At 43.5% G+C, this 72,089-nt stretch overlaps 4 non-coding genes across 4 annotated transcripts; 2 read left to right on the forward strand and 2 right to left on the reverse strand.

Annotated features, from left to right (window-relative positions):
- Window positions 1-7,965: 7,965 nt before the first annotated feature.
- Window positions 7,966-8,081, reverse strand: LOC136752019 (U5 spliceosomal RNA). Its single transcript, XR_010817201.1, has one exon. It is a non-coding gene; the product is annotated as a U5 spliceosomal RNA (small nuclear RNA).
- Window positions 8,082-29,459: 21,378 nt separating this feature from the next.
- On the forward strand, window positions 29,460-29,574 carry LOC136751913 (U5 spliceosomal RNA). Its single transcript, XR_010817100.1, has one exon. It is a non-coding gene; the product is annotated as a U5 spliceosomal RNA (small nuclear RNA).
- An 8,551-nt stretch (window positions 29,575-38,125) lies between these two features.
- On the reverse strand, window positions 38,126-38,240 carry LOC136752053 (U5 spliceosomal RNA). The gene has a single exon (XR_010817227.1). It is a non-coding gene; the product is annotated as a U5 spliceosomal RNA (small nuclear RNA).
- Window positions 38,241-49,813: 11,573 nt separating this feature from the next.
- On the forward strand, window positions 49,814-49,928 carry LOC136752071 (U5 spliceosomal RNA). The gene has a single exon (XR_010817242.1). It is a non-coding gene; the product is annotated as a U5 spliceosomal RNA (small nuclear RNA).
- The last annotated feature ends 22,161 nt before the right edge of the window (window positions 49,929-72,089 follow it).

Below are 72,089 nucleotides of genomic sequence, written 5' to 3' on the forward strand. Positions count from 1 at the left end.
CGGAAGAGCAATAAAGGAAATCAGATTAGTAGCTGGTATATTAGAAACATTAAGTATTTCTTCAACTGAAGTTCTCAGCAATTTAACAACTGAAATAGTGGCTATGCGAACTGTTGCCCTCCAGAACAGGCTAGCTCTAGATTTCCTGCTAGCAGCACAAGGAGGGACATGTGCCATTATAGGGCAGGAATGCTGTACTTACATACCAGATAACTCTGAACACATTGGTAATCTTATAGAGCACATTAGGACAGCAACTACAAAGATACACCAGTCCTCCGGAGGAAAACCCCTCTGGGGATGGCTTGCTGATACCTTTGGTAATCTGGGTATGATTGTGTTACAAGGATTGATATCAGTAGTTAATATTCTGCTATGTCTGTAAGTTTCTTTTTTATTTCTTAAATACACTGTCTCAAAAACTTTGTAAACCTCATAATGTGTCTACTATGGTTACAGCTGCAATTAAACCACCCTCGTTGGCAGACTTTCTCTAAATTTCTACTAAACGACACCGTCCCTCACTCGGGAGAAGCAAAACTCACACACCCATTGACACAAATCTTATTCTATCCCCTTGGTTCTGGAGGCTCCATGTGACTGAGGACAAATGGATTTAGTATCAAAGGCATTAAATCTCATGACTCAAGGAAAACCAAAGGATGCATTGGTAAGATATTATTACAAAGGTCACTCAGCTCCATGAGACGCCTTCAGGACATTCTGTACATCCACACTTAGGGGCACACACATATCGCTCTCCCTGACAGCAGGGACACCCTTACACTCGCCGTACACACATATACACCTCACGGGGAAGGGTTGGGATGAAGGAGCTGAAATCCTCAATCAAGAAGCATCAAATAATCCTAACCCCTAAGGGGATTTACTTGTAACTGACAAACATAACTTTTTGGCTTCTTTCCGCTTTGCTCTATTGCCAAACAGCAGGGAATGAAGACTCTGTATAGGAAGTTGAAGAAAGTGTTTTGTGATAATTATATAATGTTTTATATTAATACTAGCATTAGAAGTAGTTTTGTTTACAGACTGAGCAGATTAGAATTAGCAGGACAAGTAAAGGGTCAAGAAGGTTGGTTTGTTAGAAACTACTGTCAGTAATGAAAGATTACACAGTGCCGAAATAGCCTACAGCTGTCTGCTGAGAATTTGTTTATGACTTAATCATGTCTCCAGATAGGGAGGAATTGATTTTGTTAAAGAGCGATTGACAATAGGTAAATGATGACCGTGGGATCGCATCTTCCTAGTGCACATCAAAGACGGACATCTGCTTTGGATCCATCACCTCTTCACGGGAGGACAGATCGTAAACGGACCCGGACCTGTATCTTCTGATTGGATGAACGGCCATAAGATGTTATGTCATTTTCCTATAAAGTTGTACTCATGTTTGTAAACATTAAGTCTCACTGAAGGAATTATTCCTGATGTGGGGCTTCCGAGCGGCTCGATTAAAGTTCTGTTTGCTTTATCTCCGCGACTTCTCCACTTATTTCTTAGATGGTTCAACACACACAGCCAGCAAGACACACAGAGCCAGCCAGCTCAGCGATGACATCACGAACCTCTCTCTGAGCTGACTGCTATGACATCACAGAGCACGTGCATTCCGTTGCTTGCCGTCTGTCAACCTCTCAGTCACTGACAGCCAGACTGCCTGGAGCCCCTGGGAGCCCCCGCCCTCCACCTGCACACCACCTTCCCCAGCCCGGACACCGCAGACCCCAGCCTGGATACGCCTGACCACAGGACAGCAGACCCAGAATGGAGCCCATCCAGAACATGCACAGAACAGCCCAGCAGCACAGCCAGCGCAACTACACAGCAGAGGTCAACAGAGTGGCTGACACCGACACCGGGGAGCTGCAGGAGATCCGACACCTGCTCAGCCTCATCTGCACTGATAAGATAAGTAACTGTGCATAACAAAGAAACCACTGCAGGAGGTGACTAGCTATTACCACATCCGAAAATCACCCCTGTATAAATGTAGTTATATACTGATATATATGGACATATTTTATAAAAATTTTGTAGATATATGGATGCTTACATATATGTGTATATATGTAGATATATATATATATATATATATGTGTGTGTATTACTTTTCACCTCACACATTTCCAGACATATCTCATTCCAAAGGAGTATATAAATTGCTTAATTAGAGTAGAAAGGAATGCGATCCCTATCTATCACCATGTGGAACATCCAGGGCCTGGGCTCCTCAGTGTTCGGGCTGAAGAGCACAGACATGGAGTTCAGAGAGAGAGTGAGAGACAAGGATGTCATCATCTTGCAAGAGACATGGTGTCGGGCAGACGTGTCCAGTCACTGTCCCTCAGGCTACAGAGAGGTCATAGTGACCTCCCTGAAGAAGCCCTCCGTCAGACACGGCAGGGACTCCGGGGGCATAATAATCTGGTACAAAGCAGAGCTCAGTGACTCCATACAGCCCATCAAAACAGCAGAGTCACACATATGGCTTAAAATAAGCAAAGAAATCATTTCTACACAAACCGATGTGTTCCTGTGTGCCGTGTATGTTCCCCCCTCAGAATCCCCATATCACAATGAGGAGATCTTCCCCAACCTCCAGACTGAGGTCTGCCACTTCCAGGTCCAGGGAAGTGTGCTGATCTGTGGGGACCTGAACGCCCGGACAGGCAGCCTGCCTGACTTCACCAGCACACAGGGAGACAGCCACATATTCGGCCACACCCCCTTAAACACCCCCATCAGCTCGCTCAGACACAGCCCCGACAGGGGAGTGAATAAAAACGGGCAAAAATTACTGCAGCTCTGTCAGGGACTGGGCCTGTATATCGTGAATGGCAGGATCCGGGGAGACTCTCTGGGAAGATACACCTACAGCTCAGCTCTTGGCAGCAGCACGGTAGACTATGCCATCACAGACCTAGACCCCTTCTCTCTCAGTGCATTCACCTCTATCAGACCACAGCCAAATCACTGTGTTCCTGAAGAGGACAGAGCAGAGCAGCAGCGCTCACACACAGCCCAGCAAGCTGTACAGCCTCGGACACTCCTACAGATGGGCTCCAGACAGCACAGAAGAGTACCAGAAAGCAACTGGCAATCAAGACATCCAATCACTAATACACACCTTTCTGATCACCCCAAATCAACATAGTAAAGAAGGAATACATCTGGCTATAAAATACTTAAATCATATATTTGAAAAAGCAGCTTTACAGTCAAAATTGAAAATTAAAAAGAACATCCCAACAAAATACAAAGAGGAGAATTGGTTTGACAAGGAGTGCAATACAATAAGGAAGGAACTGAGGAACGAAGGAACACTTAGATCAAAAAGAACAACACACCCGAAAGCAACTGACAATAATCGAAGAGTCCATTAACACAAATAGATTCTGGGAAAACTGGAAAAAAATGTAATAAATTAAAACCTGAAGAATTGGCCATTCAAAATTGAGATATTTGGAAAAACCATTTTGAAAAACTTTATGAAAACATTCACCACACTGAGGAATCAGCTCAGCATGACATCAGTGTGAAACTAAAAAGAATGGAATTGGCATTTAAAGACACCCAGAATCCCCTGGACTCAACTATTACTGAGCAGGAGTTGCAGGAGAAGCTGCGCGCCCTGCTGCCCAGGAAAGTCTGCGGGCCTGATGGCATCTCCAACGAGATGCTGAAACACAGCAGCCCTGAGCTACAGCAGGCCCTGCTACGGCTGTTCAACCTGGTGCTCAGTGTGGCTTCAGTGTGGTGCTTCCCTGACAGCTGGCATAAAGGACTGATCACCGCGATTCATAAGAGTGGAGACAAATTGGACCCTAATAACTACCGGGGCATCTGTGTGAGCAGCAACCTGGGGAAGTTGTTCCGCAGAATCATTAACGCCTGGATACTGGCCTTCCTTACCGAGCACAGTGTCCTGAGTAAGAGTCAGATTGGCTTCCTCCCAAAACACCGCACAACCGATCATATTTACACCCTACACACCCTCATTGACAAACACGTCAACCAAAATAAAAATAAAATAGTTGCTTGTTTCATAGATTTAATAAAAGCATTTGATTCATTCTGGCACGAAGATACATGACACAGAAGTCAAGTTCCTGCTCAACGCAGATGACCTGGTGCTGCTGTGGCCCACAGAGCAGGGGCTCCAGCAGAACCTGGCACTGCTGGAGCAGTACTGTCAGACCTGGGCCCTGGCAGTAAACATGAAAAAGACAAATACCATGATATTCCAGAAAAAGGCCAGGCCTCAGGGAACTAGGTACCACGTCACTTTAGCAAACAGCACCATCGAACACTGCACCCACTACACATACCTAGGCCTCACACTCAGCTCAACAGGAAGCTTCAACGCAGCAGTGAAGACACTGAGAGAGAAAGCACGCAGGGCCTTCTATGCCATAAAGAGACACATTTGCATAAAAATACCTGTACAAGTCTGGCTAAAAATATTTGAATCCATAATCCAGCCCATTGCTCTCTATGGCAGTGAGGTGTGGGGTCCCCTCACAGGGCAGGAGTTTGCTCAATGGGACACACACCCAATAGAAACCTTGCATGCAGAGTTCTGCAAAAATATCCTACAGGTGCAAAGGAAAACACCGAACAACGCATGCAATGCAGAATTAGGCCAATACACATTATTAATCAACATACACAAAAGAGCAATTCAATTCTGGCTCCATCTAATAAACAGCGACACACACTACTACCACCACAAGGCCCTGCAATGCCAAGAGCTGAACCCAGAGAGGAGCCCCCTCAGCCAGCTGGTCCGCAGGCTCACTGCGCAGACACACACCGACACCGGCCAGCCTCAGGACAGCAACACACACATGCACACAATCAGAGTCAACCAAATTATCACACAGCACAAAGAAAACTACATCACCCATTGGGAAACACACACACAAGCACAAAGTAAACTGCAGTGCTATCGGGCCCTAAAAAGACACTACACATTGTCAGAAAACCTTAAATTAATAACGAACGAAAAACACAAAAGGATCCTGACCAAATACAGGCTCAGTGAGCACAGCCTGGCCATCGAGACGGGCCGACACAGGCAGACCTGGCTGCCCAGAGAGGACAGGCTGTGTCCCCACTGCCAACGCCGAGAGGTCGAGACAGAGCTGCACTTTATTCTAAAATGTGAAAAATATAAACATTTATGAGCAAAATTTTTCCCCAAAATACCAGATCTCTATAAGAGATTTCCAGACCTGTCAGACTCGGAGAAAGTGCCAGTCCTTCTGGGAGAGGAGACCAGCTGCATATTACTGGCAGCCCAGTATACAGCTGCCTGCCACAGCCTGAGGGACACAGTGGACACTCAGTCCACTCACACAGGGGACACCCCTGGACACAGGCAATGACACCTATGCTACACCCAATTATTACTATCAAAATCAGTTTTATGTCTCTCTGAACTATGATTGAATTTTATTAATTGAAATTAATCAGTTACCTGTTTTTAACATACATATTGTGTATTTATGTATGCAAATGTACATATAAATGTTCAAAACTGTTGTTTGTCACCATTGCTTTGGCAATACTTCTTTTTGTTCATGCCAATAAAGCACGTTGAATTTGAATTTGAATTTTGAGAGAGAGAGAGAGAGAGAGAGAGAGAGTGTGTGTGTGTGTGTGTGTGAGTGGGAGGGTTGGTGGCTGTGTTAGTGTCTGTCTGCCTGTCTGTCTGTCTGTCTGTCTGTCTGTCTGTCTGTCTATCTCTCTCTCTCTCGCTCTGTAGATGCATCATAGGGAACATATGTAACAATCTCTCTTTTTGTTTACCAAAAATGTGAATAAACGTATTTAAAGTGGGTTTTGCCTTGGTTGGAAACGTTTAAGATGATTTATGAAGTGTAAATTGGATAAGTCTCAATTCTCCGTAGTTTTCAATGTATGTGCCATTCAGTAGCGTTCATGTTACAGATGTGTCCTATGCAGTGGTAGTGTCAGTAAAATGTCAGTAAAACTTTATTTTAGCAATAATACTGGGAATCAAATGCAAATAGAGGGTCCTCACTAATTATCTAATTCACCAACAACATTTAAAATTAGGTCTTGCGAAGCTGTAACAAATGCTGTGTAATGGTATGTGTGTTCATTCACCACGTGCTAAAGTCTGATAGCTTTGATTATATATATTTTTTCTCATGAACAACAAATGTTATTTGCTTGATTTTTAGAGAGTATGTCATAAATTCCATTATTATGAAGCCTGACAAATTGTATGCTGTAACATTAAATATATTCAAAATTACATCATTTGTATGTTTTTCCTATCATGTAACAAATCTTCCCTATGTGAAAGATGCATTATATCTTAATAATGTCAAAACAATTAAAGATATACGGATTATTATTCTTGGAAAAGTTATAACACATTGCTATTAACTATGTGTGTCAGTAAAAGTTTAAAAAATCCTGACAGTTTTTTATTGATCCTGCAAAATAAGTGTTTAGGGAACATTTGTAACTTAAAGTTAGGGTAAGTGTTAGGGTTAGGGTTATGAATATAATTGATATATAGAATTGTTAAGAAGTGTAAATGTTTTCATTCCATTTTTCATGGACTGTCTGAAAGTTTCAGTTCTATATTCGGTTTGGAAACCGTTTTTTTTCTATATGTGTATATGAAAGATATACATCTATACAATGTCTTCACTATTAAAGATAAACGCATTATTATTTTTGGCATTGTGAAAGCACATTGGTATTACCTATGTGTATCTTTAAAAGTTTAAAATTCTTAAAGGTTCTTTACTGATCTTGCAAAATAAGGTTTTAGGGAACATTTGTAACATAGAGTTAGGGTTAGCCACTGGGTAAGTGTTACATCTTACACAAGGGTTACACAACTGCCGGAATGAGGTCAAGGACTCTGCTGTTTTGACTTCGGTGGTGGAATGACCTGCCCACCAAAGTCAAAACAGCAGAGTCCTTGACCTCATTCCGGCGCTTACTCAAGACGCATCTCTTCTGACCGCACTTGTAATATTAGTCCTCTATCGCTGCTAGATAGCACTTCAGCTTATTATGCTCCTCTCGTTCTTGAATGTTTTCCTCCTTGCTCCCTTTCCCGTAGCCCTAGTCTGTAACCCTACATCTTGACAGCACTTAGCTTTCACCGTCCAGGATGTAGGAAGTCTTTTACTGTACTTGTGTAAATTGTAATTAGAATTTTTAAAATGTATTTTGAATTGCGATATTTTTTTGCTAAGTTGAATTTGTAATGATTGATGCCTTGTACTTCTCTGTATTTTTGCACTTATGTTGTAAGTCACCCTGGATAAGGGCCTCTGCCAAGAAATAAAAATAATAAAATAATAATCTTTAACAGTAAGTTTATTCAAGTTAATTTTTCTCTTCAATCTTAAAGAACAGAATTAACCAGCTCACCACAAAGGAACATGGAAGGTGCTATTGCAACATGGATTACACAAAAACATTGAAATCCAAGTATGCAGTGGTAACAAAAAGAGAGATTGTTACATATAATCCCTATGATGCATCTACAGAGCGAGAGACAGAGTGAGAGAGTCAGAGAGACACAGATAGACAGACAGACACTAACACAGCCACCCACCCACCCACTCACACACACACACACACACTCTATCTCTCTCTCTCTCACACACACACACAGCCAGCAAGACACACAGAGCCATCAAGCTCAGCGATGACATCACGAACCTCTCTCTGAGCTGACTGCTATGACATCACAGAGCACGTGCATTCCATTGCTTGCCACCTGTCAACCATTCAGTCACTGCCAGCCAGACTGCCTGGCTGGCTGGATGGGGGGGCTGTTTGCTGCTGCTGCGTACCTTAGCAAGCTTATTTGCTTGACCGGCCTTCCTCCTCCTCTGCCCACATGCCCACCTATGCCCGATCTGCTAATCACCTGGATCACAGCTCCGCCCCAACAAGGCAGAGCCTCCCAAGAATGGTACAAACTCATCCACATTCCCCTCCATGGAAAGCTTTAGCAAAAGGCAAAAGCGTCATGAAGTCATGAAGAGGAATCCGAGTCCAAGACGCTTCCAACATGCCATACATATTTGTGTGTATTAAAGATCACATTTTTGTACATTTTGTTTTCCTGTACTTTATAACATCTTATTGTGATTTATAATTGTATTGTTTCTTTTCCATATATATGTTTGTATGTATGTATGTATGTATGTATGTATGTATGTATGTATGTATGTATGTATGTATGTATAAATGTATGTTTGAATGTCCAATTGCTTTGACAATATGAATGCACTGAATTGAGAGAGAGAGAGACAGAGAGAGAGACAGAGACAGAGACAGACAGGCACTAACACAGCCACTCACCCACCCACTCTCACACACACACACACACACACTCTCTCTCTCTCTCTCTCTCTCTCTCTCTCTCTCTCTCTCTCTCTCTCTCTTTGCATGCTGGGAGTTTATGGGAGGAGTCAGTGGTGGTGGGAGTTTTGTTTGGAGAGAGTGTGTGTGTGTTTTTACTACTCTTTTTCTTTCCTTTTCTTGTTTTTTTATAGATTCTTTTAATCGTTTGTTGGTTTTAAACATTTCGGGTTTAGGGGGTTGTTTTTCGATTTAGATTAACATGGCGTTGCGGGCGGGGAGACCCCCCCTTCATTTAATTACGAAAAGCTGACCCGAAAGCACGGGTTTATACTCGTGTCCCAGGAGTAGGTATCGGTAGAGGACTGTGCGATGGAGATCGGCAGGATGGTCGGCTTCCAGAACATCGTCTCTGCGGCTCGAATGAATAAGGGCATCGTATGTTTTCCTGAATTCTGAGGCGCTGGTGAAGGATGTGATGGAGGAGGGGGTCACAGTGAAGGGGACCTTCCTGCCCACGCTCCCTCTGGCCACCCCGGCTGTAAAGGTGGTTACTTCCAATGTGCCCCCCTTCCTGAGCAACGATCTGCTGGCGGGGGATCTGAGTCGCTATGGCCGGCTCACCTGCGCCATTAGGAGGGTGCTGCTGGGCTGCAGCGCCCCGGAGCTGAAACACGTCCTCTCTTACCGCAGACAGGGTTTCATGGTGCTGGCGGATGGCGCCGATGAGTTAAGCCTGTCTCTGAAGTTTAAGATCGAGGGGTTAGTGTATGTGGTGTTTGTGTCAACTGATACGATGAGGTGTTTCAGGTGCAGGGTGCAGGGGCACATCAGTCGCTCTTGCCCTCAGGGAGAGGATCCGGCGGCCGGGCGAGAGGAAGGTGAGGAGCAGGCAGGGCTGTCTGGTGTCCGGGGGAGCGATGAGGGGGAGGCGGTGGCAAACGCTACTGGCCTCGGTGGGGACAGAGTAGGGGAGCCTAGTGGGGAAGCTGCTAGCAGTGAGAATGCAGAGCAGCCACGGGCTCAGTTAGCCGAGGAGGGAGCTGCTGTTGCTGCTGATGCGGCCGCCACCAAGACTGAACACTTAGCCAGTGATGATGGGTTTAAAGTGCCCAGGAAAAGACAGCAGAAGCAGTCTGCCCCGTCTTCTGAGGCCGTTGATACAGTTGTCTAAAAAGGCGAATATTGCGAGGACGGCTGGTGAGGAGGATCCCGGAGACAGTGTGGGGGCTGTGGTGCGGCGGGACTCGCAGTCAGGGGAGTCTGTCTGGGGGAACCTGCCGTCTCAACCCAAGGTGGCCGACCGGCTGCGGCGCCGGGAGTCTGAGTGCAGTGCTGCGGCTGTGGAGAGCGCAGACTCGGACAGCGCTGCTCAGGGGGACATCGCTGACTCCCAGGGCGAGCCCGCCTCCACTGACACTGCGGGATACAGTGCTAAAAGCATTAAGGATTTTTTAAGGGAGAAAAAGGGCAAGAGGAATATAGTTTTAGAAAACTTCTTCCCTGATGCAAAGCAGTTCCTGGCATCTGCACAAGTGATCCTGCAGGATGTGGCACTCGCGGAGTTTAGTGAGCCGGAGTGCTACAGTTAAAAGAAGTGGAAAGAGTGTTGTCAGGACTGCTTTGCAATCTAATGGTGATGGTTAATAGTATGTTTTTATTTGTACAAGAGACACACGCAGACAGTGTGAATGAGTGTGAGTGGCAGCGGGAGTGGAAAGGAGAGAGTGTGTTTAGCCAAGGGTCTAGTGTGAGTGGGGGAGTGGGGATTTTATTTTCACACACTTTTAAAATTGATTATTTTAAGAAAACAGAGTTTGTTGGTGGAAGATTGTTGATGGTAAAGGCTGAGAGCGGGGGAAGGACCTTTGTGTTTATTAATATCCATGCCCCCAATGCTGAGAGAGACAGACTGTCAGTGTTTTCGGTGCTCAGCAAAGCGCTAGCAGACTGTGGGGCTGAGGAGATCCTGGTTTTGGGGGGGTGATTGGAACTGTACTGTGGACTATAGATTAGATAGCAATCATTTGGAGCCCAGTCCACAGTCGGCAAAACAGCTGGAAGGTAATACACAGTTGCACAATCTGGTCGATGTCTGGAGGAATGCCAACCCAAAGGTGAAACAGTACACCTGGGTGAGGGCGGGTTCTAGCATTATGTCGCTAGCCAGGCTGGATAGATTTTATACCTTTAGACATCATGTCAATTTGATCGGTGGCTTCCATTTCACCCCCACCTGACCACTGACCACTGTCTCATCACTGTGAGTGTCACCCTGCCTCCTGTCCAGCTGCGCAGTGCCTACTGGCTTTTCAATAATAGCTTGCTGCAGGACAGGATTTTTTGTAATTCTTTTTTTTTCTTTTGGCAGAGATCAGAGCGCCCTAGGTTTGCCTCCCTGAGACAGTGGTGGGACATTGGCAAGGTTCAGACCAGGCTCTTCTGCCAGAAGTACACTGAGCATAGGACTGACAGCTTGAATGAATCTAAGAAGGAGTTAGAAGGAGAGATTCAGGTGCTCCACCGAGCCTTGGACTCTGGAGATTCAGGGACATTAGAGGACCTCAAAGCTATGCAGCAGGCATTGTCAGAGCTGCTAAGGACGCGGGCTCGAGGAGCAATGGTGCGCTCGCAGTTACAGAGCCTGACACAGATGGATGCGCCCATCAAGTTCTTCTTTTGGTTGGAATGCAGGCGGCAGCAGAGCAGGGTGATGCTCTGCCTGAGGACGGCTGAGGGCCGCGTGCTGCAGGATGGGCAAGAGATGTGTAGTCATGCCGCCCAGTTCTATAGGGAGCTGTACTCCGCAGAGCCGGGCAGCCTGGAGCAGCAGCAGCAGTTTCTGCAGGGTCTGCCTAAGTTCCCACAGGATGGGGTCAAGGGGCTGGAGGCCCTTCTAAATCTGGCAGAGATGACCTGCGCAATGCAAGAGCTCAATAAGGGCTGGGCACCGGGGCTGGATGGGCTCACTGTGGAGTTTTTCTTAGAGTTTTGGGCTGAGCTGGGCCCGGACCTGCTCTCAGTGCTGCAGGAGGGACTGTGAGCTGGGCTGCTGCCCATTAGCTGTCGTAGAGCTATTCTGACCCTGCTGCCCAAGAAGGGGAATCTGTCCTCCATTGTGAACATGAGGCCAGTGGCGCTGCTGTGTCAGGACTATAAGATCCTGTATAAGGCTCTGGCTAAGCGGCTCAGAGACATCATGCCGGCCGCAGTGCCTGTTTCAGGTGCTGAGAGCAGTTGGTGTCGGCCCGCGGTTCGTAGAATTTATTCAGCTGCTGTACTGTCATGTGTTTATTGTGCTGAAGATCAATGGTGGCCTGAGTGAGCCTATCCCCATCCAATGAGACATCAGACAGGGCTGCAGTCTGTCAGGGATGCTATACTCCCTTTCTATCGAGCCCCTGCTGCACAGGCTGCTAGCCGGGCTGTCCATCCCTTGTCACCCAAGGGTGTCGGCCTATGCTGCTGAGACACACAGTCTGGCCAGCGAGACGTCCAGGTCATTGTGGGAATGTCTGGAGGAGTTCAGCTGGGCCTCCTCAGCCAGGGTCAACTGGGGCAAGAGCAGCGCTCGTCTAGTTGGGGTGTGGGAGGTTTCTGCACCCCCTGCCCTCCCTGCGGGGCTGCAGTGGTCTCTCTCAGGCCCTCGGGTGCTGGGTGTGACTTTGGGGGAGACGCAAGAGAACTGGGCGGGCCTGCTGGAGAGGGTACAGAGCCGGTTGAGAGCATGGCAGTGGCTGCTGCCCCAGCTCTCCTTTAGGGGGAGAGCAATTAATATCTTGGTGGCCTCCATGCTCTGGCACACTTATGCATGTCTGGACCCCCCACCGGCCCTGGTGTCCCAGATACAGACCCTGCTCCTGGATTTCTGGATGGGCTGCACTGGGTGCGCAAAGCAGTGCTGTACCTGCCGCTCCAGGAGGGGGGACAGTGGTTGGTAGATCTGTTAAGCAGGCTTAGTGCCTTTCGGCTGCAGGCAGCTCAGAGGCTCCTGTACCCTCCAGATCCCCTGTGTCTCCCGCCCTGGACACTTGTTATGACAGACACATGTTTTTAGTTAAGACATGTCCCAATATATTTCCTTCCCTGCCTGTTTTTTATAGTACTGTTTTAAAGGTGTGGCAGCGCTTCTCCCTGGGTAGGGAGCTGGGGGGCAGCAGTCTGTATTGGCTGTTAGAGGAGCCACTGCTGTCGAACCCCGGTTTTAGCTGTCCACTCCTGCACTCCAGCAGCCTCAGGTCAGTCCTGCTTAAAGTCGACGTGATCCGGCTGAGGGATTTGTTGGATTTTAACAGGGGACAGTGGGTTGGTGCCGACAGCCTGGCTGCCAGGCTGGGTATGAGGTCACTGAGAGTCGTAACCAGATTTCTCTGGGCAGTACAGAACGCCCTTCCCATAGGCGCTGTGGAGCGGCTGTTCCAGGTTCTCACACAGCACTGCTGGCCCAAGGACCCTGATACCGTCTTTCCCCTTGTTTGTCTGTGTCTCTCAGTCCCCCCTAGCTCATCAGGCCGCCTTCTGTCGCCTCACAGACTGTGTAGTGTGTCTGTCTCCACATTTCAGCGTCAGCAGCTCTATCAGCTCAGTGTGAGGGAGCTGCACCATCAGCAGCTGCAGCCCCTCCCTGACACCCCCTGGAGGGAGCACCTGGCTCTGGGGGAAGATGCCTGCCCGGCCTGGAGGAGACTGAACAAGCCCCCACTTCTGCATGGCTTCTGCATGGCGTCATTGCAACAAACTCTTTTGCACATACACTGGACCCCAGAGTGAGCGACACCTGCCCCTAATGCGGGGAGAGAGAGACACTTTTTCACTGTTTCTGCCACTGCCCTAGATTAGAGCTGCTGTTCACTGCACTGCAGAGCCTGTTCAAGCAGCTGGGCCTCCTTTTCTCACGCTCTGTGTTTATTTTGGGAGTCCAGTACAAGCAGCGCCACAGACATGTTTGTCAGTTAGCATACTTTCTAGTGGGGCAGGCTAAGCTGGCTATCCTGAGCAGTAGGAGAAGTCAGACTTAGCGGGTGCAGCAACAGTGTGCACTCTCCCTCTTCAGGTCTCTCGTAAACTCCAGAGTGCGACTGGATTACAATTTCTACAGCCTGATGGGAGACCTGGACACTTTTCTGCAGATGTGGGGGGTCGGGGCTGCCCTCTGTGCCATTGACTTTGGACATTTAAACCAACTGGTTTAATTCACTTGAATATTTTATAGGTAGCACGTGTGTAGTGGTTTTTATTGAGCGTTTTTAGAATAGGTTGTGTTTTTATGTCGGGAGTTTTTTCATGTCTTTTATGTGTTTCTAGTTTGTTTTAATTGTTTTTTTTTGTAAAATAAAGGTGTTAAAAATCAAAAAATCTCTCTCTCTCTCACACACACACATACACACAGCCAGCAAGACACACAGAGCCAGCCAGCTCAGCGATGACATCACGAACCTCTCTCTGAGCTGACTGCTATGACATCACAGAGCACGTGCATTCCATTGCTTGCCACCTGTCAACCATTCAGTCACTGCCAGCCAGACTGCCTGGCTGGCTGGATGGGGGGGCTGTTTGCTGCTGCTGCGTACCTTAGCAAGCTTATTTGCTTGACCGGCCTTCCTCCTCCTCCGCCCACATGCCCAGCTCTGCCCGATCTGCTGTTCACCTGGATCACAGCTCTGCCCCAACAAGGCAGAGCCTCCCAAGAATGGTACAAACTCATCCACGTTCCCCTCCAAAACAAATGCTCTGAATTGAGAGATAGAATTGCTAGGGCACATCTGTAACATAAACTAGGGAACATTCATAACATACAGGGAACATTTGTAAAACTAATTAGGGAACCTTTGTGACATACTAAAAGGACATACTGGTAGGTGTTGGGCACTGTGGAAGGAAAGTTTAGAATTCTTTCCCTCATATCAATTTTACTCTCTTGTATACTTAAGAAAGATAAGGTCAAGCCAGGAGGACAGGCCAGAAGGTAGCTTGTTTTCTGTTCGTTATTTACTATGAGAACCTTGGAGACAATTTCCAACAGTACGATTGAAGTGCCTGCCCCCTAATCCATGTGTTGACCTATGAACTCTGATATATATTCTGCTTAGCTAACTCTCTAATGATAATATAGTAATGACTCTGTGATTGTAACCAGATCTTTGTTTTTTGTGTATAAAAGCCTCTGACTTTTAAATGAAGGCAGAGCGACTTTGGGATCTTCTTGATTCACTGTTCCTCTCCACGCTGCGTGTATTAAAGGCATTGCAACGAACGTTCCAACCTGATTGAAGATGGTTTTTCTTCCACATTACATGGCGACGAGGATGGGATTGCTAACCCTGACAGAGAGGACTGGAATGGCCAGACCAATGACCAGCAAAACTGCGCCAGCAAAATAGAAAAAGGTAAAGGAACCTTTTTGAAAAATTCCCTACTGCGGTGCTTTGCTTTCACTTGTCTGCTCGCCTGGCCCTCTGACGATCAGGTAACGCAATCTATATTTTATTAAATGTTGTTGCTTGCCTTATATCAATTACTTGAGGCAGGAAATGTTTTCTTGCTTGTTAAGAAACAAAGTTTCTTAGTGTTACCATAGACTTGACTGTGTCTTCTTGTTTATGAAGTAATAGGACTGTCTTCCTATTTAACCTGGGTTGCCATGAACTTGACTGTGTTTTCTTGTTTGTGAAGAAACAGGACTGTGTCTTCCTGTTTGGGTTCCCGTAGACAAAAGTGTGTCTGTAAAACTGCAGGGTAGGTTTGACCTACAATTAGAAAAAAAAAAAAAAAAAAAAGACCGCTAATTAATTGTTCAATATCTGATATGCCGGTGATAATATAAAATCACGTGTTTTGTAGAACCATAAATGGTAAATGAAGAAACGTCATGAAGTTATATACAAGTTATATAAATGCAAACATATTGAAAAACATGTTTGTTATTATTCGTATATAGGATTCATTTTAATTTGTGTTTTGTTTTGTTATATTTTTATTTCTTTTTACTTTTTTTCTTTTTTCCCCTGTCATTGTGTTATTATTTTGTGTGCTTGTATGTCTTGGTAGTTGTGTACAAAACGTTACATAGAAAATGCGTGGTAACGGATCCAGTAAAACGGGTGACCCGCCACCCAAAGGTACACATGTCAGATATATGTATGATAACTATGGAGTGAAGATGAGCGCGATGTGCACAAGTGGTTTGACTGGACAATAGGTGACAGAAAGTTAAGGTTTCCAGAAGATGGGACTTTTGATTCAGATAGACTTGAGCACCTAAAAACGGTTTTGCGAAATAGGAATACAAAACCGGGAGAAGTAAATAGTTATATTTCTCAAAAGTTAGAACCAAATTGACACTGCTCTATAGCCAATTCTATCGCCCAATAGACTTATTATGCAATAAAACCTTTTTTTTTAACTAGAGCAAATATGTATTATTCGTTCATTACAAAGCATTGGCTTTGTTATCACATACATTTTTTTAGAACTATTTTTTCACTCAATTCCCATATACAATAATACAATACACCATAGTAGCATTATTCAGTGTGTATCCACTTACATCACATATCATTTCACACTTCAGTCACACATCCAAACAGCACAATTCTTTCAATCCAGTAGTCACTCTAATAAACTATGGAAAGTATAGTTCATGAAATGCCGATAGTCCCACCAGACTCTGTATCCTTGTGCTTAGATTTAAAAGAGGTTGGAGTTGTATGACTATTCATGTTTCTTCCCAATCTATTTCCATATTGTTTCTTCAGGCCTTTTCCTCAAAGATAAAATTGTTATTTTTCAGCACCTGAAATCAATCAGAATTGCATTGTTAATAATCTGTCCGTCTATTTCTGGACATCGCCACCCTCCTGTTGTCAATTGGAATCAGCAGAGTTAGTTGGTTTATTACTTTTACCAGAGTATGGTAAGCATCGTATGTTTCCACCATCCCTCTCCCTCCTGTCCGTCCACACACACTGGCATCAGTGGCCATGAGGACGGATTATGGGCTGCAGCACTTAGAGCGGAGGCCAATGTGAGAGGGGAGACTTTGCACTGATGTGTCATGGCATGTGAGTAGGGAACCTGTGGACTAAATGTGAGGGAAATTCATTGTTGCTGGTTCCTGTGAAGACAGATAATAGTAGTTATTTTTCTATTCATCTGTATCAACATCAGTATTATTAGCATTAGTAATGTAACTATTCTCGATTTCCCTGGACATTACTGTCGGTTAACAATGTTGCTTGGTTTGTAGTAGTACATCTGTATTTAGTTACAAGGCAGCTCTCTTATCTCTCTCAGTGGGGAGCTGACCTCACAGACACTTTCACTGCCCCAACGCCCCCTCTGAAAACATCACTCTGTATCCTAACAGCTGTTCTTTCTCCTTTTCTAATTTCTTAATAGTGTAGCGTAAGGTACACTTATAAATTTCAATTTAAGAAGTGAATTTATAGTATCACCTTATCACGAATCCTGGAATCTTGTAGAACTCAATTTCTGTAATAATTGGACACAGACACCAATTCCAAAGATATAAATTGTCAAATTTATTCAAAAATAAAGACTAAATGTAGCACTACACTAATTATACAAAAGGGCAAAACTAATTAACATTAATCTCTAGATCAACAACTCAAAGACAAATCACTTCCGTGACCAAATCAAAGACCATGTGATCGCATATGATATCACACAAATGGTTAAACAAAAAAGGTTATAAACACATTGACTACAATACCGGTTAGTAAGACGAAGGTGAGTCTCTCATTAGTATTGTTAGTCAGACATTAAATAACTACGCAGGTTAGTTTTTAATGTCAGGTAACTTCTCGTTATATACACTCACCTAAAGGATTATTAGGAACACCATACTAATACTGTGTTTGACCCCCTTTCGCCTTCAGAACTGCCTTAATTCTACGTTGCATTGATTCAACAAGGTGCTGAAAGCATTCTTTAGAAATGTTGGCCCATATTGATAGGATAGCATCTTGCAGTTGATGGAGATTCGTGGGATGCACATCCAGAGCACGAAGCTCCCGTTCCACCACATCCCAAAGATGCTCTATTGGGTTGAGATCTGGTGACTGTGGGGGCCAGTTTAGTTCAGTGAACTCATTGTCATGTTCAAGAAACCAATTTGAAATGATTCAACCTTTGTGACATGGTGCATTATCCTGCTGGAAGTAGCCATCAGAGGATGGGTACATGGTGGTCATAAAGGGATGGACATGGTCAGAAACAATGCTCAGGTAGGCCGTGGCATTTAAACGATGCCCAATTGGCACTAAGGGACCTAAAGTGTGCCCTGAAAACATCCCCCACACCATTACACCACCACCACCAGCCTGCACAGTGGTAACATGGCATGATGGATCCATGTTCTCATTCTGTTTACGCCAAATTCTGACTCTACCATCTGAATGTCTCAACAGAAATCGAGACTCATCAGACCAGGCAACATTTTTCCAGTCTTCAACTGTCCAATTTTGGTGAGCTTGTGCAAATTGTAGCCTCTTTTTCCTATTTGTAGTGGAGATGAGTGGTACCCGGTGGGGTCTTCTGCTGTTGTAGCCCATCCGCCTCAAGGTTGTACGTGTTGTGGCTTCACAAATGCTTTGCTGCATACCTCGGTTGTAACGAGTGGTTATTTCAGTCAAAGTTGCTCTTCTATCAGCTTGAATCAGTCGGCCCATTCTCCTCTGACCTCTAGCATCAACAAGGCATTTTCGCCCACAGGACTGCCGCATACTGGATGTTTTTCCCTTTTCACCCCATTCTTTGTAAACCCTAGAAATGGTTGTGCGTGAAAATCCCAGTAACTGAGCAGATTGTGAAATACTCAGACCGGCCCGTCTGGCACCAACAACCATGCCACACTCAAAATTGCTTAAATCACCTTTCTTTCCCATTCAACATTCAGTTTGGAGTTCAGGAGATTGTCTTGACCAGGACCACACCCCTAAATGCATTGAAGCAACTGCCATGTGATTGGTTGGTTAGATAATTGCATTAATGAGAAATTGAACAGGTGTTCCTAATAATCCTTTAGGTGAGTGTATATATATATCAGTCTCATTTACGATTAGGTGCCGAGAAAGATCCTATCATTACTTGTTACCACAATTTCCCTTAACTGATTATTATTCAATGATTAAGGATAGGCAGGGCCACCGATAATCTGGTGTGTATTAACTTGTGTCAATTTCAGACTAAACAGTTAAACAGGAATGAGAAGATATTTCTCGGCGTTGACAGATTTTATTTCTAAAATTATCAACAAAACAGTTTAATGCAACACACATTTATATTGAAGAAAACTAAATGATATTACACATTCTAGAGTTATGACTCACAGATTAACATTTCTAATTGATTTCTCAATTGTCATGAATCATGAAATCCAAACTGTTAAACTTATCTGAACTTCGTCGCAGAGAGGCCTCTCTGGCTTCGAGCTCAGATAACAGCACACGGCACGAGGTCCGTGTGGTTTGGAACAAAGGCAGTCCGGTTCGGCTTTGTCCAAGAACTTCCACTCAGTCGATGCACCTGGAAGTTGGGGTTTCGCGAATGTAGAGTCTTTTCCATACAGATTTCCACTGGTTTGAAGGCTCCAAGGTTGTGCACAAAATCTTCTTTGTAAGCAGGGTTTCCACCATAGTTACTTGAAGACAAAGTCTTTGAGGAAAGCAGGGCCCTGTTCGTTCCAAGGATCAAGTTTCTTAAGACTCAAATAGCTATTTAAATGACTGACACTTTCGTATACAGTCGACTTAGTCAATTGTCCAGCTGTAAAACTCCACTGATCAGGTGGGCACAGGCGGGCAGCGCAGTCTGTAAAATTCTTTATTTGATAAAGTCCTTTAAAAGAATTCTTCGTACGGCTCAATCTCCTTCTCCCAGTTTAACTCTTCAGTTGCCAGCAAAGACTTAGTTGGTTTCTGGTTCCAGTTCTGGCAACAGAGCTACAGGTTGAGCTGTGGCAGCGAGTTTCTGGTTCAGGTGAGAGAGAGAGAGAGAGAGAGAGAGAGCCTGTGCTCTGTTCCTTATAGTCTGTCAGATCAATAGATGATTGATTCTTGAGTTCTTGAGATTGGATTTTGGTTTCAGCCCCCAGTGTCCTATTGGAGGGGGGCTTGATTTATGACTGATGTCAATCCATGCCATCATTTGGAAATGCTGGTTGGCCCGGGTTCGTAGCTCTATCTCGGGATTTCGGCTCTCGTCCACTTCAAAGAGTTTTTATCACCTACAGGCCCCTAACTCCAGACATTTCATAGCAGGATTCCAACCTATTTGGCCTCTTCTCGGTGCAATCCTCCCCAAAACTGTCACTTTGATGCAAACCAGTTCCAAGATGAGCTAAGGAAATCTGATAACTTTGGGAGGGGAGAGGTCTTCTTAAGATCAGTGCATCAGCTCAGAGCCCAAATGCTCTTATCAAAATACACCCAACATAACGCTACAATGTTCATATTATTATATTCTAAGGGTTCTAGTCTATTGTGTATTGTATTTATTCTCAGGCCCTTCTCTTATGTTTTACAGTTGTTATTATTATTCTGTACAATACAGGGTTTAAATTAAGTATTTTAACCACAAAGTGTTGGCTACAGTTATGATGCCTACTTCAATGTTCATATGCATACAGTTTCTGAGGTCTGGACCACTGCACAGTAGTCCCTGGAGTTGTAGTCCAGACCACTGCAAAATTCATGCTGAAGTGATCTGGATCACCACGCAATGGCCCAAGGACCACTGCAAACTTGGGTTTCAATGTTTTTGTGTAATCCATGTTGCAATAGCAACATCCATGTTCCTTTGTGGTGAGCTGGTTAATTCTGTTCTTTAACATTGAAGAGATTAAGATGAATAAACTTACTGTTGAAGATGATTATTTTATTATTTTTATTTCTTGGCAGACGCCCTTATCCAGGGCGACTTACAACATCAGTGCAAAAATACAGAGAAGTACAAGGCATCAATCATTACAAATTCAACTTAGCAAAAAAATATCGCAATTCAAAATACATTTTAAAAATTCCAATTACAATTTACACAAGTACAGTAAAAGACTTCCTACATCCTGGACGGTGAAAGCTAAGTGCTGTCAGGATGTAGGGTTACAGACTAGGGCTACGGGAAAGGGAGCAAGGAGGAAAACATTCAAGAACGAGAGGAGCATAATAAGCTGAAGTGCTATCTAGCAGCGATAGATGACTAATATTACAAGTGCGGTCAGAAGAGATGCGTCTTGAGTAAGCGCCGGAATGAGGTCAAGGACTCTGCTGTTTTGACTTTGGTGGGCAGGTCATTCCACCACCGAAGTCAAAACAGCAGAGTCCTTGACCTCATTCCGGCACTTGTGTAACCCTTGTGTAAGATGTAACCCTTACCCAGTGGCTAACCCTAACTCTATGTTACAAATGTTCCCTAAAAGCTTATTTTGCAAAATACGAATTTTAAACTTTTAAAGATACACATAGGTAATACCAATGTGCTTTAACAATGCCGAAAATAATAATGCGTTTATCTTTAATAGTGAAGATATTGAATAGATGTATATCTTTCATATACATAAATAGAAAAAAAACGGTTTCCAAACCGAATATAGAACTGAAACTTTCAGACAGTCCATGAAAAATGGAATGTAAACGTTTACACTTCTTAACAATTCTATATATCAATTATATTCATAACCCTAACCCTAACACTAACCCTAACTTTAAGTTACAAATGATCCCTAAACACTTATTTTGCAGGATCAATAAAAAACTGTCAGGATTTTTTAAACTTTTAGTTAATAGCAATGTGTTATAACTTTTCCGAAAATAATAATCCGTATATCTTTAATTGTTTTGACATTATAAAGATATAATGCATCTATCACATAGGGAACATTTGTTACATGATAGGAAAAACATACAAATGATGTAACTTTGAATATATTTAATATTACAGCATACAATTTGTCAGGCTTCATAATAATGGAATTTATGACATACTCTGGAAAAATCAAGCAAATAACATTTGTTGTTCATGAGAAAAAATATATATAATCAAAGCTATCAGACTTTAGCACGTGGTGAATGAACACACATACGATTATACAGCATTTGTTGCAGCTTCGCAAAACCTAATTTTAAACGTTGTTGGTAAATTAGATACAAAGTGAGGACCCTCTATTTGCATTTGTTCCCCTGTATTATTGCTAAAATAAAGTTTTACTGACATTTTGCTGACACTACCACTGCATAGGACACATCTGTAACATGAACGCTACTGAATGGCACATACATTGAAAACTACGGAGAATTGAGACTTATCCAATTTACACTTCATAAATCATCTTAAAATGTTTCCAAACAAGGCAAAACCCACTTGAAATACGTTCATTCACATTTTTGGTAAACAAAAAGAGAGATTGTTACATATGTTCCCTATGATGCATCTACAGAGCGAGAGACAGAGAGAGAGAGAGAGAGAGAGAGAGAGAGAGAGAGAGAGACAGACAGACAGACAGGCAGACAGACACTAACACAGCCACCCACTCTCCCACTCACACACACACAGACACACTATATCTCTCTCTCTCTCTCTCTCTCTCTCTCTCTCTCTCTCTCTCTCTCTTTCTCTCTCTCAAAATTCAAATTCAAATTCAACGTGCTTTATTGGCATGACCAAAAAGAAGTATTGCCAAAGCAATGGTGACAAACAACAGTTTTGAACATATATATGTACATTTGCATACATAAATACACAATATATATGTTAAAAACAGGTAACTGATTAATTTCAATTAATAAAATTCAATCATAGTTCAGAGAGACATAAAACTGATATTGATAGTTATAATTGGGTGTAGCATAGGTGTCATTGCCTGTGTCCAGGGGTGTCCCCTGTGTGAGTGGACTGAGTATCCACTGTGTCCCTCAGGCTGTGGCAGGCAGCTGTATACTGGGCTGCCAGTAATATGCAGCTGGTCTCCTCTCCCAGAAGGACTGGCACTTTCTCCGAGTCTGGCAGGTCTGGAAATCTCTTATAGAGATCTGCTATTTTGGGGAAAAATTTTGCTCGTAAATGTTTATATTTTTCACATTTTAGAATAAAGTGCAGCTCTGTCTCGACATCTCGGCGTTGGCAGTGGGGACACAGCCTGTACTCTCTGGGCAGTCAGGTCTGCCTGTGTCGGCCCGTCTCGATGGCCAGGCTGTGCTCACTGAGCCTGTATTTGGTCAGGATCCTTTTGTGTTTTTCGTTCGTTATTAATTTAAGGTTTTCTGACAATGTGTAGTGTCTTTTTAGGGCCCGATAGCACTGCAGTTTACTTTGTGCTTGTGTGTGTGTTTCCCAATGGGTGATGTAGTTTTCTTTGTGCTGTGTGATAATTTGGTTGACTCTGATTGTGTGCATGTGTGTGTTGCTGTCCTGAGGCTGGCCGGTGTCGGTGTGTGTCTGCGCAGTGAGCCTGCGGACCAGCTGGCTGAGGGAGCTCCTCTCTGGGTTCAGCTCTTGGCATTGCAGGGCCTTGTGGTGGTAGGAGTGTGTGTCGCTGTTTATTAGATGGAGCCAGAATTTAATTGCCCTTTTGTGTATGTTGATTAATAATGGGTATTGGCCTAATTCTGCCCTGCATGCGTTGTTCGGTGATTTCCTTTGCACCTGTAGGATATTTTTGCAGAACTCTGCATGCAAGGTTTCTTTTGGGTGTTTGTCCCAATGAGCAAACTGCTGCCCTGTGAGGGGACCCCACACCTCACTGCCATAGAGAGCAATGGGCTGGATTATGGATTCAAATATTTTTAGCCAGATTTGTACAGGTATTTTTATGCAAATGTGTCTCTTTATGGCATAGAAGGCCCTGCGTGCTTTCTCTCTCAGTGTCTTCACTGCTGCGTTGAAGCTTGCTGTTGAGCTGAGTGTGAGGCCTAGGTATGTGTAGTGGGTGCAGTGTTCGATGGTGCTGTTTGCTAAAGTGACGTGGTACCTAGTTCCCTGAAGCCTGGCCTTTTTCTAGAATATCATGGTATTTGTCTTTTTCATGTTTACTGCCAGGGCCCAGGTCTGACAGTACTGCCCCTGCTCTGTGGGCCACAGCAGCACCAGGTCATCTGCGTTGAGCAGGAACTTGACTTCTGTGTCATGTAGGGTGAGGCCGGGGGCTGCAGATTGCTGCAGCATTGTGGCCAATTCATTGATGTAAATATTGAATAGCGTTGGGCTCAGACTGCAGCCCTGCCTCACCCCACACCTCTGAGTGAAGAACTCTGTTCTTTTATTGCCAATTTTAACTCCGCACTCGTTTCCTGTATACATTGATTTGATGATGTCATATGTTTTACCCCCTACACCACTTTGGAGAAGTTTGTAAAATAAACCTTCGTGCCAGAATGAATCAAATGCTTTTTTTAAATCTATGAAATAAGCAAATATTTTATTTTTATTTTGGTTGACGTGTTTGTCAATGAGGGTGTGTAGGGTGTAAATATGATCGGTTGTGCGGTGTTTTGGGAGGAAGCCAATCTGACTCTTACTCAGGACACTGTGCTCGGTAAGGAAGGCCAGTATCCGGGCGTTAATGATTCTGCAGAACACCTTCCCCAGGTTGCTGCTCACACAGATGCCCCGGTAGTTATTAGGGTCCAATTTGTCTCCACTCTTATGAATTGCGGTGATCAGTCCTTTATGCCAGCTGTCAGGGAAGTGGCCCACACTGAGCACCAGGTTGAACAGCCGTAGCAGGGCCTGCTGTAGCTCAGGGATACTGTGTTTCAGCATCTCGTTGGAGATGCCATCAGGCCCGCATGCTTTCCTGGGCAGCAGGGCGCGCAGCTTCTCCTGCAACTCCTGCTCAGTAATAGTTGAGTCCAGGGGATTCTGGGTGTCTTTAAATGCCAATTCCATTCTTTTTAGTTTCACACTGATGTCATGCTGAGCTGATTTCTCAGTGTGGTGAATGTTTTCATAAAGTTTTTCAAAGTGGTTTTTCCAAATATCTCAATTTTGAATGGTTTTAATTTATTACATTTTTTCCAGTTTTCACAGAATCTATTTGTGTTAATAGACTCTTCGATTATTGTCAGTTGCTTTCGAGTGTGTTGTTCTTTTTGATCTAAGTGTTCCTTCATTCCTCAGTTCCTTCCTTATTGTATTGCACTACTTATCTATTCAATTCTCCTCTTTGTATTTTGTTGGGATGTTCATTTTAATTTTCAATTTTGACTGTAAAGCTGCTTTTTCAAATATATGATTTAAGTTTTTTATAGCCAGATGTATTCCTTCTTTACTCTGTTGATTTGGGGTGACCAGAAAGGTGTGTATTAGTGATTGGATGTCTTGATTTCCAATTGCTTTCTGGTTCTCTTGTGTGATGTCTGGAGCCCATCTGTAGGAGTGTCTGAGGCTGTACAGCTTGCTGGGCTGTGTGTGAGCGCTGCTGCTGTGCTCTGTCCTCTTCAGGAACACAGTGATTTGGCTGTGGTCTGATAGAGGTGAATGCACTGAGAGAGAAGGGGTCTAGGTCTGTGATGGCATAGTCTACCGTGCTGCTGCCAAGAGCTGAGCTGTAGGTGTATTTTCCCAGAGAGTCTCCCCGGATCCTGCCATTCACGATATACAGGCCCAGTCCCTGACAGAGCTGCAGTAATTTTTGCCCGTTTTTATTCACTCCCCTGTCGTGGCTGTGTCTGAGGGAGCTGATGGGGGTGTTTAAGGGGGTGTGGCCGAATATGTGGCTGTCTCCCTGTGTGCTGGTGAAGTCAGGCAGGCTGCCTGTCCGGGCGTTCAGGTCCCCACAGATCAGCACACTTCCCTGGACCTGGAAGTGGCAGACCTCAGTCTGGAGGTTGGGGAAGATCTCCTCATTGTGATATGGGGATTCTGAGGGGGGAACATACACAGCACACAGGAACACATCGGTTTGTGTAGAAATGATTTCTTTGCTTATTTTAAGCCATATGTGTGACTCTGCTCTTTTGATGGGCTGTATGGAGTCACTGAGCTCTGCTTTGTACCAGATTATTATGCCCCCGGAGTCCCTGCCATGTCTGACGGAGGGCTTCTTCAGGGAGGGCACTATGACCTCTCTGTAGCCTGAGGGACAGTGACTGGACACGTCTGCCCGACACCATGTCTCTTGCAGGATGATGACATCCTTGTCTCTCACTCTCTCTCTGAACTCCATGTCTGTGCTCTTCAGCCCGAACACTGAGGAGCCCAGGCCCTGGATGTTCCACATGGTGATAGATAGGGATCGCATTTCTTTCTACTCTAATTAAGCAATTTATATACTCCTTTGGAATGAGATATATCTGGAAATGTGTGAGGTGGAAAGGAAACAAATAAATAAATATTAATACTGGTGATATGAAAAAATAGGAAACGAATAAATTAGAAAATAAACAAAAAAAAAAACTCCTGACTTACACTCCTATATACATACGCATACACACATATATCTACATATATACACATATATGTAAGCATCCATATATCTACATAATTTTTAGAAAATATGTCCATATATATCAGTATATAACTACATTTATACAGGGGTGATTTTCGGATGTGGTAATAGCTAGTCACCTCCTGCAGTGGTTTCTTTGTTATGCACAGTTACTTATCTTATCAGTCGGGTGCAGATGAGGTTGAGCAGGTGTCGGATCTTCTGCTGCTCCCCGGTGTCGGTGTCGGCCACTCTGCTGACCGCTGCTGCGTAGTTGCGCTGGCTGTGCTGCTGGGCTGCTCTGTGCATGTTCTGGGTGGGCTCCACTCTGGGTCTGCTGTTCTGTGGTCGGCCGTATCCAGGCTGGGGTCTGCGGTGTCCGGGCTGGGGAAGGTGGTGTGCAGGTGGAGGGCGGGGGCTCCCAGGGGCCGCTCTCCTGATTGGCTCGGGGTTGTTCTAGGTGGTGTGGGTGCTGGAGAACCTTCTGTGGCCATGTGGGGGGCTGGCTAGGTTTCGGCCCAGGGCGATGTCTTTGAGTGTCTTTGCGAAGACGCTCACTGCTTGTTTGTGGAGATGGACGTGGTCAAACAAGCTGTGGGCCCCAAGATTGGGGTGGTGTGCCAGGTGCACATTTGGCATCAGAGCACATCCCCAAGAGATCTCAGCGTTGATCATGTGGATGGTGTTGGGGTGGAAGTCCTTCCTGGGCAGCAGGGTGGAGATGACGATTTTGGCGTGGGTGAAGGTCTGGGTGGCCCTCTCTTCCACTCTTCTGATGGAGCTGGCCACCTTGTCCTGCTGGGTCCTCAGGTCGTTTGTGCTTGTGTGTATAATAATATGGCTGGGGGAGCCGAGGCGTTCCTCGGACAGCTGCTGAATGGCGCTCTCTGTGGTCGGACACCAGACCTTGGAGATCTTGCCATCAGGGAAGAGCCGCCTCTCATTTATGAGTTTCCCATTTGAGTCTATCAGCAGGGCTATTTCAGTGTTCTTCTTCATGGTAGTCTTTCTGCGTGAGGTCTCATCTGTGTTTGGTTCGGCCTGTGTGTGGGGTGCGCAGGTTTTGTGAGTGGTTTCGGGCTCAGGGTGTGTGTGTGTGCTGGGTGCAGTGTGTGTGTCTGAGTCAGGGTGTGTGTGTGTGTTGGGTGCACTGTGTGTTCGGGTCGGGTTGTGTGTGTGTGTTGGGTGCAGTGTGTGTGTCAGGCTCAGGGTGTTTGTTGGATGCAGTGTGTGAGTGGTGTGTTGTGTGAGAGTCAGTATGTCTGGATGTCATTGGGGTGGGAGGGCTCTGCACATTGTGCACTGCTGGGTTTCTTGAGGGCTGCTTGTTGTGGGCAGTGAATTTGTATAGCTGCTCCTTCAGGCTCTGCACTGTCTTGTCTCTGCGTTGCATTTCCTCTCTCAGGGCCGTCAGCTCCCTCCTCATGACCTCCCTGTCCTGCTGCAGCTCCCTCACCTCCTCCCTCAGCTCCCTCACTGTGACCTTGTGCTCGTGTTGGACTCTGTTGAGCTGGTCTGTTAGCTGCTCTGTGGTGTTGGAGGTTGTGAGCATGGCCAGCACCAGCTATTTTAGCTCCATCAGCTCTACCTCCAGCAGGGACATGTTCTCCCTCAGCTGGGACACTGTGTCGAGTGTCTGAGGGGTGTCCTGCGCTGGGCTGTGTGTGCATTCCTCGCTGTTCTCTGGCGCGGCGCTCTCCCCTCCGTTGGCAGGGCAGTGTGGGGCTGGACTCTCCTCCTGTGTGGCTGCGTCTGTGCTCTTTTGGACACGTCTCTCCTTTTTCTATCTGTCAGCCAGCGTTTTCAGTGAGTGGAACTGATTTTCAAAGGTGCCCAGGCTGCCCTCGCTGCCCTGTATTAAGACTGTTCCAGTGTGGTACAGATTGATTGTCAGCATGGAGGTGTCTGGGTCGTCCTCCTCATTGAATGACACCTGCCTTCCTTTACTGATGCCTCTCTTTTTAATGTGCCTGTACAGTTGACAGATGGCAACGTGCCAGGCGTCGGTGTGCTCGGTGTAGAAGACCAGGTTGCTGGTGACTTGCTGGTCTCCAGTCTGAGAGAAGTCGGCTCTGAGAGTCTCTGGGTTGTCCTTCAGTATGTGTTGTCTGAGACTCTTCCTGGCCTGAGCGTTCTTCAGGTGCTCTGGGTAATGGATCGCACAGCTCCTGCTCCTGCTCATTGTATCTTTTATGAATTGATACTTTCAAATTCAAACCTCTGTCACTTTTCAAATGTCAACAGCTTTTCAGTATAGACACAGTTCTGTGTTGATTATACTGTATGCTGTAATATTGAATATTTTCAAAGTTACATCATTTGTTTGTTTTTCCTATCATGTTACAAATGTTCCCTATGTGAAAGATGCATTATATCTTAACAATGTCAAAACAATTATATATATACAGATTATAATTTTCCGTAAAGTTATATCACATTGCTATTAACTATTTGTGTCAGTAAAAGTTTAAAAAATCCTGACATTTTTTTATTGATCCTACAAAATAAGTGTTTAGGGAACATTTTTAACTTAAAGTTAGGGTTAGTGTTAGGGTTAGGGTTATGAATATAATTGATATATAGAATTGTTAAGAAGTGTAAATGTTTACATTCCATTTTTCATGGATTGTCTGAAAGTTTCAGTTCTATATTCAGTTTGGTAACCGTTTTTTCTATTTGTGTATATGAAAGATATACATCTATACAATATCTTCACTATTAAAGATAAACGCATTATTATTTTCGTCATTGTTAAAGCTCATTGGTATTACTGTGACATTAGTTTATTATTGAAAAATATAAATATCTATGAAAAGGTATCGTAAAAGAAATTAGAAACACTTCATACATTATTTCACTTTATAGCAGGGAGAAATCGCTATGTGTTATGTTGTTCCCCGAAGAACATATTATTTCAGTTGCATGTTGTAAAGCCGGACAGGTTAGAGTGACGCACGTCTTTGTCTTCTGGATAGAGAGGAGTAGTGGCGCTGCACTGCTGTGCTCGGCATTGTATTTGTAACTGCAGCTCGGCCTCCAGCACCGGCACCATGTCGGTGGAAAAGCGCTAAGTGAGCTCACACTGAGCTCAGTGTAATGTCTGCTCTGGAGAGCTCACAGTGTGACCTAGTTGTGAGTTCACGTCTTTACTGGGTAGTCTTTGACAACTTAATTGACTCAATTCTTGGGATTAATTGGTCAAAATGACCATTGGTTGAAGATACTCAGGGACTGATGTGTAGAGAGACTTATTAAACCTGCAGGATTTTTGTTGTTTCAAATGTGCCCAACATCTTACCAGTATGTCCTTAAAGTATGTCACAAAGGTTCCCTAATTCGTTTTACAAATGTTCCCTGTATGTTATGAATGTTCCCTAAGCATGTGACGAATGTTCCCTAGTTTATGTTACAGATGTGCCCTAGCACTTCTCTCTCTCTCTCTCACTCTCAATTCAGTGCATTTGTATTTTAAAAGCAATTGGACATGCATATATACATACATACATATATATGGAAAATAAACAATACAATTAAAAATCACAATAAAATGTAATAAAGTACAGAAAAACAAAATGTAATAAAATGTGATCTTTAACACACACAAATATGTATGGCTGGTCGGAAGCGTCTTGGACTCGGGTTCCTCTTCATTACTTATAATGCTTTTGCCTTTTGCTAAAGCTTTCCATGGAGGAGAACGTGAATGAGTTTGTACCATTCTTGGGAGGCTCTGTCTTGTTGGGGCAGAGCTATGATCCAGGTGAACAGTAGATCGGGCATAGGTGGGCATGTGGGCGGAGGACGAGGAAGGCCGGTCAAGCAAATAAGCTTGCTAAGGTACACAGCAGCAGCAAACAGCCCCCCCATCCAGCCAGCCAGGCAGTCTGGCTGGCAGTGACTGAGTGGTTGACAGATGGCAAGCAATGGAATGCACGTGCTCTGTGATGTCATAGCAGTCAGCTCAGGTTTGTGATGTCATCGCTGAGCTGGCTGGCTCTGTGTGTCTTGCTGGTTGTGTGTATGTGTGTGTGTGTGTGTGTGAGAGAGAGAGATAGAGTGTGTGTGTATGTGTGTGTGTGAGTGGGCGGGTGGCTGTGTTAGTGTCTGTCTGTCTGTCTCTCTCTGTCTCTCAATTCAATTCAATTCAATTCAAGGTTGCTTTATTGACAGGACAAACAGATTCGTAGTGTTGCCAAAGCAGTTGATTTATACATACATTGAAAAATAATAAAAGGTAGGAAAAAAGAAACAAAAAAAATGAAACAGTAACATTATAATTTATAAATTAAATATTAATAGACATGTACATTTACTTTATAGTTATCAGGTTACAGCTGGTGCTCATGTATGTCATGTTTTCACAGTGAGCCCCTCAGGCTGTGGCAGGCAGCTACATATTGGGCGGCCAGGGGGGCTGTGTGTCCCTCCCCCAGGAGGATAGCTTTTTTTTTTTTCATTCATCAATTCAGAGAATGATTTTATAATATTTATGAATTTATTATAGAACGTGTCCCTTAATTTGGCATATTTATTGCATCGGAGGAGGAAGTGCATCTCTGTCTCGACCTCTCCTGTCTCGCAGTGACCACAGCGCCGCTCCTCTCTGGGCAGCCAGCTCTGCCTGTGTCGGCCCGTCTCTATGGCCAGGCTGTGGTCTTGGTCAGGATCCATCTCTGCTTCATATCTCTGACAGTGAAGAGATATTCTGCCAGGGTGTATTCTCTGTTTAGGGCCTGATAGCAATCCAGTTTACTTTGGGATTTGGTTTCATTGTTCCAATGTTCCAGATAGGAGGTTTTGGTTATCTTTATGATTTGGTTGACTCTGATTGGGGGCAGGTAAGCAGTGCTGACCTGAAGCTGGTCTCTGTTCACAGTATTAGCGGGGGTCAGTGCCGTGAGCTTCAGGGCCAGCTGACTCAGGGGACTCTTCTCAGGGCTGAGCTCTTGGGTTTGGAGGGCCTTGTACTGGAGTGAGTCTGACTCACTTTTCTTCAGGTGCATCCAGAATTTCAGTGCTCTTTTCTTTATATTAATGAGGGTTGGGAAGCGGCCTAATTCTGCCCTGCATGCGTGGTTTGGTGTGCTCCTGTGCACCTGCAGTATGTTTTTATAGAGTTCAGCATGCAGGGTCTCTATTGGATGTTTGTCCGACCTAGTGTAGTCCTGTTGACTGAGTGGACCCTATACTTCATTACCGTACAGCGCAATGGGCTGGATCACATTGTCAATTAGTTTGAGACAGAAGAAGATTCTATAACATTAATATCCCATTCACAATCTGATTGCTTAGAAAGCTCTTCTTGCTTTGTCTTTGAGTGCCTTCACTGCCAGGTTAAAGCCCCCTGACGCACTAATAGTCAGGCCCAGGTAAGTGTAGTGTGAGGTGTGTTCTAGGGTAGTGTTGCCTAGCGTGAAGTGGTATTTGTTTCCCTGAGGAATTTTTTTTTGGAAAATCATGATCTTTGTCTTCTTCATGTTTACTGCCAGGGCCCAGGACTAACAGTACTGCTCTAGCAGTGCCAGGTTTTGCTGAAGCCCCTGTTCTGTGGACGACAGCAAGACTAGGTCATCCGCATAGAGCAGGAATTTGACTTCTGTGTCATTTAGGGTGAGGCCAGGGGCATCAGACTGCTCCAACACCGTTGTCAACTCATTGATGTAGATGTTGAACAGTGTTGGGCTCAGACTGCAGCCCTGCCTCACTCCCCGCCCCTGAGTGAAGAATTCTGTTCTTTTGTTGCCAATTTTTACTGCACATTTGTTTTCGGTGTACATTGATTTTATAATATCATAGACTTTACCCCCTACACCGCTTTGAAGAATTCTGTAATAAAGTCCCTCGTGCCAAATGGAATCGAATGCCATTTTGAAATCAATGAAACAGGCAAAGATTTTGCCTTTACTTTTTTGGTGGACGTGTTTGTCTATGAGGGTGTGTAGGGTGTAAATATGATCTGTAGTGCGGTGATTTGGGAGGAAGCCAATCTGACTCTTACTCAGGACACTGTGCTCGGTAAGGAAGGCCAGTATCCGGGCGTTGATGATACTGCAGAACACCTTCCCCAGGTTACTGCTAACACAGATGCCCCGGTAGTTATTAGGGTCGAATTTGTCTCCACTCTTATAGATTGGGGTGATCAGCCCCTGCTTCCAGATGTCAGGGAAGTAACCAGTTCTGAGGACCATGTTGAACAATTTAAGCACAGCCTCCTGCAGTTGTGCGCTGCTGTGTTTGAGCATTTCAGTGCTGATGCAGTCCGGGCTGCAGGCTTTTCTGGGTGGAAGTGCCTGGAGCTTTTTAGATAGTTCCTGTAGGGTGATTGGAGCGTCATTTGGGTTTTGATTATTTTTAATTGATTGTTCGAGTATTTTCAGTTTTTCCCTGGTTTCAATTTGTTTGTGTGTCAGATCATTTTGTTGGATATCTTTATAAAAATTTTCAAATATTTTATCCAAATGGTTCCGTTTCGTATTGCCAATTCTTGTTGTTTGTTGAATTAAATTGTTCCACATTTCCCAGAACTGGTTTTGGTCAACAGGTTTCTCTATGTCTGTGAGTGTTTTGTTTGTGTGTTTCTGTTTTTTATTTTTAAGGGTGTGTTTGTAGTTTTCCATTTTTCATGGTTTGTCTGAAAGTTTCAGTTCTATATTCGGTTTGGAAACCGTTTATATATATATATACATTATTCTATACAATATCTTTACTAATAAAGATAAACGCATTATTATTTTCGGCATTGTTAAAGCACATTGGTATTACCTATGTGTATCTTTAAAAGTTTAAAATTCCTAAAGATTTTTTATTGATCTTGTAAAATAAGTGTTTAGGGAAAATTTGTAACATAGAGTTAGAGTTAGCCACTGGGTAAGGGTTACATCTTCAACAGTAAGTTAATTCATGTTAATTATTCTCATCAATTTTAGTCAATACAGTAAAAGTGTCTGAAATAGCAAATCGGTTGAAATCCCTTAATACATCAATAAAAATGAATACAAATAAAAGGCTGATCTTAGCATATTCGTATACTTGTATGTTCGTTTCTGGTTGTCTACATGTGATTTCGAGTTTTTTGTTTGGTTTTTACAATGTATCTGTGCTGTGTGTAAACGCAGAATGAGTTTGATTGTGATGTTAAATAGGGTTTAGAAACGCAGTCGCCTCGGTGCTGATTATTATTGCTGTGTTTCTCCTTTTCTACTCCACGCTTGGGAACGCCCACATCCAGTGACGTCAGCGTTCGATTCCAAGACCGGTGGAAAAGCGGGCCGGTTCACAAAAAGATCAGCTGGATCCCAGGCCGAGCCGCGGCTCTGGCTCCAGCACCGGCACCATGTCGGTGGAAAAGCGCTAAGTGAGCTCACACTGAGCTCAGTGTAATGTCTGCTCTGGAGAGCTCACAGTGTGACCTAGTCGTGAGTTCACGTCTTTACTGGGTAGTCCATGACAACTTAATTGACTCAATTCTTGGGCTTAATTGGTCCAAATTACCATTGGTTGAAGTTACTCAGGGACTGATGTGTAGAGAGACTTATTAAACCTGCAGGATTGTGGTTTTCCCAGAACAGAATTAACCATTTACCACAAAGGAACATGGTAGGTGCTATTGCAACATGGATTACACAAAAACATTGAAATCAAAGTTTGCAGTGATCCTTGGGCCATTGCATGGTGATCCAGATCACTTCAGCACGAATTTTGCAGTGGTCTGGACTACAACTCCAGGGACTACTGTGCAGTGGTCCAGACCTCAGAAACTGTATGCATATGAACACTGAAGTAGGCATCATAACTGTAGCCAATACTTTGTGGTTAAAATACTTAATTTAATCCCTGTATTGTACGGAATAATAATAACAACTGTAAAACATAAGAGAAGGGCCTGATAATAAATACAATACACAATAGACTAGAACCCTTAGAATGTAATAATATGAACATTTTCATGATTAGTATGATTGTAGTTTGGATGATATATTAATGCAAGTTGATAACATATTTTACAGAAAATGGGTTTTAGGAATTGTGTCAAAAAACTAAAAGAATTGTCTTAGGGACCACTGCTCCTTTTTCCAGACCAATGTATAGCCCACTTTTCTTTTAAATTATGTTTAAAACAAAATTGAGGAAGCAGTGGTTAGTTCTGAATCAGACATATTGACCCCCTCACTCAATCTGTAAGTCCTGCAGCAAACATTGGAATATGCATAGATATTTGCACAGACTGGTGTAAATGTCCCTAATAAATAACCAAATGCCATTTCTATTGCTTCAAATGTGCCCAACATCTTACCAGTATGTCCTTTTAGTATGTCACAAAGGTTCCCTAAGCATGTTATGAATGTTCCCTAGTTTATGTTACAGATGTGCCCTAGCACTAGACTATTTTAATAATTATTACAGCAGCTCTTTCAACAACATAGTTAATAATTGTTAGGTAAATGATCATAGTTGACCTCACAGACACTTTCACTGCCCCAACCCCACCCCCCCTTTTGTTTTGTTTTTTTTTGTTTTGTTTGGGGGGGTGAATCCCTTCCTGATTAATAGGGTATTTCTGTTTGGGAAAGCATTATTTCCATACACTTTCATGACTTTAGATTTTAAACTATATCTCATTCAATTATTTATTTATTTTACATTAAGTTATACCTTAAGTAACTTCCTTATTTTCCCTCATATTCCATTCAATCGCCATCAAAACTCTTGTGCTGAAAGTGGCAGCACATTTCTTTCACACATACCAAACTCCCTTTTTACAGCTTCCCAAGCCTCATCGACTCTTAAACCCCTTGTCAACGTCCTCAAACCTTCATCAACATCGCTCAGACCCTCTGAAAACATCACTCTGTATCCTAACAGCTGTTCTTTCTTCTTTTCCTAATTTTTTACTAGACAATTCAAGTTATATTTATTGACATGTATTATTACTATTTATACACATATTTCGCTCCATTATTTGAGTTAATAAGTTAAGATATTTTCCTAATAAAATATATTTTTAGAAAATAAGCATTTTAATTGATTTCAATAATGATTCCCAGATACCTCAGGAAAACAAATTTGTTCAGTCAATGATTTCCCCAATGAAGAGCCTGCGTGGGCACTAAGACTGTCCGCCTGCACGGCTCATATATGTCTTTATTGTGTCACTTCCTCCTATTGAAGTCCAATCTACACCGGTACATGTTCAGAAGAACTGTTCCCAAAGCCAGATTGAACTGATCAATAGTTCATTTCTTACCTACACCTTGTATTTAGGGATCTTATATCTGGGGATTTCAAAAACTCTTCATTGTGGAACTCCCAGCTACCAAATGACCACACCTTTAATTTCCTGGAGCATCTGGTTATCTATGTATTTATATCTTCACCAAATTTCACTGTTTCCTCAGATTTCCATTTCAAAAATTAGCTCTAATTCAATTTTTAACATAATTTTTTTTTATTTCTGGTTGGTAAAACTCATTCTAATAGTATTTTTATGTTTTATTTTCTCCTTCAAAATTATGCAATACTAATTTTAGCTCACTTATTCAATGCTCATAATTTATATTTCTATAGTATCCTTAAAATTCTTACCCTTTGACTAATTCACTCTTAGAATCTAAAATCCAAGGTCTAATTTTAACTTTTACTTCAGGTATTTTATGCTATGCACCAATAACCAAATATTTTCTAAAATAAGACTATAATATGTCACTATACTGTTTACATTCTCCTGCTATGGGTTTTACATCAGGCTGTCACTCAGGGCTGCACCAGAGTGCTGCTCCTGTGGATTCCAGCCTTTAGTTTTCCTTTAATTTGACTTTACAGAATTTCTCCATAATATGATTTTTAACAAACAAATTATTGCTCTTCTGAGTCTTAGAGGACACCATTACTATTTATTTACTTTATTAGTATTATTAATCTATGTATTTAGTGTATATTTGTATTACTTTAACATTATTCTTATAATAGAATGCATTATTCATTTCTTATTTCTGATGCTTTGTGCACTCTGTATACAGTTAAATGTCTAAATCCTCAATAATCTGTTGTTAAAACATCAATGACTGCGTAATTGTAAATATAATTCTGAAATTATTGGTTACTTCCCTTCTCAGTCTTATTCTGGACTATGCACAATATTAAAAATACAAAGCATACAAAACAGACATTTACCTTACATAACCTTCAGACTATATATATACATAAACACATAAGGCACATACAGATTGACATCCAAAGATAAATCAGATATTAGATTAGTGGCGTGTTTTGTTGACCCTGCAGTGTCTCAAACAGCCCTTAGCATTTATTTATTTATTATATTGTTATTATTAAAAATCAGATGTTAAATAATATTTGAAATACACTACTTTGGTGTTTTCTTGATCTATTATGAACAATTTCTTCTCTAAATTCTTATTATTCAGACAAAGAATTATAGAAACTTTGTCGTTTTTTTATCTTGCCTTTACCATTTTAAGATTAACATTTTAAACTTTTTGGAATTCACATACAGACACTTATTTAACGCCATTATGCCAATCCTATCTTTGCCAACGATGGGGCTATATTGCTGGACTTTATGTACCTCTGGTTCCGTCTGGTTATTGACTGCCACTAACTCTGGCCCTGGTGTACAAGGGTTTCCTTGCTTAACCTGGGGCTCAGCAGGCCTCGTCGTACCTTTCGGTTCCATTGGCATCTCTCACCGCAAATCTATCTTACCTGGAGTTCACCCTACTGTGAACCTCCACTGTACAGTCAACCTTTCTGTTTGTTTTACCTCTACCTCTCCACAGGTTCTCTTTAAATTACAATCTGAGAGCCTCACACAATCCAGAGATCAAATCTAAATATACAGGGTGGTCATTTTTAAAGCTACTCACCCTTGCATTGGTCCCAGGAGTGGAGGCAAGTTCAGATCCTCGTTCGTGATGCCAGGATGTAGAATCGTGTCAGAAATAAGTGGAGAAGTCGTGGAGATAAAGCAAACAGAACTTTAATCGAGCCACTCAGAAGCCCCACGTCAGGAATAATTCCTTCAGTGAGACTTAATGTTTACAAACATGAGTACAACTTTATAGGAAAATGACATAACATCTTATGGCCGTTCATCCAATAAGAAGATACAGGTCCGGGTCCGTTTCACGATCTGTCCTCCCGTGAAGAGGTGATGGATCCAAAGCAGCAATGTCCGTCTTTGATGTGCACTAGGAAGATGTGATCCCACGGTCGTCATTTAACTAGTGTCAATCGCCCATTAACAGAAACAATTCCTGCCTATCTGGAGAAACGGTTAAGTCATAAACAAATTTACAGCAAACATCTGTAGGCTATTTCGGCACTGTGTAATCTTTCATTACTGACAGGAGTTTCTAACAAACCGACCTTGTTGACCCTTTACTTGTCCTGCTGAATCTAATCTGCTCAGTCTGTAAACAAAACTACTTCTAATGCTAGAATTAATATAAAACATTATATAATTATCACAAAACACTTTCTTCAACTTCCTATACAGAGTCTTCAAAAGCTATCAGACTTCAGCAGCTGGTGTTTGAACACACATACAGTTATACAGCATTTTCTGCAGCTTCGCAAGGCCTAATTTTAAACATTGTTGGTAAATTAGATAATTAGTGAGGACCCTCTATTTCCATTTCTTCCTCCATAATTGCTAAAATAAAGTTTTACTGACATTTTATTGACCCTACCACTGCATAGGACACATCTGTAACATGAACGCTACTGAATGGCACATACATTGAAAACTACGGAGAATTGAGACAAATCCAATTTACACTTCATAAATAATCCGAGGCAAAACCCACGTGAAATACGTTCATTCACATTTTTGGTAAACAAGAAGAGAGATTGTTTCATATGTTCCCTATGATGCATCTACAGAGCGAGAGACAGAGAGAGAGAGACAGAGAGAGACAGAAAGACAGACAGACACTAACACAGCCACCCACCCACCCACTCACACACACACACACTCTATCTCTCTCTCTCTCACACACACACACAGCCAGCTAGACACACAGAGCCAGCCAGCTCAGCGATGACATCACGAACCTCTCTCTGAGCTGACTGCTATGACATCACAGAGCATGTGCATTCCGTTGCTTGCCATCTGTCAACCACTCAGTCACTGCCAGCCAGACTGCCTGGCTGGCTGGATGGGGGGGCTGTTTGCTGCTGCTGCGTACCTTAGCAAGCTTATCTGCTTGACCGGCCTTCCTCTTCCTCCGCCCACATGCCCACCTATGCCCGATCTGCTGTTCACCTGGATCACAGCTCCGCCCCAAAAAGGCAGAGCCTCCCAAGAATGGTACAAACTCATCCACGTTACCCTCCATGGAAAGCTTAAACAAAAGGCAAAAGCGTTATAAGTAATGAAGAGGAACCCGAGTCCAAGACGCTTCCGACCAGCCATACATATTTGTGTGTATTAAAGATCACATTTTATTACATTTTGTTTTTCTGTACTTTATTACATCTAATTGTGATTTTTAATTTTATTGTTTATTTTCCATATGTATGTACGTATGTATGTTTGCATGTCCAATTACTTTGACAACACAAATGCACTAAATTGAGAGACAGAGAGAGAGAGAGAGAGAGAGAGAGAGGGGGAGATAGAGAGACGTGCTAGGGCACATCTGTAACATAAACTAGGGAATATTCGTCACATGCTAAGGGAACATTCATAACAAACAGGGAACATTTGTAAAACGAATTAGGGAACCTTTGTGACATACTAAAAGGACATACTGGTAAGATGTTGGACACATTTGAAACAACAAAAATGGCATTTGGTTATTTATTAGGGACATTTATACCAGTCTGAGCAAATATCTATGCATATTCCAATGTTTGTTGCAGGACTTACAGATTGAGTGAGGGGGTCAAAATGTTTGATTCAGAACTAACCACTGCTTCCTCAGTTTTGTTTTAAACATAATTTAAAAGAAAAGTGGGCTATACATTGGTCTGGAAAAAGGGAGCAGTGGTCCCTAAGACAATTCTTTTAGTTTTTTGACACAATTCCTAAAACCCATTTTCTGTAAAATATGTTATCAACTTGCATTAATATATCATCCAAACTACAATCATACTAATCATGAAGATGTTCATATTATTACATTCTAAGGGTTCTAGTCTATTGTGTATTGTATTTATTCTCAGGCCCTTCTCTTATGTTTTACAGTTGTTATTATTATTCCGTACAATACAGGGATTAAATTAAGTATTGGTTACAGTTATGATACCTACTTCAGTGTTCATATTCATACAGTTTCTGAGGTCTGGACCACTACACAGTAGTCCCTGGAGTTGTAGTCCAGAGCACTGCAAAATTCGTGCTGAAGTGATCTGGATCACCACACAATGGCCCAAGGACCACTGCAAACTTGGATTTCAATGTTTTTGAGTAATCCATGTTGCAATAGCAACTACCATGTTCCTTTGTGGTGAGCTGGTTAATTCTGATCTGGGAAAACCACAATCCTGCAGGTTTAATAAGTCTCTCTACACATCAGTCCCTGAGTACCTTCAACCAATGGTCATTTTGACCAATTAAGCCCAAGAATTGAGTCAATTAAGTTGTCAAGGACTACCCAGTAAAGACGTAAACTCACGACTAGGTCACACTGTGAGCTCTCCAGAGCAGATATTACACTGAGCTCAGTGTTAGCTCACTTAGCGCTTTTCCACCGACATGGTGCCGGTGCTGGAGGCAGAGTTGCAGTTACAAATACAATGCCGAGCACAGCAGTGCAGCGCCACTACTCCTCTCTATCCAGAACACAAAGACGTGCGTCACTCTAACCTGTCCGGCTTTACAACATGCAACTGAAATATGTTCTTAGGGGAACAACATAACACATAGCGATTTCTCCCGGTTATAAAGTAAAATAATGCATAAAGTGTTTCTAATTTCTTTTACGATACCTTTTCATAGATATTTATATTTTTCAAAAATAGACTAATGTCTCAGTCTTCCCCCACTTTATTTAAATCGTCCTCATTTCTTAATTAAATAAATCATACAGTATTTCTAATGTTACATTTTTATACATTTACATATATATATATATATATATATAGTTAGATTTTCCAAATAATAAACTGATGTTGCAGTAATTAAATCACAATAGATGTATATCAGTACAATAGGAACTTTTTTTTTTTTTTAAGAATGACAAATTAGGAGCCATTACTGTATTGAACTGTAATGTAACATGAAAACAGGTATAAACCAAGAAAGAACTAAATCTTTAAACTTGTCAGGTTTTATAACTTTACGACCACTTGGTACATCCAGCAGGTAATGCCACAGGAGTCTGCGGTCGCTGAGGTAAGAGACACAGTCTCTGGGTGCACTGTGACTTGGGATTCCCGAAGGCTGGAAGAATGGGTGACACCTGGGCATGGCTCAAGTGCTAGAGCAGGCTGTGGAACAACACCTGGAACAGGTAGCATATCCCTCTGGACAGGAGCTGTGGAATAAAGAAGAGAGAGAGACGGCATCGAGTGATGACTGGAGCTCGCTGGAACTGGAAGTGGGTAAGGGACGTCTCCAGACAAAGCCGTCAGTGTTGATGGCGGACTGACAGGTGCATCATCAGGATCTCTAAACAGCTGTGGAGGCGCTTCTGGATGAGCAAGTAAGTCAGACCAAGGACCTTTGTATGCCTTCAGCCGATTGTAATGTACAATCCATGATTTGGATGATTTCTGGAATGGACGATCCACCACAATAGGTTGTAAAGGAGCTCTAGCTTTTGGTGTTGGAGCACTGCGAGTCTGACATGTTAAACACTCTGTATAGAACTTGTAAATGTCACGTGACATGTAAGGCCAATAGCAGATTTTTCTGGCTCTCTGCATAGTTCGTTCAGTCCCTAAATGTCCACTGAAGACATTTCCATGCAGGTAAGTGAGGGCTGTCTGAATGAGGGATTCAGGAAGAACCAATTGGTAAGTATAGGCTTTCTGAAGAAAGGTTTTAATTTTTTGACAGAGGATCCCATTTTCCAAAGTCAGGTGAGGAAACTCATACCAGAGCTTTTTCAGAGCTGACGGGGAGTTTTTGATTCGTCGTGCAGTAGGTCTTCGGTTATCCATTTCTTTCCATTCCATCGCAGTTCTCAGAATGACATCCGCTTGTTGTTTCTGCTTCAGTTCATCAATGTCTATTGCTAAATCTTCACAGGTTTGTCTTACAGGAACAGCTTGTTCAGGCTGTAGTTCAGAAGACCAACTGTTTAGCATCTCTTTGGGGAAAGTTTTTAACGAATCGTCTGTAATAGGAACAGAGACCCACAAAAGCTCTCACCTCACTAGGTGTTCTTGGTGTTGGCCAATCTTTCAATTTGTCAAGCTTCCTGGAATCTGGTCTGAGACCACCCTTGGTGATTACATGTCCCAGGAAAGAGACTTCATCCCGTGCAAGCTGACATTTACTGGCCTTCAGCTTTAGTCCTGCCTTTCAAAAGTGAAGAAAGACATCTTCCAAACTCTGCAGATGTTCAGGAAAGGTTTTGCTAAAAACCAAAACATCATCCAAACAGATGAGGCAGATCTTCCAGTGTAGACCACGAAGCACAAGCTCCATTAAACGTTGGAAGGTAGGTGGTGCATTGGTCAGTCCCATTGGCATGACCTTAAAATGGTATAAGCCGCTGCCGGTGGTAAATGCGGTCTTCTCCCGGTCTTCTGATGCCAGCTGAACCTACCAATAACCACTTGACAGGTCCATGGTACTAAACCAGCATGCCCCTGCCAGGCTGTTCAAAGCTTCAGAAATCTGTGGTAAGGGATGCTAGTCCCGTATGGTGACAGGGTTTAATTTCTTGATGCAATGCAAAATCTGTAGCTGCCGTCCTTTTTCTTGACTAAAACAACAGGTGAAGCCCAAGGGCTGCAGCTCTCCTCAATGAGGTGATGGGCCAGCAACTGCTGAACTTGTTTTTTCTATTTCCTGCTTCAAAGCTGGAGAAGTCCTGTAAGCATGTTGGCGGATCGGTAGGGCATCTCCAGTTCGAATGTGGTGCTTTACAACATCTGTGCAGCCATAGTCATGTTCATGTGAACTAAACACATCACAATACTTCAAAAGTAAGTTCTCCAGCTGGTCCATTTGTGGATCACTCAATTTAGACTGACTGAAGTCCACTGTGTGTAACTTTGTGCCTTCTGTCTGCCTGATATTGTGCACAGTAGCCTCAATAACCTGGAACTCTTCACCTCCCTGATTTATCAGAGAGTAAAAATTTCCCAGTGGTGTGTTACTTGGCACATGGCAGTCGTCATTGGTAGGATTCATGACACCAATGGTTGTTAATCCTTTCTTCACTGGAGACATTGTTCTGGCAACAAACAGACCTGAGTAGTTGCATGCTTCAGGTTACAGTATTCCTAAGTAATTTGGAGTTGAGATTTGATTTTCTGTAAATGGCTGCAACTTTGCCATGATATTCATCTCAGTCATTGCAGGAATGTAGATTGGCACAAATGTCACAGCATTGCAACAAAGAGGTGTAATTTGCTTAGAAAACAACAGTGGGACTTTCCAGTTCCACAACTGTAGTTGTCCTTGTACATCAATCACTGCATGGTGTTTCTGCAGAAAATCCCATCCGAGTATGACAGCTTGATTGGAATTTCTTATCACTTGAACATCATGATGACAAACCTCCTCTCTAAGTCTAATACTAATGATTACAGTTCCAAGAGTATCAAGGCACTCACCAGTCACTGACCTTGCCAACACGTATGTCTTTCTGATGGACTTTGTCTTCAGTGCTGGAATTGACACTCTTAAATTTTCACTGATCAAAGAAATTTGTGAACCAGTATCAATGAAGGCTTGAACAGCAGTGTCTTCAATAACAGCAAAACAATATTGGAGAGGTTGGAGAGTCTTTTAAAGCTGAAGCTTCAGACTCTGGACCCCTGTCATTCAATGTAGCAGCAACTTGGCCCGCAGCACCTGCTACCACTCGTTTCCCTGATAGGTGGGATCCTCAGAATCAAAGTAAAGATGACATTTGCTGTATCTGCAATCAGGCCTTCTCTCATGGTGATGTGGACTGGGTGTTCTCCTGGTGTACCTGTCCCTTGAGTGTGAGTAGGATGCAGATGGACTACGAGAATATCTTGAACTGCAGTGCTGATCAGGGTGAAATGAGTGATAGCGATTGCTAGGAATGTTAGTTCTTGAATAGTAACGGTTGCTTGGTGATGGAGACCACCTTTCATATTTTTGCCTATGTAGGGAATGATGTCCGGGTCTTGGTCCAGGAGACATGTTTCTATAAAGGTGAAGAAACATCTCTTTGTGATCTAGAGGAAGAATTATACCCATCAGGGGATGCTTTTCTTGATGCACGATATTTCTCGTTTCATCCATTCTGGAAAGGGCTGATGGTCCTTTTTCCCCTCTTTGTACTGGCTGTGCACATGTTTGAGATTTTCTTGCTGTTGCTTCAACTGGCTCACCTCTACTCTGAATGCTTTAACATCTGCAGTTAAATCTGCAATAGCTTGTAGTAATTTGGGGGATTCCTCTGACGTAGATGAAATGGACTTGCTTGACACCATAGCTGTTAGGATATTTCCAGATTTACATATAGATGGTTGTTCCAGAACCTTCTCATTTATTGTGCTTTAGAAATGTGAAGAGGCAGTTCTTAATGCTTCCTGACCCGCTCCCAATTGCAAGCCATTTTTAGGGCTTCCTCCAATCTACTTGCACCATGCTCATAACACTTTGCCTGCAGCACTGGGTCTAAACCAGCAACAAAACGTCTAAAACGCTCCATTTCAATAGCTGGCTGTCCGTAATTGGGAAACGCCTCTTGCACAAGTCTGCTTACTTCGGCTGCATAAACTTCTAATGCTTCTTTAGGCTGACGGGGTCTTGCATTAACAAAAGTTTGAAAATGCAGTAGGTATTCTTTTCTTCCAAAGACTTATTTTAATGTCTCTACTGTTTTAGCATAGTCTTTTTGCATTTCAGAGGGTAAAGAAACCCAGTATGACAGTGCATCAGCACTTAAACGTGTTGGTACAATTGTTGCAAGATCCTGGTGCTGTTTGTGCAGCTTTTACAGCCAATTCCAGACGCGTGTTCCACAGAGAGAAACTTTCTTTATCCTTCCCATCTCCGTGAAAGCAAGGAGGCAGCTCAACACGATCATGTGTTACTCTGTCGTATTCGTGCGTCTTTCTGCATTAATCGCTTCATTTTCATTTGCTGCGTCAACATTAATCAATCTGTCTATCGGATTTTCCATGTTTTTTTTTTATATACTTGTTTAACTTAGCTATTTGCGGTTAAATGACTTGACATAGCGGTTTATTACTTTCGTACGTTTTTTTTTATTATTATTTTCCGATTTTAACAGTACAGTTCAATCACCACCGACATGGTTTTGTCTCAGTCACCCGCAAGCACAGCTCACTGCATCCGGCCTCGGTAGAGAAAAAACAAAAGCAAACAATATCCCTCGCTGCCGCCAGTCTGTAAACCGTGAAACGAGTCTCTTCGGAGGTAGACAAGTTGTTTGGGGTTCAGTTTACATCAGGACTCCTTGACACAATTTATTGTTCCTGGCACTTTTGTTTATGTCTCTTATGAACCGAGTTGCAGGTACAAATACAATGCCGAGCACAGCAGTGCAGCGCCACTACTCCTCTCTATCCAGAACACAAAGACGTGCGTCACTCTAACCTGTCCGGCTTTACAACATGCAACTCAAATAATATGTTCTTGGGGGAACAACATAACACATAGCGATTCCTCCTGCTATAAAGTAAAATAATGTATACGGTGTTTCTAATTTCTTTTACGATACCTTTTCATATATATTTATAATTTTCAATAATAAACTAATGTCACAGTAATACCAATGAGCTTTAACAATGCCGAAAATAATAATGCGTTTATCTTTAATAGTGAAGATATTGTATAGATGTATATCTTTCATATACACAAATAGAACTGAAACTTTCAGACAATCCATGAAAATGTAATGTAAACATTTACACTTCTTAAAAATTCTATGTATCAATTATATTCATAACCCTAACCCTATCACTAACCCTAACTTTAAGTTACAATTGTTCCCTAAACACTTATTTTGCAGGACCAATAAAAAACTGTCAGGATATTTTAAACTTTTACTGACACACATAGTTAATAGCAATGTGATATAACTTTACGGAAAATAATAATCTGTATATATTTAATTGTTTTGACAATGTTAAGATATAATGCATCTTTCACATAGGGAACATTTGTAACATGATAGGAAAAACAAACAAATGATGTAACTTTGAAAATATTCAAAATTACAGCATACAGTATAATCAACACAGAACTGTGTCTATACTGAAAAGCTGTTGACATTTGAAAAGTGACAGAGGTTTGAATTTGAAAGTATCAATTCATAAAAGATACAATGAGCAGGAGCAGGAGCTGTGCGATCCATTACCCAGAGCACCTGAAGAACGCTCAGGCCAGGAAGAGTCTCAGACAAACACATACTGAAGGACAACCCAGAGACTCTCAGAGCCGACTTCTCTCAGACTGGAGACCAGCAAGTCACCAGCAACCTGGTCTTCTACACCGAGCACACCGACGCCTGGCACGCTGCCATCTGTCAACTGTACAGGCACATTAAAAAGAGAGGCATCAGTAAAGGAAGGCAGGTGTCAATCAGTGAGGAGGACGACCCAGACACCTCCATGCTGACAATCAATCTGTACCACACTGGAACAGTCTTAATACAGGGCAGCGAGGGCAGCCTGGGCACCTTTGAAAATCAGTTCCACTCACTGAAAACGCTGGCTGACAGAGAGAAAAAGGAGAGACGTGTCCAAAAGAGCACAGACGCAGCCACACAGGAGGAGAGTCCAGCCCCACACTGCCCTGCCAACGAAGGGGAGAGCGCCGCGCCAGAGAACAGCGAGGAATCCACACGCATCCCAGCACAGGACACCCCTCAGACACCGACACAGTGTCCCAGCTGAGGGAGAACATGTCCCTGCTGGAGGTGGAGCTGATGGAGCTAAAAGAGTTGGTGCTGGCCATGCTCACAACCTCCAACACCACAGAGCAGCTAACAGACCAGCTCAACAGAGTCCAACACGAGCACAAGGTCACAGTGAGGGAGCTGAGGGAGGAGGTGAGGGAGCTGCAGCAGGACAGGGAGGCCATGAGGAGGGAGCTGACGGCCCTGAGAGAGGAACTGCAACGCAGAGACAAGACAGTGCAGAGCCTGAAGGAGCAGCTATACAAATTCACTGCCCACAACAACTAGTCCTCAAGAAACCCAGCAGTGCACAATGTGCAGAGCCCTCCCACCCCAATGACATCCAGACATACTGACTCTCACACAACACACCACTCACACACTGCACCCAATACACACACACAACCCAACCCGAACACACAGAATGCACCCAGCACACACACACACCCTGAGCACAACACACACAGTGCACCCAACACACACACACCCTGACTCAGACACACACACTGCACCCAGCACTCACACACACCCTGAGCCCGAAACCACTCACAAAACCTGCGCACCCCACACACAGGCCGAACCAAACACAGATGAGCCCCCTTCACGCAGAAAGACTACCATGATGAAGAACACTGAAGTAGCCCTGCTGATAGACTCAAATGGAAAACTCATAAATGAGAGGTGGCTCTTCCCTGATGGCAAGATCTCCAAGGTCTGGTGTCCGACCACAGAGAGGGCTATTCAGCAGCTGTACGAGGAGATCCTCGGCTCCCCCAGCCATATTGTTATACACACAGGCACAAACGACCTGAGGACCCAGCAGGACAAGGTGGCCAGCTCCATCTCCACCCTGCAGCCCAGGAAGGACTTCCACCCCAACACCATCCACATGATCAACGCTGAGATCTCTCGGGGATGTGCTCTGATGCCAAATGTGCACCTGGCAAACCACCCCACTCTTGGGGCCCACAGCTTGTTTGACCACGTCCATCTCCACAAACAAGCAGTGAGCGTCTTCGCAACGACACTCAAAGACATCGCCCTGGGCCGAAACCCAGCCAGCCCCCCACTTGGCCACAGAAGGTTCTCCAGCACCCACACCACCCAGAACAACCCCGAGCCAATCAGGAGAGCGGCCCCTGGGAGCCCCCGCCCTCCACCTGCACACCACCTTCCCCAGTCCGGACACCGCAGACCCCAGCCTGGATACGCCCGACCACAGGACGCAGACCCAGAGTGGAGCCCATCCAGAACATGCACAGAGCAGGCCAGCAGCACAGCCAGCGCAACTACGCAGCAGCGGTCAGCAAAGTGGCTGACACCGACACCGGGGAGCTGCAGGAGATCCGACACCTGCTCAACCTCATCTGCACCCGACTGATAAGATTAGTAACTGTGCATAACAAAGAAACCACTGCAGGAGGTGACTAGCTATTACCACATCCGAAAATCACCCCTGTATCAATGTAGTTATATACTGATATATATGGACATATTTTCTAAAAATTATGTAGATATATGGATGCTTCCGTATATGTGTATATATGTAGATATATGTGTGTATGTGTATGTATATAGGAATGTAAGTCAGGAGTTTTTTTTTTGTTTTTTTTTTTTATTCGTTTCCTATTTTTTCATATCACCAGTATTAATTTTTATTTATTTGTTTCCTTTCCACCTCACACATTTACAGATATATCTCATTCCAAAGGAGTATATAAATTGCTTAATTAGAGTAGAAAGTAATGCGATCCCTATCTATCACCATGTGGAACATCCAGGGCCTGGGCTCCTCAGTGTTCGGGCTGAAGAGCACAGACCCGGAGTTCAGAGATAGAGTGAGAGACAAGGATGTCATCATCCTGCAAGAGACATGGTGTCGGGCAGACGTGTCCAGTCACTGTCCCTCAGGCTACAGAGAGGTCATAGTGACCTCCCTGAAGAAGCCCTCCGTCAGACACGGCAGGGACTCCGGGGGCATAATAATCTGGTACAAAGCAGAGCTCAGTGACTCCATACAGCCCATCAAAACAGCAGAGTCACACATATGGCTTAAAATAAGCAAAGAAATCATTTCTACACAAACCGATGTGTTCCTGTGTGCCGTGTATGTTCCCCCCTCAGAATCCCCATATCACAATAAGGAGATCTTAATCGACTCAATTCTTGGGCTTAATTGGTCAAAATGACCATTGGTTGAAGGTACTCAGGGACTGATGTGTAGAGAGACTTATTAAACTTGCAGGATTGTGGTTTTCCCAGATCAGAATTAACCAGCTCACCGCAAAGGAACATGGTAGGTGCTATTGCAACATGGATTACACAAAAACATTGAAATCCAAGTTTGCAGTGGTCCTTGGGCCATTGCGTGGTGTTCCAGATCACTTCAGCATGAATTTTGCAGTGGTCTGGACTACAACTCCAGGGACTACTGTGCAGTGGTCCAGACCTCAGAAACTGTATGCATATGAACACTGAAGTAGGCATCATAACTGTAGCCAATACTTTGTGGTTAAAATTCTTAATTTAATCCCTGTTTTGTACTGTAAGATATTATTTGTTAGAATGTATTTTTCTATGGGAAATTCTATACCATCTGGTTTGGTAGAGGAAACAGATCTCCTCCCTGGTAGCCCCTGGTAGCCCCTGGTAGCCCTGGTAACCCTATCTTTATGACCAGAGACCAAAAGGGACCTGTCCTCTGATTGGCTCTTAGCCAAATTTGAAATGACCCCCCACTTCTAGATTACTTTAGCATAAGACACCCAAGTCAGTAGTGGTGGCAAAATGCTATTGGTTGGAAGGAAACCTTATAAAAGGGTAAACAAAGAGAATTTGAGTTCTCTTAACTTCTTCATCCTGCAACGAGACACAAGAGAGAGCTGGAGGGAGAAAGAGAGAGAGAGACACACTGCTTTCTGCTTGACCAGACTGGCCTATAAGCTGTACTGTGAGGAGAAAGAAGAAAATGGGTAATACCTTTTTCTTACTGTAATCCAGCAGAAGCTTAATATTACTTATTTTCAGTAATATAATTGATTGATATTAGTTTCCTATTTTTGTCAAAATAAATGATTATTGCACATCTGTGACTTGACCACATCTTCCCTCTAAAAAGAATCTTACGAAGAGAAACCAATTGACCTATGAGTTTTCAGTTCAACTATTTATTTAGATTGACTGAAAAACCAAGCATTCAAATTCTCTTACAGTATGATTGTAGTTTGGATGATCTATTAATGCAAGTTGATAACATATTTTACAGAAAATGGGTTTTAGGAATTGTGTCAAAAAACTAAAAGAATTGTCTTAGGGACCACTGCTCCTTTTTTCCAGACCAATGTATAGCCCACTTTTCTTTTAAATTATGTTCAAAACAAAATTGAGGAAGTAGTAGTTCGTTCTGAATCAAACATATTGACCCCCTCACTCAATCTGTAAATCCTGCAGCAAATATTGGAATATGCATAGATATTTGCACAGACTGGTATAAATGTCCCTAATAAATAACCAAATGCCATTTTTGTTGTTTCACATGTGCCCAACATCTTACCAGTATGTATTTTTAGTATGTCACAGATGTTCCCTAATTCATTTTACAAATGTTCCCTGTATGTTATGAATGTTCCCTAAGCATGTGACGAATGTTCCCTAGTTTATGTTACAGATTTGCCCTAGCACTTCTCTCGCTCTCTCACTCTCTCTCTCTCTCTCTCTCTCTCTCTCTCTCTCTCTCTCTCTCTCTCTCTCTCTCTCAATTCAGTGCATTTGTATTGTCAAAGCAATTGGAAATGCAAACATACATACATACATACATACATACATATGGAAAATAAACAATATAATTAAAAATCACAATAAGATGTAATAAAGTACAGAAAAACAAAATGTAATAAAATGTGATCTTTAATACACAGAAATATGTATGGCTGGTTGGAAGCATCTTGGACTTGGGTTCCTTTTCATTACTTATAATGCTTTTGCCTGTTGCTAAAGCTTTCCATGGAGGGGAACGTGGATGAGTTTGTACCATACCTGGGAGGCTCTGCCTTGTTGGGACAGAGCTGTGATCCAGGTGAACAGTAGATCGGGCATAGGTGGGCATGTGGGCGAAGGAGGAGGAAAGCAAATAAGCTTGATAAGGTATGCAGCAGCAGCAAACAGCCCCCCCATCCAGCCAGCCAGGCAGTCTGGCTGGCAGTGACTGAGTGGTTGACAGACGGCAAGCAACGGAATGCACGTGCTCTGTGATGTCATAGCAGTCAGCTCAGAGAGAGGTTCGTGATGACATCGCTGAGCTGGCTAGCTCTGTGTGTCTTGCTGGCTGTGTGTGTTGAACCGTCTTATAAATAAGTGGAGAAGTCGCGGAGATAAAGCAAACAGTTCTTTAATCGAGCCGCTCGGAAGCCCCACGTCAGGAATAATTCCTTCAGTGAGACTTAATATTTACAGACATGAGTACAACTTTATAGGAAAAATGACATAACATCTTATGGCCGTTCATCCAATCAGAAGATACAGGTCCGGGTCCGTTTACAATCTGTCCTCCCGTGAAGAGGTGATGGATCCAAAGCAAATGTCTGTCTTTGATGTGCACTAGGAAGATGCGATCCCACGGTCATCATTTACTTAGTGTCAATCGCTCTTTAACAAAAACAATTCCTCCCTATCTGGAGAAATGATTAAGTCATAAGTCATCACAGCAGACATCTGTAGGCTATTTCGGCACTGTGTAATCTTTCATTACTGACAGGAGTTTCTAACAAACCAACCTTCTTGACCCTTTACTTGTCCTGTTAAATCTAATCTGCTCAGTCTGTAAACAAAACTAATTCTAATGCTAGTATTAATATAAAACATTATATAATTATCACAAAAGACTTTCTTCAATGTCCTATACAGAGTCTTCAACAGCTATCAGACTTTAGCAGCTGGTGTTTGAACACACATACGAGTATACAGCATTTTCTGCAGCTTCGCAAGACCTAATTTTAAACGTTGTTGATAAATTAGATAATTAGTGAGGACCCTCTATTTGCATTTCTTCCTCCATAAATGCTAAAATAAAGTTTTACTGACATTTTATTGACCCTACCACTGCATAGGACACATCTGTAACATGAATGCTACTGAATGGCACATACATTGAAAACTATGGAGAATTGAGACAAATCCACTTTACACTTCATTAATAATCTTAAAACGTTTCCAACCAAGGCAAAACCCACTTGGAATACGTTCATTCACATTTTTGGTAAACAAAAAGAGAGATTGTTACATATGTTCCCTATGATGCATCTACAGAGCGAGAGAGAGAGAGAGAGAGAGAGAGAGAGAGACAGAGACAGAGAGACAGAGAGAGATAGATACTTTTTTAAACTTTAAAATGTACTTTATTACAAAAGTGCATCATTCAACACACAAAATCTACAAAAAGCATTAAATAATAAAAACAATGCAGCCTCCAAAAAATGCAGCTGTTAAACAACTATCCAATAACCATAAAAACAGAACAGACATCACTCTTTATATATTTAAAACCAAACCCTCATTCCCAACCAGGCAGAGAACCCTATCAAGGTACCATACCTTCTCAAACTGATCCACACTACACATTGTTTTGTGGTATTCATAATCGACAGTGATTTGTACAGCTACACTAATTTTAAAAACAGTCAAAACCTCACAAAACACATGGCCACTCAATTTCCGTTTCCTACTCTTTTTGCCCTATCAAAAAATTGGTTAACTTGACCTTGACTTTCAGTTGAATAATAGCACTTATACCGAACACAGACACCCTTGGAGAAAAACACAATGAGAGTTGAAAAAAGAATTTTCAACCATAGAAATAAAGGTTGTAATCTATTACAGTCTAAATAACGGTGAGCAACAGTTTTCGTTTGACCACAAAACACACAGGCATCAGTCACATCATGATCAATAATGGACAGAAAGGAATTCACTGCTAAGTGCCAGTTTAAATCCCCAGCTCTCTTATTCAGGGGGGCTGTATACAGGGTTCCCCAAGCTGGGCGAACTGCACTCTCAAATAGCAGCTTCCCTCTCCAGGGTGAATCAGGGACATCTTTTAACTGTGCAAAATGAGTCGTTTTCAATACAAATTGATACAGCGTCTTATTATTGGCACTAGAGAAAACAACATCGGAGACATCCTTCATCTGTAAATTCAGATCTGGCCTATCCTGCCTGAGTCACATGGAAGGGGAAAGCTTCAGCTCAATGAAAAGCCTCTGTCTATCGGATTCATTGCTGCCCATCCAAACCTCCCCCTGTACACTCAGCCCCTACTCCTGCAGGGCCACACTCTACTGAGACAGCAACACCCCTACCACTCGCACTGAGTGCACCTGCAGCCTTCCTGCCAAGGCCTCCACACTCATCCAGCCACCCCCCCTCCCCATCACAACCTGCCCCAGCCTGGTCACACCTGCCTTAACCAGCCTGCTGTGCAAGCCCTGAGACTCCAACACAGGGAGCCGCAGTGCAGGGTTACACAGCAACGGCTCTCTCAAAAGCCAATAAGCCCCCAACCTCTCCATGTCTCTTCGCACCCGCACTAGCCGCCACGCTTTCAAAACACTACGGTAAAAAAGTGGAACCCCTCTGAGATCCAACTGAGACATGTCTGTCACAAACAACTGCCTGTCCAGCTACAGCCTCTGAGAACAGCAGCTTCCGAACTGTCTGTAACCTGAACACTGCCACCCTGCTGGTCAGGTCTAAAAGTCCCTGCCCACCTTCTGCTACTGGCAGAAAAACAACACTCTGCCTGATCCAGTGCAGCCTGTCCCAAAAGAAATGGAGCAGGATCCTCTGGAGTCTGGTGAGCACACCTGGTGGCGGCTCCACACACACTAGCCTGTGCCACAGCTTTGAAGCCACCAGATTATTAATGACCAGCACCCTCCCTCTGTACAAGAGCTGGGGTAGCAGCCATCGCCAGCGCCCCAACCTCTCCTGTACCTGCTCCTCTATCCTCTCCCAGTTCCTCTGCTTTGCTTTCTCTCCCCCCAGGAACACCCCCAGACACTTTAACTCCCCACTACTCCACTGCAGCCCAGCTTGCAAACCCAGGGGCTGCCGCCCCCCAACTCCCAGAGCAGCACCGCACTGCTCTTCATCCAATTAACTCTTGCTGATGACACCTGCCCATATCTCTCTAGGCTCTCTTCCAAAAGCACAACGTCCCAGTCCCCCACCACACACACACACACATCATCTGCATTTGCACACAACCGAACACACACCACACTGCATGGATGCTCAGACCAGTCAACACAGTCCTCAGTGTGTGCAAGAAAGGCTCTATGGACAAGGAATACAGCATTCCCGATAGCAAGCAGCCTTGTCTAATCCCTCTCTGCACTGGAAATGGGGTACTCAACCCGCCATTGATTTTTAACACACTAAAAACATTATTAAACAAACATTTAATAAGTGCCAAGAAATTAGGGCCCAAACCAAAAGCTTCCAAGTTATGGAACAAATACTTATGATCCACACGATCAAATGCTTTTTCTTGATCCAAGGAGATCAAACCTGCTTGAAAGCCAAACAACCTGGATGCCGACATCAGGTACCTCGCCAAAAAAATACGATCAAATATAGAGTGCTGTGGGACACAATAAGTCTGATCTGGGTGCACTAGGGATCCCATAACTGGATTGAGACGGTTGGCAAGGGCCTTTGACAAGATCTTAAAGTCACAGCACAACAATGACACAGGTCTCCAGTTGGAGATTTAACATAAATCACCCTTTTTAGGGAGCAGTGTAAGTACTGCCCTCCTGCAGCTCAATGGCAGCTCACCGTCCAGCACACCCTATTCACACACACTGAGTAAGTCCATCCCCAGTACTGGCCACAGAGTCTTATAAGAACTCCACCAGCAGCCCGTCCAATCCTGGAGCCTTTCCGTTGTTCAGGCCCTCCAGGGCAACATAGTTTTCTAGTTTTTTTTCTAGTATTCTCAATCTAAACCTTTCCGGATTCTCAAGCTCCGCAGAGCCCCGCAACAGAGCTTGTGCCGAGTTAACAAACTGTTTTAAATCCGGAACAATGGACTCCACATTCACCCTGTAGAACCGTGTCTGAAATAAGTGGAGAGTCGTGGAGACAAAGCAAACAGAACTTTAATCGAGCCGCTCGGAAGCTCCACTGTCAGAAATAATTCCTTCAGTGAGGCTTAATGTTTACAGACATGAGTACAACTTTATTGGAAAAATGACGTAACATCTTATGGCCGTTCATCCAATCAGAAGATACAGGTCCGGGTCCGTTTCACGATCTGTCCTCCCGTGAAGAGGTGATGGATCCAAAGCAGATGTCCGTCTTTGATGTGCACTAGGAATATGCGATCCCACGGTCGTCATTTACCTAGTGTCAATCGCTCTTTAACAAAAACAATTCCTCCCTATCAGGAGAAATTAAGTCATAAACAAATTCACAGCAGACATCTGTAGGCTATTTCGGCACTGTGTAATCTGTCATTACTGACAGGAGTTTCTAACAAACCAACCTTCTTGACCCTTTACTTGTCCTGCTAAATCTAATCTGCTCAGTCTATATACAAAACTATTTCTAATGCTAGTATTAATATAAAACATTATATAATTATCACAAAACAATTTCTTCAACTTCCTATACAGAGTCTTCATTCCCTGCTGTTTGGCAATGGAGCAAAGTGGAAAGAAGCCAAAAAGTTATGTTTGTCAGTTACAAGTAAATCCCCTTAGGGGTTAGGAAGATTTGAAGCTTCTTGATTGAGGATTGCAGCTCCTTCATCCCAACCCTTCCCCGTGGGGTGTATATGTGTGTACGGCGAGTGTAAGGGTGTCCCTGCTGTCGGGGAGAGCGATAAGTGTGTGCCCCTAAGTGTGGATGTACAGAATGTCCTGAAGGCGTCTCATGGAGCTGAGTGACCTTTGTAATAGTATCTTTCCAATGCATCCTTTGGTTTTCCTTGAGTCATGAGGTTTATTGCCTTTGATACTAAATCCATTTGTCCTCAGTCACATGGAGCCTCCAGAACCAAGGGGATAGAATAAGATTTGTGTCAATGGGTGTGTGAGTTTTGCTGCTCCCGAGTGAGGGACGGTGTCGTTTAGTAGAAATTTAGAGAAAGTCTGCCAACGAGGGTGTTTTAATTGCAGCTGTAACCATAGTAGATACATTATGAGGTTTACAAAGTTTTTGAGACAGTGTATTTAAGAAATAAAAAAGAAACTTACAGACATAGCAGAATATTAACTACTGATATCAATCCTTGTAACACAATCATACCCAGATTACCAAAGGTATCAGCAAGCCATCCCCAGAGGGGTTTTCCCCCGGAGGACTGGTGTATCTTTGTAGTTGCTGTCCTAATGTGCTCTATAAGATTACCAATGTGTTCAGAGTTATCTGGTATGTAAGTACAGCATTCCTGCCCTATAATGGCACATGTCCCTCCTTGTGCTGCTAGCAGGAAATCTAGAGCTAGCCTGTTCTGGAGGGCAACAGTTCGCATAGCCACTATTTCAGTTGTTAAATTGCTGAGAACTTCAGTTGTAGAAATACTTAATGTTTCTAATATACCAGCTACTAATCTGATTTCCTTTATTGCTCTTCCGACTCCATACATAGGAAATAGTATGGAAGCAAACCTGTCTCCTTCCCCTATCTCACGTTTAGGGTGAGTAAATTGTTCTATATCTGGAAGGTATTTATCTTCAGTGTGGCGCAAAGCTGGCACCACAAATCCTAAATAACAAGAACCTGTGAATTTACAAGGAAGTCCCCAATATGCCCGCGAGCCGCATATCCAATAAGTCCCATTCCATGGGACGTAAAATCGACAAGTCTGATACCTAAAGTCAGAACCATCGATAGCCACAGTGTGATTACAAGTGCTATTACCTATAAATTGGGATTGCATGGTTTGGTTATAGTATGAAACATACACAGATCCTTTGTTACTGTGAGCCAAGTCAATATATGGCATTTTAAAATCTCTTCTATTCTGATCCATCTTCGGTACCATTCTCCTGTGATGCCTAAGGCATAATCATATGCATATCGTACATTAGAGGCAACTCTAAGTTGTGAATAATCAGAAAATACTAGAAATGGAATGGGGATCATTGGAACCCCTTTCTTAGTGTCGTGTGGAATGTGGGAACAAACCCAACATTTTGTTTTATTAAGGGCATTTGCATAGGTGCGTGTAATTTGGATAGATCTGTCCATGATTCAACTAAGGACAGGCAGATCAGTCCAAATACTGTAGTGTACACAGTCGTCTTCATGCTGGATTATCTCTTAGTACCTGTAGGGGGACAAAACCTTTACCAGTTAGGGGAATGTCTCTCAAAATTCAGGAAATCTGCAACTGTTTTAGTGACTTTGATCGGTTTACCTGGGTTTACTTGTGCGCAAGGAATACACTGTTGACACCACTTCGCAGTGTCCCTGCCTATGCCAGGCCACCACCAGTGTTCACGCAATTGAGTTAACATGGCCTTGCGACCCGTGTGAGCTGGGCCATGGTACTGGTCCAGAAGCGTTGAGCTAATACACTGGGGTGCTAATACACATTGTAAGTTAGGACTTCGCCACAAACCGTCTGAGTGCACTGCACCTCCCTTAACCCACTCTTGTACTTCATCCTCCTCACAGTTTTTCTGTAGCTGTGCGAGGTCAGTAGTTTCTGGTTCTCGGATGCTCACAAGTTTACTAGAGCAGGGGAATCCTGCTAACGTCACATGACTGCCTGTCTCTGCTGCCTTTTTTGCAGCTAGGTCTGCAAAGTGATTCCCACAGGTGCGCGGGCATCCATCATCAGAAAGACTCTGATGAGCTTTCACTTTAACTACTGCTACCTTTTCTGGAAGGTGTGCTGCCTCAGCTAGGGCTATAACATACTCATAATTTTGTATTACTTCTCCTGCTGTTGTTATAAACCCTCTACGTTCCCAGGTTGCCATATAGTCGTGTACTACTCCAAATGCATAGCGACTGTCAGTGAAAATGTTAACTTTAATGTCTTTCGCTATTTTTAATGAATCAGTTAACACCACGAGTTCTGCCACTTGGGCTGAACAGTGTCCTGAAGGGATCCAGATTTTACGACGGTGCTATCATCCAATACCACTGCCCACCCAGTGTGGGGGACTCCATCTATTATTTTCCTGGATCCATCAACATATCGTTCCAAGTCAGGGTCTGTGAGGGGGTTTTCTAGGAAGCGACTGTGGTCCTCCTGGAGTACAAGCTCAGAGCATGTATGCTCTTCTTCCTCCCCTGCTGGGTTTACTCGTGTGTCTTTTATTATTTGTATGGATTTATCTCTGGGGAGCAAAACAGCTTCCCATCTAGCTCGTCTACGGAGACTGAACACAATTTGCTGGTGTGTAATAATTAAACTAATGTGTGTCCTGTGTGCAGAATCAACTGTGTGTTCATTACAATCGGCTCGCATGCCTGCACTGCCCAAGAGGCGCAGTCTACTGCTGCCATACAGCGATGCATGCCTGCTGCTACCGTGGGTTGCTTTGTGGAGTAATAGGCGACGGGACATTGCCTATCCCCATGTTCCTGTGTCAGAACTGCTGTATAATAGATCCCATCTTGGGAACAGTAGAGGTGAAATGGTTAAGCATGATCTGGTAACCCGAGGGCGGGGGCATTGCTGAGAGCCTGTTTTATTACACAATAGGCTATTTCCTGTTCATGTCCCCAGTCTATGGGGTCCAAGGGAGCCGGGCTCCCTTTGATTAGCGCCTGTATCGGACCTGTGGCTTGTGTGAAATTAGGGATGAAAGTGCGCCAATAATTAAGGAGCCCCATAACTTTACGCACAGCCCTAACATGATGTGGTTTTGGCATATTTAGAATGGCTTCTTGCCTATTATGCGTCATAGATTTTTGTCCTTGTGAAATGTTGTGTCTGAGATATTGAACCTTAGTTAAGCCTATTTGTGCTTTCTTAGGGCTTGCTTTAAATCCTGCCTTTTGTAAGACACTGAGGACTGTAATTAATGCGCCTAAGTGTGCGGTCTCATCAGGAGATGCAATCAAAAGATCATCCACGTACTGGATGATGAAACTATTCCAGGGTGTCAGATCTATGCCTTCTAAAGTCTTGGCCATTGCCTGGTGGAAGAGTGTTGGGCTGTTGTGAAATCCCTGTTGCACTCTAGTCCATGTGTACTGTTTGTCGCATACAGTAAACGTACATTTATCTTAGGAATCAGAGTGGAGTGGCAGGCTTCAAAATCCATTGCTAATATCTAGGATCGTAAAAATAGAGTGTTCGGGTTTCAAATTAGGCATAGAATTAGTGGTTGAATGCGTTTCGTGTATTATTCCTGCATGTTGCAATGTTTGAATAATTGTCTGAACTGCCGTAAAAGCTTCTGGTTTAATAGGAAACTGTTTATGTGCTTTGTGTACTGGACCTGGGATAACTATAGGTTCAATTTTTGCCAGACCACAATCTTGTTTATGTGTTGCCCAAACATCAGGAAATGCCTGACATACGTGTCCAAGTGGTGTGTCTGGCCATATATGAGGTGTTGACGGTGTGAGTGAGATACTAGCGCAATTTGTTGCGTATCTTTGTGTATCCTTTTTATTCCTGTGTGTATTGGTCCATATTATGCGATTATTATTAGCATCCACTAGTGCGCCGGCTTCTCTAAGGATATCTATACCTAATATTGTCCCCTCTGGGTTTTTACAAACCCAAAAAGACACTGGTATGAGGAGATCGCCTATTTCTAGAAGTTGAGCTGTGCTGAGTGTGGCTGTGATACATGCGCCACCTACACCTGAGATCTGTAGTCTGCGTTTAGTCAGTGGGAGGGGAGATCTGATATCGAGACAGAGGCGCCTGTATCCACCGACATTGAACACTGCCAACCCCTAACAGTGCACTTATGTGGAGGCGGGGATCTTCCCCTGTACCGACCTCGGGGCCGAGGCGACCTATTTCCTATTGAGTTTCTCTGTCAGATCTCGGATGATGTGCAGAAGCTCCGCGTCTCCTCTGGGCTGATCGGGGTTTGTCTTGGTCTGATTGCAGGGCGCTTGGTGTCGCCTGGAGCGCCTGCCTTCCAGCACTTGTCCCCCGTGTGCCCTGTCCTCCCACAGAAAGTGCACTTAGGGCGGGTTGATTTAGACCAACAGTCTTTAGCAATATGTCCTATTTGTCCGCAATTGTAACATTTACCTCCGTTTTGTGTTATGGCAGATATAGCTGCCACAGCAGTTATTATAGTTTTTGACTACTTGTTTTCTACCTCTGAAGCCCATTGTACAATCTGCTGATATGTGTTTCCTACAGGCACACCCATATTGAGGATGTCTTGGTGTGCTTTACTAAACCCTTCCTGTAATCATTTTAAACAGATCACATTATCACAGTCCGGAGTGATCCCTAAAAGTAGTGAACTTTCGTTCCGCATAATTGCAGCAAGTCTCTCCTGGCTTCTGTACGAGGCCACAGACTAAACCCCAATTTCCCTGTCTTTACAGCCGCGATGAAGTGAGTGATCCTTAGATTATTATTATCATTTCCAGCTGTTATCCAGGTACCATCCTGCTGGGTTAACCTGTCCCAGATTGGCCTTGGACATTTAGTTTTAATTATTATATGTACGTCTCTAGCGTGCATTTGGTGTACATCTAACATCTCATTACATTTTACCCAGAAGTCCAGATTCCCATGATTGGGTTTAAGTTTTGGAAGGTCGCTTAATATTGTGTGTTTCTCTCCGGTTGTAAAGGGGCGATGCACCGACGTTGTTAATGCGTAAAATTGTCCGTCGGCAGAGAGATGTTGTCTAGACTTGAATGAACTCAAATCTGGGTAAAGTTTAGACTCTGTTCTATTATCAGGGGGGATGTCTGAATGTTTACATGGTGGAGGGGCAGAAGCACCAAACCAACATCCCCCATATTTTTCCAATTCATGTTCCGAGGCTTTTCGGTCTAAATCGTCCCTGTCGTGTTCATTTCCTTACATTATTAGTTCATTATTTATTTTTCTCTTCCTCATTTCTAATTCTTTTCTCATTATCTATCTCTGTTTGCATCTCAGCGACTTTCTCTTTTAATTCTTTTATTGTTGCTGTATTTTCCTCATCCATTGCGATTAGTTTCTTCTCTAATTTCGCACTATATTGACAAAGAATTACGGAAGCTTTATTGGTTTTCTCTCTCTTTTCCTTCTTCCACCATTCTCTATGCTGTTTGGGAACCCAGTTAGGATCCCATCCTGCCTTTTCCATCTAAAGTTGAAGTTTTTTAAACTTCTCTTGTAGGTATTCACATATAGACACGTCTTGTAATGCCATAATGCCAACCCTATCTTTGCCAACGATGGGGCTATAACGTTGGACTTTATGTACCTCTGGTTCCGTCTGGTTATTGACTGCCACTAACTCTGGCCCTGGCATACAAGGAATTCCTTGCTTAACCTGGGGCTCAGCAGGCCTCGTCGTACCTTTCGGTTCCCTTGGCATCTCTCCCCACAAATCTGTCTTACCTGGAGTTCACCCTACTGTGATCCTCCGCTGTACAGTCAACCTTTCTGTTTGTTTTACCTCTACCTCTCCACAGGTTCTCTTTAAATTACAATCTGAGAGCCTCACACAATCACGAGATCAAATCTAAATATACAGGGTGGTCATTTTAAAGGTACTCACCATTGCTTTGGTCCCGGGAGTGGAGGCAAGTTCAGATCCTCGTTCGTTATGCCAAGTTGTAGAACCGTGTCAGAAATAAGTGGAGAAGTCGCGGAGATAAAGCAAACAGAACTTTAATCGAGCCATTCGGAAGCCCCACGTCAGGAATAATTCCTTCAGTGAGACTTAATGTTTACAGACATGAGTACAACTTTATTGGAAAAATGACGTAACATCTTATGGCCGTTCATCCAATCAGAAGATATAGGTCTGGGTCCGTTTTACGATCTGTCCTCCCGTGAAGAGGTGATGGATCCAAAGCAGATGTCCGTCTTTGATGTGCACTAGGAAGATGCGATCCCACGGTCTTCATTTACCTTGTGTCAATCGCTCTTTAACAAAAACAATTCCTCCCTATCTGGAGAAACAATTCAGTCATAAACAAATTCTCAGCAGACAGCTGTAGGCTATTACGGCACTGTGTAATCTTTCATTACTGACAGGAGTTTCTAACAAACCAACCTTGTTGACCCTTTACTTGTCCTGCTAAATCTAATCTGCTCAGTGTATATACAAAACTACTTCTAATGCTAGTAATAATATAAAACATTATATAATTATCACAAAACACTTTCTTCAACTTCCTTTACAGAGTCTTCATTCCCTCCTTTTTGGCAATAGAAATGAAGCGAAATAAAGCCAAAATAATCGTGTTTGTCAGTTACAATAACTTCTTCCTCCGGAGGGGCAGGTGGTATAGTGCTGCGTGTTCAGCTCCCATTTATCCCAACCTGCCACCTACGAGGTGTGTATGTATGTACAGCGAGGTATTCAAATAATCAGGGGATAGGAATGTATTTTTATTTGCCTGGTCGGGCAAACAATTATGTCATAACTACACCTTATTGAATATTGAGCTCTTTTATGGAAATTGCAGTGGCCACCTACAATTTCCTGGAGCTTTACTGTGTATCTCAAATTATATTTCATCCTGCCCCAGGTCATAAAGGTCAATCCCCAGTTACATAATACATACATTGTTTTGCTTCTAAAGGAATACAAAAGTCAGCAAACATGTTATTTTTACAAATTCAGTTATTCACATATATTTCTGATGCATTGTAATTGATAAACATTGTACATTGCATACCTCTCAAGAGAAGGGCAATGGACTTATTCTTACTTCATGACTCTTATTCTATTCATTTGAGTAATTTGACATCTCCACCAAAAGTACATTATAAACTACCAATACAAGAATATATGCTACTGCAGATGTCATCTGTGCTGTTTTCACAATGTATTGCAGATTCCTATAATCTGGACAACTTTTAATTTCGGTATTTTAACTTATTTCTCCATTAAGTCAAGCATCACTTCAGCGTTGTGGACCTCAACATTGGTCTGTTCAAGATGCCGTGAGGCTGTCTTTAAAGCCACGCCCTCGGCCTACTGTGTCTCAATGAGAACACCAGCGTCTTCTCCATATGCACCTCTGCCACCACGCGTCAGACATCGGTTCCTTCAGGACACGATTCATAATGTGCATATCTGCCATGTGGAATAGATCGGTCATCTGAAGACACAATGTGTGGTTCGCACAACATCAGAGATCCTCCTTATAAAAGGCATCTCTATCACATGGACAGTAGTTGACATTCACACAATCTATGAGGTTTCCAGTAAAAGGACAATTCATAATAATAATCTTGATCCCAAATTTTCACAGATTATTTCAGTACAGCACTCAGTTGTCGTCAGCAGCATCATATCTCCTGTGTTACTGAATCAACTTTACTACCTAGTGTAAAAACTCTTTCTTGTGTGGAGCTGTCAAAACAACTTTCAAAACAATGCGCTTATCTCTTTGCATTTATCTGACTTATACATCTAAGACTATTTTAATAATTATTACAGCAGCTCTTTCAACAACAAAGTTAATAGTTGTTAGGTAAATGATCATAGTTGACCTCACAGACACTTTCACTGCCCCAACCCTACCCCCCTTTTTTTTGTTTTTTTTTTGTTTTGTTTGGGGGGTGAATCCCTTCCTGATTAATAGGGTATTTATGTTTGGGAAAGCACTATTTCCATACACTTTCATGACTTTAGATTTTAAACTATATCTCATTCAATTATTTATTTATATAAAAATTAAGTTATACCTTAAGTAACTTCCTTATTTTCCCTCATATTCCATTCAATCGCCATCAAAACTCTTGTGCTGAAAGTGGCAGCACATTTCTTTCACACATACCAAACTCCCTTTTTACAGCTTCCCAACCCTCATCGACTCTTAAACCCCTTGTCAACTTCCTCAAACCTTCATCAACATCGCTCAGACCCTCTGAAAACATCACTCTGTATCCTAACAGCTGTTCTTTCTCCTTTTCCTAATTTTTTACTACACAATTCAAGTTATATTTATTGACATGTATTATTACTATTTATACACATATTTCGCTCCATTATTTGAGTTAATAAGTTAAGATATTTTCCTAATAAAATATGTTTTTAGAAAATAAGCATTTTAATTGATTTCAATAATGATTCCCAGATACCTCAGGAAAACAAATTAAAAAAAAAAAATGTGTTCAGTCAATGATTTCCCCAATGAAGAGCCTGCGTGGGCACAAAGACTGTCCGCCTGCACGGCTCATATATGTCTTTATTGTGTCACTTCCTCCTATTGAAGTCCAATCTACACCGGTACATGTTCAGAAGAACTGATCCCAAAGCCTATACAGAGTCTTCAAAAGCTATCAGACTTTATCAGCTGGTGTATGAACACACATACAATTATACAGCATTTTCTGCAGCTTCGCAAGACCTAATTTTAAACATTGTTGGTCAAGTAGATATTTAGTGAGGACCCTCTATTTCCATTTCTTCCTCCATAATTGCTAAAATAAAGTTTTACTGACATTTTATTGACCCTACCACTGCATAGGACAGATCTGTTACATGAACGCTACTGAATGGCACATACATTGAAAACTACAGAGAGAGACAGAAAGACAGACAGACAGACAGACACTAACACAGCCACCCACCCACCCACTCACACACACACTCTATCTCTCTCTCTCACACACACACACAGCCAGCAAGACACAGAGCCAGCCAGCTCAGCGATGACATCACAAACCTCTCTCTGAGCTGACTGCTATGACATCACAGAGCATGTGCATTCCGTTGCTTGCCATCTATCAACCACTCAGTCACTGCCAGCCAGACTGCCTGGCTGGCTGGATGGGGGGGCTGTTTGCTGCTGCTGCATACCTTAGCAAGCTTATTTGCTTGACCGGCCTTCCTCCTTCTCCACCCACATGCCCACCTATGCCCGATCTGCTGTTCACCTGGATCACAGCTCCGCCCCAACAAGGCAGAGCCTCCCAAGAATGGTACAAACTCATCCACGTTCCCCTCCATGGAAAGCTTTAGCAACAGGCAAATACATACATATTTCTGTGTACTAAAGATCACATTTTATTACATTTTGTTTTTCTGTACTTTATAACATCTTACTGTGATTTATGATTATATTGTTTATTTTCCATACATATGTATGTATGTATGTATGCATGTATGTATGTTTGCATGTATGTATGTTTGCATGTCCAATTTCTTTGTAAATACAAATATACAAATGCACTGAATTGAGAGAGCGAGAGAGAGAGAGAGAGAGAGAGAGAGAGAGAGAGAGAGAGAGAGAGAGAAGTGCTAGGGCACATCTGTAACATAAACTAGGGAACATTTGTCACATGCTTAGGGAACATACAGGGAACATTTGTAAAATTAATTAGGGAACATTTGTGACACACTAAAAATACATACTGGTAAGATGTTGGGCACATTTGAAACAACAAAAATGGCCTTTTTTTTTTTTATTAGGGACATTTATACCAGTCTGAGCAAATATCTATGCATATTCCAATGTTTGCTGCAGGACTTACAGATTGAGTGAGGGGGTCAATATGTTTGATTCAGAACTAACCACTGCTTCCTCAATTTTGTTTTAAACATAATTTAAAAAAAAAGTGTGCTATATATTGGTCTGGAAAAAAGGAGCAGACAATTCTTTTAGTTTTTTTAACACAATTCCTAAAACCCATTTTCTGTAAAATATGTTATCAACTTGCATTAATATATCATCCAAACTACAATCATACTGTAAGAGAATTTGGGATTGCTTGGTTTTTCAGTCAATTTAAATAAATAGTTGAACTGAAAACTTATTGGTCCTTTTTTTTTTTTAAGATTCTTTTTAGAGGGAAGATGCGGTCAAGTCACAGATGTGCAATAATCATTTATTTTGACAAAAATAGGAAACTAATATAATTCAATTATATTACTGAAAATAAGTAATATTAAGCTTCTGCTGGATTACAGTAAGAAACAGATAATACCCATTTTCTTCTTTCTCCTCACAGTACAGCTTATAGGCCAGTCTGGTCAGGCAGGAAGCAGTGTGTCTCTCTCTGTCTCTTCTCTCCAGCTCAGTCTTATCGTTGCAGGATAAGGAAGTTAAAAGAAAACTCAAATTCTCGTTGTTTTCCCTTTTATAAGGTTTCCTTCCATCCAATAGCATTTTGCCACCACCATGACGTGTCTTATGCTAAAGTAATCTAGAAGTGGGGGGTCATTTTGAATTTGGCTAAGAGCCAATCAGAGGACAGGTCCCTTTTGGTCTCTGGTCATAAAGATAGGGTTACCAGGGCTACCAGGGGATACCAGGGGCTACCAGATGAAAGGGAGGAGGTCTGTTTCCTCTACCAAACCAGATGGTATAGAATTTCCCATTGAAAAATACATTCTAACAAATAATATCTTACAGTACAAAACAGGGATTAAATTAAGTATTTTAACCACAAAGTATTGGCTACAGTTATCATGCCTACTTCAGTGTTCATATGCATACAGTTTCTGAGGTCTGGACCACTGCACAGTAGTCCCTGGAGTTGTAGTCCAGACAACTGCAAAATTCGTGCTGAAGTGATCTGGAACACCACGCAATGGCCCAAGGACCACTGCAAACTTGGATTTCAATGTATTTGTGTAATCCATGTTGCAATAGCACCTACCATGTTCCTTTGTGGTGAGCTGGTTAATTCTGTTCTGGGAAAACCACATCCTGCAGGTTTAATAAGTCTCTCTACACATCAGTCCCTGAGTACCTTCAACCAATGGTCATTTTGACCAATTAAGCCCAAGAATTGAGTCAATTAAGTTTTCAAGGACTACCCAGTAAAGACGTGAACTCACGACTAGGTCACACTGTGAGCTCTCCAGAGCACACATTACACTGAGCTCAGTGTGAGCTCACTTAGCGCTTTTCCACCGACATGGTGCCGGTGCTGGAGCCAGAGCCGCTGCTCGGCCTGGGATCCAGCTGATCTGTTTGTGAACCGGCCCGCTTTTCCACCGGTTTTGGAATCGAACGCTGACGTCACTGGATGTGGGCGTTCCCAAGTGTGGAGTAGAAGTGGAGAAACACAACAATAATAATCGGCACCGAGGCGACTGTGTCTTTAACATCACAATCAAACTCATACCGCGTCTATGGCAAATAGTAACCCTAATGTTACATATGTTCCATAAATATGTGTTTTGCAGAATACACAAGCAAACGTTATGCAATATCAGCATTTTATCGACACACATAATAGATCTTATTGTTCTTTAACATTGATGAGAATAATTCACATGAATTAACTTACTGTTGAAGATGTAACCCTTACCCAGTGGCTAACCATAACTCTATGTTACAAATTTTCCCTAAACACTTATTTTGCAAGAATAAATAAAGAATCTTTAGGAATTTTAATCTTTTAAAGATACACATAGGTAATACCAATGTGCTTTAACTATGCCGAAAATAAAAATGTGTTTATCTATAATAGTGAAGATATTGTATAGATGTATATCTTTCATATACACAAATAGAAAAAAAATAGTTTCAAAACCGAATATAGAACTGAAACTTTCACACAATCCATGAAAAATTGAATTTAAACATTTACAGTTCTTAGCAATTCTATATATCAATTATATTCATAACCCTAACCCTAACACTAACCCTTACTTTAAGTTAAAAATGTTCCCTAAACACTTATTTTGCAGGATCAATAAAAAACTGTCAGGATTTTTTAAACTTTTACTGACACACATAGTTAAAAGCAATGTGTTATAACTTTACCACAAATCATAATCCGTATATCTTTAATTGTTTTGACATTATTAAGATATAATGCATCTTTCACATAGGGAACATTTGTAACATGATAGGAAAAACAAACAAATGATGTAACTTTGAAAATATTCAATATTACAGCATACAATTTGTCAGGCTTTATGACAGAATTTATGACATAATCTGTAAAAATCAAGCAAACAGCATTTGGTGTTCACGAGAAAAAAAATATGAGATCAAAGCTATCAGACTTTAGCAGCTGGTGTATAAACACACATACGATTATACAGCATTTTTTGCAGCTTCGCAAGACCAAATTTTAAATGTTGTTGGTAAATTAGATAATTAGTGAGGACCCTCTATTTGCATTTGTTCCCCTCTATAATTGCTAAAATAAAGTTTTACTGACATTTTATTGACCTTACCACTGCATAGGACACATCTGTAACATGAACGCTACTGAATGGCACATACATTGAAAACTACGGAGAATTGAGACAAATCCAATTTACACTTCATAAATAATCTTAAAACGTTTCCAACCAAGGCAAAACCCACTTGAAATACGTTCATTCACATTATTGGTAAACAAAAAGAGAGATTGTTACATATGTTCCCTATGATGCATCTGCAGAGCGAGAGACAGAGAGAGAGAGAGAGACAGAGACTAACACAGCCACCCACTCACACACACATACACACACACACACACACACACTCTATCTCTCTCTCTCTCTCACACACACACACACATACACACAGCCAGCAAGACACACAGAGCCATCCAGCTCAGCGTTGACATCACATGACAAACCTATCTCTTAAGCTGACTGCTATGACATCACAGAGCACGTGCATTCCGTTGCTTGCCGTCTGTCAACCACTCAGTCACTGCCAGCCAGACTGCCTGGCTGGCTGGATGGGGGGGCTGTTTGCTGCTGCTGCGTACCTTAGCAAGCTTATTTGCTTGACCGGCCTTCCTCCTCCTCCGCCCACATGCCCACCTATGCCCGATCTGCTGTTCACCTGGATCACAGCAAAACCCCAACAAGGCAGAGCCTCCCAAGAATGGTACAAACTCATCCACGTTCCCATCCATGAAGAGGAACCCGAGTCCAAGACGCTACCGACCAGCTATACATATTTGTGTGTATTAAAGATCACATTTTATTACATTTAGTTTTTCTGTACTTTATTACATCTTATTGTGATTTATAATTGTTTTGTTTCTTTTCCATATATATGTTTGTATGTATTTATGTATGTATGTATGTATGTATGTATAAATGTATGTTTGAATGTCCAATTGCTTTGACAATACAAATTCACTGAATTGAGAGAGAGAGAGACAGAGAGAGAGACAGAGACAGAGACAGACAGACACAGAAGACAGACAGACAGGCACTAACACAGCCACCCACCCACCCACTCTCTCACACACACACACACACACTCTCTCTCTCTCTCTCTCTCTCTCTCTCTGCATGCTGGGAGTGTATGGGGGGAGTCAGTGGTGGTGGGAGGTTTGTTTGGAGAGATTGTGTGTGTGTGTCTTTACTACTCTTTTTCTTTCCTTTTCCTGTTTTTTTATAGATACTTTTAATCGTTTGTTGGTTTTAAACGATTCGGGTTTAGGGGGTTGTTTTTCGATTTAGATCAGCATGGCGTTGCGGGCGGGGAGACCCCTCCCTTCATTTAATTACGAAAAGCTGACCCGAAAGCACGGGCTTATACTCGTGTCCCAGGAGTAGGTGTCGGTAGAGGACTGTGCGATGGAGATCGGAAGGAAGGTCGGCTTCCAGAACATCGTCTCTGCGGCTCGAATGAATAAGGGCATTGTGGTTTTCCTGAATTCTGAGGCGCTGGTGAAGGATTTGATGGAGGAGGGGGTCACAGTGAAGGGGACCTTCCTGCCCACGCTCCCTCTGGCCACCCCGGCTGTAAAGGTGGTTACTTCCAATGTGCCCCCCTTCCTGAGCAACGATCTGCTGACGGGGGATCTGAGTCGCTATGGCCGGCTCACGTGCGCCATTAGGAGGGTGCTGCTGGGCTGCAGCGCCCCGGAGCTGAAACACGTCCTCTCTTACCGCAGACAGGGTTTCATGGTGCTGGCGGACGGCGCCGATGAGTTAAGCCTGTCTCTGAAGTTTAAGATCGAGGGGTTAGTGTACGTGGTGTTCGTGTCAACTGATACCATGAGGTGTTTGAGGTGCGGGGCGCAGGGGCACATCAGTCGCTCTTGCCCTCAGGGAGAGGCTCCGGCGGCCGGGCGAGAGGAAGGTGAGGAGCAGGCAGGGCCGTCTGGTGTCGGCTCTGCTGGCCGGGGGAGCGGTGAGGGGGAGGCGGTGGCAAATGCTACTGGCCTCGGTGGGGACAGATTAGGGGAGCTTAATGGGGAAGCTGCTAGCAGTGAGAATGCAGAGCAGCCTCGGGCTCAGTTAGCCGAGGAGGGAGCTGCTGTTGCTGCTGATGCGGCCGCCACCAAGACTGAACACTTAGCCAGTGATGATGGGTTTAAAGTGCCCAGGAAAAGACAGCAGAAGCAGTCTGCCCCGTCTTCTGAGGCCGTTGATACAGTTGTCTAAAAAGGCGAATATTACGAGGACGGCTGGTGAGGAGGATCCCGAAGGCGGTGTGGGGGCTGTGGTGCGGCGGGACTCGCAGTCAGAGGAGTCTGTCTGGGGGAACCTGCCGTCTCAACCCAAGGTGGCCGACCGGCTGCGGCGCCGGGAGTCTGAGTGCAGTGCTGTGGCTGTGGAGAGGGCAGACTCGGACAGCGCTGCTGAGGGGGACATTGCTGACTCCCAGGGCAAGCCCGCCTCCACTGACACTGCGGGATACAGTGCTAAAAGCATTAAGGATTTTAGAAAACTTCTTCCCTAATGCAAAGCAGTTCCTGGCATCTGCACAAGTGATCCTGCAGGATGTGGCACTCGCGGAGTTTAGTGAGCCGGAGTGCTACAGGTTAAAGAAGTGGAAAGAGTGTTGTCAGGACTGCTTTGGAATCTAATGATAATGGTTAATAGTATGTTTTTTTATGTCTCAATTTTTATTTGTACAAGAGATGCACTTAGACAGTGTGAATGAGTGTGAGTGGCAGCGGGAGTGGAAAGGAGAGAGTGTGTTTAGCCAAGGGTCTAGTGTGAGTGGGGGAGTGGGGATTTTATTTTCACACACTTTTAATATGGATTATTTTAAGAAAACAGAGTTTGTTGGTGGAAGATTGTTGATGGTAAAGGCTGAGAGTGGGGGAAGGACCTTTGTGTTTATTAATATCTATGCCCCCAATGCTGTGAGAGACAGACTGTCAGTGTTTTCGGTGCTCAGCAAAGCGCTAGCAGACTGTGGGGCTGAGGAGATCCTGGTTTTGGGGGGGTGATTGGAACTGTACTGTGGACTATAGATTAGATAGGAATCATTTGGAGCCCAGTCCACAGTCAGCAAAACAGCTGGAAGGTAATACACAGTTGTACAATCTGGTCGATGTCTGGAGGAATGCCAACCCAAAGGTGATACAGTACACCTGGGTGAGGCCGGGTTCTAGCATTTTGTCACTAGCCAGGCTGGATAGATTTTATACCTTTAGACATCATGTCAATTTGATCGGTGGCTGCCATTTCACCCCCACCTGACCACTGACCACTGTCTCATCACAGTGAGTGTCACCCTGCCTCCTGTCCGGCTGCGCAGTGCCTACTGGCTTTTCAATAATAGCTTGCTGCAAGACAGGATTTTTTGTAATTCTTTTCTTTTCTTTTGGCAGAGATGGAGATCAGAGCGCCCTAGGTTTGCCTCCCTGAGAAAGTGGTGGGACATTGGGAAGGTTAAGACCAGGCTCTTCTGCTAGAAGTACACTGAGCATAGGACTGACAGCTTGAATGAATCTATGAAGGAGTTAGAAGGAGAGTTTCAGGTGCTCCACCGAGCCTTGGATGCTGGAGATTTCGGGGGCATTAGAGGACCTCAAAGCTATGCAGCAGGCATTGTCAGAGCTGCTGGGGACGTGGGCTCGAGGGGCAATGGTGCGCTCGCAGTTCAAGAGCCTGACACAGATGGATGCGCCCATCAAGTTCTTCTTTGGGCTGGAATGCAGGCGGCAGCAGAGCAGGGTGATGCTCTGCCTGAGGACGGCTGAGGGCCGCGTGCTGCAGGATGGGCAAGAGATGTGTAGTCATGCCACATAGTTCTGTAGGGAGCTGTACTCCGCAGAGCCGGGTAGCCTGGAGCAGCAGCAGCAGTTTCTGTAGGGTCTGCCTAAGGTCCCACAGGATGGGGTCAAGGGGTTAGAGGCCCCACTAACCCTGGCAGAGCTGACCTGCGCAATGCAAGAGCTCAATAAGGGCTGGGCACCGGGGCTGGATGGGCTCACCTGCTCTCAGTGCTGTAGGAGGGCCTGTGAGCTGGTCTGCTGCCCATTAGCTGTCGTACAGTTGTTCTGACCCTGCTGCCCAAGAAGGGGAATCTGTCCTCCATTGTGAACTGGAGGCCAGTGGCGCTGCTGTGTCAGGACTATAAGATCCTGTCTAAGGCTCTTGCTAAGCGGCTCAGAGACATCATGCCGGCCGCAGAATTTATTCAGATGCTGTACTGTCATGTGTTCAGTGTGCTGAAGATCAATGGTGGCCTGAGTGAGCCTATCCCCATCCATGGAGGCATCAGACAGGGCTGCAGTCTGTCAGGGATGCTATACTTCCTTTCTATCGAGCCCCTGCTGCACAGGCTGAGGCAGTTGCTAGCCGGGCTGTCCATCCCTTGTCACCCAGAGCAGGCGGTCAGGGTGTCGGCCTATGCTGCTGAGACACAGTCTGGCCAGCGAGACATCCAGGTCATTGTGGGAGTGTCTGGAGGAGTTCAGCAGGGCCTCCTCAGCCAGGGTCAACTGGGGCAAGAGCAGCGCTCATCTGGTTGGGGTGTGGGAGGGTTCTGCCCCCCCTGCCCTCCCTGCGGGGCTGCAGTGGTCTCTCTCAGGCCCTCGGGTGCTGGGTGAGACTTTGGGGGAGACGCAGGAGAACTGGGCGGGTCTGCTGGAGAGGGTACAGGGCCGGTTGAGGGCATGGCACTTGCTGCTGCCCCAGCTCTCCCTCAGGGGGAGAGCAATTGTTATTAATATCTTGGTGGCCTCCATGCTCTGGCACACTTATGCCTGTCTGGACCCCCCACCGGCCCTGGTGTCCCAGATACAGACCCTGCTCCTGGATTTCTTCTGGGACGGGCTGCACTGGGTGCGCAAAGCAGTGCTGTTCCTGCCGCTCCAGGAGGTTGGTAGATCTGTTAAGCAGGCTGAGTGCCTTTCGGCTGCAGGCAGCTCAGAGGCTCCTGTACCCTCCAGATCCCCAGTG

This window comes from Amia ocellicauda, chromosome 6, assembly GCF_036373705.1.
Source record: "Amia ocellicauda isolate fAmiCal2 chromosome 6, fAmiCal2.hap1, whole genome shotgun sequence".
Classification (NCBI taxonomy): domain Eukaryota; kingdom Metazoa; phylum Chordata; class Actinopteri; order Amiiformes; family Amiidae; genus Amia; species Amia ocellicauda.